This window comes from Acartia tonsa, chromosome 6 (assembly GCF_053477335.1).
Source record: "Acartia tonsa isolate MP-2025a chromosome 6, ASM5347733v1, whole genome shotgun sequence".
Taxonomy (NCBI): Eukaryota; Metazoa; Arthropoda; class Copepoda; order Calanoida; family Acartiidae; genus Acartia; species Acartia tonsa.
Genome location: NC_137265.1, coordinates 1,150,575 through 1,222,663, shown reverse-complemented (window position 1 = coordinate 1,222,663; position 72,089 = coordinate 1,150,575). Strand labels below are relative to the sequence as shown.

At 31.9% G+C, this 72,089-nt stretch overlaps 3 protein-coding genes and 1 long non-coding RNA gene across 4 annotated transcripts; all 4 read right to left on the bottom strand.

Annotated features, from left to right (window-relative positions):
- Positions 1 to 23,480: 23,480 nt before the first annotated feature.
- LOC145323494 (uncharacterized) lies at positions 23,481 to 27,832 on the bottom strand. The gene is made up of 14 exons (XM_080165895.1): positions 27,778 to 27,832; positions 27,593 to 27,646; positions 27,056 to 27,167; positions 26,662 to 26,736; positions 26,218 to 26,288; positions 26,010 to 26,082; positions 25,698 to 25,823; positions 25,514 to 25,588; positions 25,313 to 25,375; positions 25,054 to 25,129; positions 24,582 to 24,701; positions 24,256 to 24,336; positions 23,834 to 23,898; positions 23,481 to 23,495 (listed from the first exon to the last, which is right to left on the bottom strand). The coding sequence occupies exons 1-14, from the start codon at positions 27,816 to 27,818 to the stop codon at positions 23,481 to 23,483; spliced, it is 1,047 nt and encodes a 348-aa protein (XP_080022021.1). The 5' UTR covers positions 27,819 to 27,832.
- Positions 27,833 to 34,764: 6,932 nt separating this feature from the next.
- Positions 34,765 to 36,958, bottom strand: LOC145323218 (uncharacterized). The gene is made up of 7 exons (XM_080165665.1): positions 36,867 to 36,958; positions 36,518 to 36,616; positions 36,241 to 36,339; positions 36,054 to 36,152; positions 35,756 to 35,824; positions 35,214 to 35,267; positions 34,765 to 34,872 (listed from the first exon to the last, which is right to left on the bottom strand). The coding sequence occupies exons 2-6, from the start codon at positions 36,600 to 36,602 to the stop codon at positions 35,242 to 35,244; spliced, it is 378 nt and encodes a 125-aa protein (XP_080021791.1). The 5' UTR covers positions 36,603 to 36,616; positions 36,867 to 36,958; the 3' UTR covers positions 34,765 to 34,872; positions 35,214 to 35,241.
- Positions 36,959 to 37,223: 265 nt separating this feature from the next.
- Positions 37,224 to 42,216, bottom strand: LOC145323493 (uncharacterized). Its single transcript, XM_080165894.1, has 10 exons — positions 41,113 to 42,216; positions 40,413 to 40,490; positions 40,157 to 40,255; positions 39,531 to 39,629; positions 39,168 to 39,260; positions 38,670 to 38,711; positions 38,220 to 38,297; positions 37,964 to 38,062; positions 37,613 to 37,711; positions 37,224 to 37,327 (listed from the first exon to the last, which is right to left on the bottom strand). Exons 3-10 carry the CDS (start codon positions 40,239 to 40,241, stop codon positions 37,224 to 37,226), a joined length of 699 nt encoding a protein of 232 aa, XP_080022020.1. The 5' UTR covers positions 40,242 to 40,255; positions 40,413 to 40,490; positions 41,113 to 42,216.
- A 2,889-nt stretch (positions 42,217 to 45,105) lies between these two features.
- LOC145323217 (uncharacterized) lies at positions 45,106 to 47,123 on the bottom strand. Its single transcript, XR_013880882.1, has 2 exons — positions 47,067 to 47,123; positions 45,106 to 45,204 (listed from the first exon to the last, which is right to left on the bottom strand). It is a non-coding gene; the product is annotated as an uncharacterized LOC145323217 (long non-coding RNA).
- Between the last annotated feature and the right edge of the window lie 24,966 nt (positions 47,124 to 72,089).

The following is a 72,089-nucleotide window of genomic DNA, read 5'->3' as shown; positions in this document are numbered from 1 at the left end:
GAGGACCTAAAAAAACATTTTTCAGAGGGTGGGGTGACCTAACCTAACATTGTTAATTTTTCTAAAAATGTTCAGGGGCGTTCGGGAAAGACCCCCCCACCCCCCAAAAAAAATTTTTTTTTTTAATTTTTTTATTTTTTTTGTCAGGGACATTGGGGTGACCCCCTTGAAATTTTTTTTTTTAAATTTTTTTTGTCAGGGACATAGGGGTGACCAAACCCCCCCAAAAACCTAACTTCTTTGTTAATGGACCGATTTTAAAAATTCTTTCAACATCCCTTAGGGTTGGAGGTGGGGGAGTCTCGGCGGGGGGATAGGACCCCCCCACCCCCCCCACAAAATTTTTTTTTTTTTTAAATTTTTTTTTAATTTTTTTTGTCAGGGACATTTGGGTGACCCCCTCAAAAAATTAAAAAAAAAAAATTTTTTTTCAGGGACATGGGGGTGACCACACCCCCCCAATAGAGTAATATTCAAAGCAAATTTATAGGATGGTTAAGGGAATGGGTTCGATCCCTACTTGTTTTAACACAATAAACAAAGTAATATTCCATGCAGATTCATAGGGTGGTTTAAGGAATGGGTTCAATCCGGGAATGGGTTCGATCCCCACTTGTTTTAACACAATAATGGTTAAGGGAATGGGTTCGATCCCCACTTGTTTTAACACAACAATGGTCTAAAAATGTTCAGGGGGGGGATGTTTGGTTAGGTCATCCCCCCCAAAAACATTTTTAAGAAAAATCAACAATATTTGGTTAGGTCATCCCCAACCCCCTGAACATTTTTTTAAAAATCAAATTTTTTGAAACTTTAAACGAGTGTAGCGCGCGAACCCCTTTAGCTAGAGTCCAGCAATTTATTTCATTCAAAAGATCTCAAAACGTACATGCAATTTGCTGTCTTTAAAAGCCAAATCGTTCCAGGAATCGCCCTGTACGATTAAAAATCTGATTTTGCTTAAAATCGCCCTAGTCTAACCTAAAGTTTCAAATTTTGCACTTTTTTTTAAATGCGCTGATAAATATTAACTGCCCCGTGCCTATGATGAAAACTAGAACCCTCTAGGTTGAGTGAATCACGCAACCTTTCCAAAAATAGAAAAAACCTAACCTAATTTTCAAATCGTTATTTCTCGGTAACCACTGAACCGGATTGGACAAGACCAACGTGGTTGAACGCGTCTTGACAAGACAATTATTTTGAGTACTTACACGTCATTGTAGCTCAAAAATTGACTGTTTGACAGATGTATTTTTAACATTTTTTAAAAAAAGTTCGATCCCCACTTGTTTTAACACAACAATGGTCTAAAAATGTTCAGGGGGGGGATGTTTGGTTAGGTCATCCCCCCCCAAAACATTTTTAAGAAAAATCAACAATATTTGGTTAGGTCACCCCCAACCCCCTGAACATTTTTTTAAAAATCAAATTTTTTGAAACTTTAAACGAGTGTAGCGCGCGAACCCCTTTAGCTAGAGTCCAGCAATTAATTTCATTCAAAAGCTCTCAAAACGTACATGCGATTTGCCGTCTTTAAAAGCCAAATCGATTCAGGAATCGCCCTGTACGATTAAAAACTTGATTTTGCTAAAAATCGCCCTAGTCTAACCTAAAGTTTCGAATTTTGCGCTTTTTTTTACATGCTCTGATAAATATTTACTGCCCCTTGCTCATGGTGAAAACTAGAACCCTGTAGGTTGAGTGAATCGCGCAACCTTTCCAAAAATAGAAAAAACCTAACCTAATTTTCAAATCGTTATTACTCGGTGACCACTGAACCGAATTGGACAAGACCAACGTGGTTGAACGTGTCTTGACAAGACAATTATTTTGAGTACTTAAACGTCATTGTAGCTCAAAAATTGACTGTTTGACAGATGTATTTTTAACATTTTTTTAAAAAAATGTCAAATGATTTTTTGAAACTTTAAATGAATGTAGCGGACGAACCACTGGACCAATCGGTTTAAAATTAAAACCATTCAAAAGCTCTCAAAATGTACATGCGATTTGCCGTCTTTAAAAGCCAAATCGGTCCAGGAATCGCCCTGTACGATAAAAGACCTGATTTTGCTTAAAATCGCCCTAGTCTAACCTAAATTTTCGAATTTTGCACTTTTTTTTACATGCGCTGATAAATATTAACTGCCCCGTGCCTATGATGAAAACTAGAACCCTCTAGGTTGAGTGAATCACGCAACCTTTACAAAAATAGGAAAAACATAATCTAAATTTCAAATCGTTATTACTCGGTAACCACTGAACCGAATTGGACAAGACTAACGTGGTTAAACGTGTCTAGATCAGACAATTATTTTGAGTACTTACACGTTTCTGTACCTTAAACCTAACTGATTTGAGATAAAAAAAACTAAAAAGACGTTTTTTGATCTCATTTCGGTTAGGTTAGACCTAGGAAGCTGGTTAAGTACTTTAAATACGCGTCTCAATGAGACAAACAACTTCTCTTTCCATGGTCTGGAGCTGAGACTAATTTTAAGACACGTTTTACAAGGTAAAGCGATGAGGCCAAAAATTACGTTTCATAGGTTAAGTTAGGTTACGGTGAACCACTGGACCGATTTGGACATGACCAACGTGGTTGAATTCGTCTTGAAAAGACGAATTTTTAGAGTACTTACACGTCAATATAGCTCAAAAATTGACTGATTGGTGTCAATTTTAGAAAATTTTAGGATTTTGAAGAAAAAAATTACAAGTGTCTTTTTTAGTTTTTCGAGGCTGGAGGCCGCCAGAGGCCTCTGGCGAGGTCGATTACATCGGACACTTTTGAAGAACTCGTCGCGCTGATATCCGTAGACACTTAAAATGTTAGATTCGGTCAACTAGAACCGAAGTTACGACTTTTCTTAATCTAGACAAAATTAAGGATTAATATGTAAGTTTCAAAATATGGTCTATTTTCTGGGGTATAGGTTAAAAATCGAACCTAACCAAAGAGGAGTCGATTTTTTATAAATTTTTTTTTACAGACTTCAAGGACATGCCCATGAAAGCTTAAGTTAGAAAAAGCTAGGATTTTTGTTGAAAAATAAGCGCGCTACAGGCCTCGCACACTTTTTTGGCTTTTGGCACAGTTTGCAAGTGTGCGGCACAAAGCTAGGTTTGAGGCCTAACCTAAGCTACTTTTAAGCTACTTTTTAGGTTAGCATTTTTTAGGGAAGCCTTAGTAGGTCCCAAAGTACCTATTAACAAATTTGCTAACCTAAAAATGTTAATATTTAATAGCTAGGTTTACTGCCTTAACCTAGTATTTGCACAAAAGGGTTGGTTAGCCTAACCTAACCTAACCTAACCTAACCTAACCTAACCTAACCTAACCTAACCTAACCTAACCTAACCTAACCTAACCTAACCTAACCTAACCTAACCTAACCTAACCTAACCTAACCTAACCTAACCTAACCTAACCTAACTTAGGCTAAACACAGTAAATCTTGCACAGATGCACACTTGCACACTAAGGTAGGTAAGAATAACGTGCGGGCTAAGTGTGCAGAACAGGGTAGGTTTCAACTTAGTCTTTTTTTATTGGAGTATCAAGGGGGTTCAATGTTTTGTGGCATAACTTCCTTATTTATTGACCGATTTTAACCATCCAGACCTCTATGGAAACGGGGGAAGCTAACCAATACAGCCAGGGTGTTTTAAAAGGGGAGGGGGGTGGGGGGAGGGGAGAAAAAGGGAAGGAAGCTAACCAAAGTTAACTTTTTATCATATATTGTCTGTTTTTAGTGATGAAGTATCCATGGATAGGTGAACTTTGGGGGATTTTTCAAGGGCGAGAGGGGGGGGGGGGAGGGAGAGGGGAAGGAATCTAACCTAACCATCATAACTTCCTTATTTATTGTCCGATTTTAACCATCCAGGCCTCTATGGAAATGGGGGAAACTGCCCAATACAGCCAGGGTGTTTTTAAAGGGGTGGGGGGTGGGGGGAGGGGAGAAAAAGGGAAGGAAGCTAACCAAAGTTAACTTTTCATCATATATTGTCCGTTTTTAGTGATGAAGTATCCATGGATAGGTGAACTAAACAAACATTTTTCAGGGGGGGGGGTGACCTAACCTAACATTGTAAATTTTTCTAAAACTGTTCAGGAGGTTGGGGGGACCTAAAAAAACATTTTTCAGGAGGGGGGGGGGGTGACCTAACCTAACATTGTAAATTTTTCTAAAAATGTTCAGGGGAGTGGGGGCAACTAAACAAACATTTTTCAGGGGGGGGGGTGACCTAACCTAACATTGTAAATTTTTCTAAAACTGTTCAGGGGGGTGGGGGGACCTAAAAAAACAGTTTTCTGGAGGGGGGGGGGTGACCTAACCTAACATTGTAAATTTTTCTAAAAATGTTCAGGGGGGTGGGGGGACCTAAAAAAACCTATTTTTAGGGGGGGGGGGGGGGTGACCTAACCTAACATTGTAAATTTTTCTAAAAATGTTCAAGGGGGGTGGGGGGACCTAAAAAAACATTTTTCAGGGGGGGGGGGTGACCTAACCTAACATTATAAATTTTTCTAAAAATGTTCAGGGGGGTAAGGGGACCTAAACAAACATTTTTCAGGGGGAGTTGGTGACCTAACCTAACATTGTTAATTTTTCTAAAAATGTTCAGGGGCGTGGGGGAGTCTCGGCGGGGGGGAGAGACCCCACCAACCCCTCAAAAAAAAATTTTTTTTTTTAATTTTTTAATTTTTTTTGTCAGGGACATGGAGGTGACTCCCTTGAAATTTTTTTTTTAAATTTTTTTTGTCAGGGACATAGGGGTGACCAAACCCCCCCAAAAACCTAACTTCTTTGTTTATGGACCGATTTTAAAAATTCTTTCAACATCCCTTAGGGTTGGAGGTGGGGGAGTCTCGGCGGGGGGATAGGACCCCCCCACCCCCCCCACAAAAAAATTTTTTTTCTTAAATTTTTTTTTTATTTTTTTTGTCAGGGACATTTGGGTGACCCCCTCGAAAAATTTTTTTAAAAATTTTTTTTGTCAGGGACATGGGGGTGACCACACCCCCCCAAAAACGATAACACGATAAACAGAGTAATATTCAAAGCAGATTCATAGGATGGTTAAGGGAATGGGTTCGATCCCTACTTGTTTTAACACAATAAACAAAGTAATATTCCATGCAGATTCATAGGGTGGTTTAAGGAATGGGTTCAATCCGGGAATGGGTTCGATCCGGGAATGGGTTCGATCCCCACTTGTTTTAACACAATAATGGTTAAGGGAATGGGTTCGATCCCCACTTGTTTTAACACAACAATGGTCTAAAAATGTTCAGGGGGGGGATGTTTGGTTAGGTCAACCCCCCCAAAAACATTTTTAAGAAAAATCAACAATATTTGGTTAGGTCACCCCCAACCCCCTGAACATTTTTTTAAAAATCAAATTTTTTGAAACTTTAAACGAGTGTAGCGCGCGAACCCCTTTAGCTAGAGTCCAGCAATTTATTTCATTCAAAAGCTCTTAAAACGTACATGCAATTTGCCGTCTTTAAAAGCCAAATCGTTCCAGGAATCGCCCTGTACGATTAAAAATCTGATTTTGCTTAAAATTGCCCTAGTCTAACCTAAAGTTTCAAATTTTGCACTTTTTTTTACATGCGCTGATAAATATTAACTGCTCCGTGCCTATGATGAAAACTAGAACCCTCTAGGTTGAGTGAATCACGCAACCTTCACAAAAATAGAAAAAACCTAACCTAATTTTCAAATCGTTATTTCTCGGTAACCACTAAACCGATTTGGACAAGACCAACGTGGTTGAACGCGTCTTGACAAGACAATTATTTTGAGTACTTACACGTCATTGTAGCTTAAAAATTGACTGTTTGACAGATGTATTTTTAACATTTTTTTAAAAAAAGTTCGATCCCCACTTGTTTTAACACAACAATGGTCTAAAAATGTTCAGGGGGGGGGATGTTTGGTTAGGTCATCCCCCCCCAAAACATTTTTAAGAAAAATCAACAATATTTGGTTAGGTCACCCCCAACCCCCTGAACATTTTTTTAAAAATCAAATTTTTTGAAACTTTAAACGAGTGTAGCGCGCGAACCCCTTTAGCTAGAGTCCAGCAATTAATTTCATTCAAAAGCTCTCAAAACGTACATGCAATTTGCCGTCTTTAAAAGCCAAATCGTTCCAGGAATCGCCCTGTACGATTAAAAATCTGATTTTCCTTAAACTCGCACTATTCTAACCTAAAGTTTCAAATTTTGCACTTTTTTTTACATGTGCTGATAAATATTAATTGCCCCGTGCCTATGATGAAAACTAGAACCCTCTAGGTTAAGTGAATCACGCAACCTTCACAAAAATAGAAAAAACCTAACCTAATTTTCAAATCGTTATTACTCGGTAACCACTAAACCGAATTGGACAAGACCAACGTGGTTGAACGCGTCTTGACAAGACAATTATTTTGAGTACTTACACGTCATTGTAGCTCAAAAATTGACTGTTTGACAGATGTATTTTTAACATTTTTTAAAAAAAATGTCAAATGATTTTTTGAAACTTTAAATGAATGTAGCGGACGAACCACTGGACCAATCGGTCTAAAATTAAAACCATTCAAAATTTCTCAAAATGTACATGCGATTTGCCGTCTTTAAAAGCCAAATCGTTCCAGGAATCGCCCTGTACGATTAAAAATCTGATTTTGCTTAAAATCGCCCTAGTCTAACCTAAATTTTCGAATTTTGCACTTTTTTTTACATGCGCTGATAAATATTAACTGCCCCGTGCCTATGATGAAAACTAGAACCCTCTAGGTTGAGTGAATCACGCAACCTTCACAAAAATAGGAAAAACCTAACCTAATTTTTAAACCGTTATTACTCGGTAACCACTGAACTGAATTGGACAAGACCAACGTGGTTAAACGTGTCTAGATCAGACAATTATTTTGAGTACTTACACGTTTCTGTACCTCAAACCTAACTGATTTGAGATAAAAAAAACTAAAAAGACGTTTTTTGATCTCATTTCGGTTAGGTTAGACCTAGGAAGCTCGTTAAGTACTCTAAAGACGCGTCTCAATGAGACAAACAACTTCTCTTTCGATGGTCTGGAGCTGAGACTAATTTTAAGACACGTTTTACAAGGTAAAGCGATGAGGCCAAAAAATACGTTTCATAGGTTAAGTTAGGTTACGGTGAACCACTGGACCGATTTGGACATGACCAACGTGGTTGAATTCGTCTTGAAAAGACAAATTTTTAGAGTACTTACACGTCAATATAGCTCAAAAATTGACTGATTGACGTCAATTTTAGAAAATTTTAGGATTTTGAAGAAAAAAATTACAAGTGTCTTTTTTAGTTTTTCGAGGCTGGAGGCCGCCAGAGGCCTCTGGCGAGGTCGATTACATCGGACACTTTTGAAGAGCTCGTCGCGCTGATATCCGTAGACACTTAAAATGTTAGATTCGGTCAACTAGAACCGAAGTTACGACTTTTCTTAATCTAGACAAAATTAAGGATTAATATGTAAGTTTCAAAATATGGTCTATTTTCTGGGGTATAGGTTAAAAATCGAACCTAACCAAAGAGGAGTCGATTTTTTATAAATTTTTTTTTACAGACTTCAAGGACATGCCCATGAAAGCTTAAGTTAGAAAAAGCTAGGATTTTTGTTGAAAAATAAGCGCGCTACAGGCCTCGCACACTTTTTTGGCTTTTGGCACAGTTTGCAAGTGTGCGGCACAAAGCTAGGTTTGAGGCCTAACCTAAGCTACTTTTAAGCTACTTTTTAGGTTAGCATTTTTTAGGGAAGCCTTAGTAGGTCCCAAAGTACCTATTAACAAATTTGCTAACCTAAAAATGTTAATATTTAATAGCTAGGTTTACTGCCTTAACCTAGTTTTTGCACAAAAGGGTTGGTTAGCCTAACCTAACCTAACCTAACCTAACCTAACCTAACCTAACCTAACCTAACCTAACCTAACCTAACCTAACCTAACCTAACCTAACCTAACCTAACCTAACCTAACCTAACCTAACCTAACCTAACCTAACCTAACCTAACCTAACCTAACCTAACCTAACCTAACCTAACCTAACCTAACCTAACCTAACCTAACCTAACCTAACCTAACCTAACCTAACATAGGCTAGCCCACCCAAATCCTGCACAGATGCACACTTGCACACCAAGGTAGGTAAGAATAACGTGCGGGCTAAGTGTGCAGAACAGGGTAGGTTTCAACTTAGTCTTTTTTTATTGGAGTATCAAGGGGGTTCAATGTTTTGGGGCATAACTTCCTTATTTATTGACCGATTTTAACCATCCAGACCTCTATGGAAACGGGGGAAGCTAACCAATACAGCCAGGGTGTTTTAAAAGGGGAGGGGGGTGGGGGGAGGGGAGAAAAAGGGAAGGAAGCTAACCAAAGTTAACTTTTTATCATATATTGTCTGTTTTTAGTGATGAAGTATCCATGGATAGGTGAACTTAAGGGGATTTTTCAAGGGTGAGGGGGGGGGGGGGAGGGAGAGGGGAAGGAATCTAACCTAACCATCATAACTTCCTTATTTATTGTCCGATTTTAACCATCCAGGCCTCTATGGAAATGGGGGAAACTGCCCAATACAGCCAGGGTGTTTTTAAAGGGGTGGGGGGTGGGGGGAAGGGAGAAAAAGGGAAGGGATCTAACCTAACCATCATAACTTCCTTATTTATTGTCCGATTTTAACCATCCAGACCTCTATGGAAATGGGGGAAGCTAACCAATACAGCCAGGGCAGTGGGGGGGGGGGTGACCTAACCTAACATTGTTGATTTTTCTAAAATTGTTCAGGGGTGTGGGGGGACCTAAACAAACATTTTTAAGGGGGGGGGGGTGACCTAACCTAACATTGTTGATTTTTCTAAAATTGTTCAGGGGTGTGGGGGGACCTAAACAAACATTTTTAAGGGGGGGGGGGAGACCTAACCTAACATTGTTGATTTTTCTAAAATTGTTCAGGGGAGTGGGGGGACTTAAACAAACATTTTTCAGAGGGGGGGGATGACCTAACCTAACATTGTAAATTTTTCTAAAAATGTTCAGGGGGGTAGGGGGACCTAAACAAACATTTTTCAGGAGGGGGGGTTGACCTAACCTAACATTGTAAATTTTTCTAAAAATGTTCAGGGGGGTAGGGGGACCTAAAGAAACATTTTTTAGGGGGGGGGGTGACCTAACCTAACATTATAAATTTTTCTAAAAATGTTCAGAGAGGTGGGAGGACCTAAAAAAACATTTTTCAGAGGGTGGGGTGACCTAACCTAATATTGTAAATTTTTCTAAAAATGTTCAGGGGCGTTAGGGAAAGACCCCCCCACCCCCCCAAAAAAAATTTTTTTTTAATTTTTTTATTTTTTTTGTCAGGGACATTGGGGTGACCCCCTCGAAATTTTTTTTTTTAATTTTTTTTTGTCAGGGGCATAGGGGTGACCAAACCCCCCCAAAAACCTAACTTCTTTGTTAATGGACCGATTTTAAAAATTCTTTCAACATCCCTTAGGGTTGTAGGTGGGGGAGTCTCGGCGGGGGGATAGGACCCCCCCACCCCCCCCACAAAAATTTTTTTTTTTTTAATTTTTTTTTTTTTTTTTTTTGTCAGGGACATTTGGGTGACCCCCTCAAAAATTTTTTTAAAAAAATTTTTTTGTCAGGGACATGGGGGTGACCACACCCCCCCAAAAACGATAAAACGATAAACAGAGTAATATTCAAAGCAGATTCATAGGATGGTTAAGGGAATGGGTTCGATCCCTACTTGTTTTAACACAATAAACAAAGTAATATTCCATGCAGATTCATAGGGTGGTTTAAGGAATGGGTTCAATCCGGGAATGGGTTCGATCCGGGAATGGGTTCGATCCCCACTTGTTTTAACACAATAATGGTTAAGGGAATGGGTTCAATCCCCACTTGTTTTAACACAACAATGGTCTAAAAATGTTCAGGGGGGGGATGTTTGGTTAGGTCATCCCCCCCCAAAACATTTTTAAGAAAAATCAACAATATTTGGTTAGGTCACCCCAACCCCCTGAACATTTTTTTAAAAATCAAATTTTTTGAAACTTTAAACAAGTGTAGCGCGCGAACCCCTTTAGCTAGAGTCCAGCAATTAATTTCATTCAAAAGCTCTCAAAAGGTACATGCAATTTGCCGTCTTTAAAAGCCAAATCGTTCCAGGAATCGCCCTGTACGATTAAAAATCTGATTTTGCATAAAATCGCCCTAGTCTAACCTAAAGTTTCAAATTTTGCACTTTTTTTTACATGCGCTGATAAATATTAACTGCCCCGTGCCTATGATGAAAACTAGAACCCTCTAGGTTGAGTGAATCACGCAACCTTTCCAAAAATAGAAAAAACCTAACCTAATTTTTAAATCGTTATTTCTCGGTAACCACTGAACCGATTTGGACAAGACCAACGTGGTTGAACGCGTCTTGACAAGACAATTATTTTGAGTACTTACACGTCATTGTAGCTCAAAAATTGACTGTTTGACAGATGTATTTTTAACATTTTTTAAAAAAAGTTCGATCCCCACTTGTTTTAACACAACAATGGTCTAAAAATGTTCAGGGGGGGGATGTTTGGTTAGGTCATCCCCCCCCAAAACATTTTTAAGAAAAATCAACAATATTTGGTTAGGTCACCCCCAACCCCCTGAACATTTTTTTAAAAAATCAAATTTTTTGAAACTTTAAACGAGTGTAGCGCGCGAACCCCTTTAGCTAGAGTCCAGCAATTAATTTCATTCAAAAGCTCTCAAAACGTACATGCAATTTGCCGTCTTTAAAAGCCAAATCGTTCCAGGAATCGCCCTGTACGATTAAAAATCTGATTTTGCTTAAAATCGCCCTAGTCTAACCTAAAGTTTCAAATTTTGCACTTTTTTTTACATGCGCTGATAAATATTAACTGCCCCGTGCCTATGATGAAAACTAGAACCCTCTAGGTTGAGTGAATCACGCAACCTTTCCAAAAATATAAAAAACCTAACCTAATTTTCAAATCGTTATTTCTCGGTAACCACTGAACCGAATTGGACAAGACCAACGTGGTTGAACGCGTCTTGACAAGACAATTATTTTGAGTACTTACACGTCATTGTAGCTCAAAAATTGACTGTTTGACAGATGTATTTTTAACATTTTTTAAAAAAAATGTCAAATGATTTTTTGAAACTTTAAATGAATGTAGCGGACGAACCACTGGACCAATCGGTCTAAAATTAAAACCATTCAAAAGCTCTCAAAATGTACATGCGATTTGCCGTCTTTAAAAGCCAAATCGTTCCAGGAATCGCCCTGTACGATTAAAAATCTGATTTTGCTTAAAATTGCCCTAGTCTAACCTAAATTTTCGAATTTTGCACTTTTTTTTACATGCGCTGATAAATATTAACTGCCCCGTGCCTATGATGAAAACTAGAACCCTCTAGGTTGAGTGAATCACGCAACCTTCACAAAAATAGGAAAAACCTAACCTAATTTTTAAACCGTTATTACTCGGTAACCACTGAACCGAATTGGACAAGACCAACGTGGTTAAACGTGTCTAGATCAGACAATTATTTTGAGTACTTACACGTTTCTGTACCTCAAACCTAACTGATTTGAGATTCAAAAAACTAAAAAGACGTTTTATGATCTCATTTCGGTTAGGTTAGACCTAGGAAGCTCGTTAAGTACTCTAAAGACGCGTCTCAATGAGACAAACAACTTCTCTTTCCATGGTCTGGAGCTGAGACTAATTTTAAGACACGTTTTACAAGGTAAAGCGATGAGGCCAAAAAATACGTTTCATAGGTTAAGTTAGGTTACGGTGAACCACTGGACCGATTTGGACATGACCAACGTGGTTGAATTCGTCTTGAAAAGACGAATTTTTAGAGTACTTACACGTCAATATAGCTTAAAAATTGACTGATTGGCGTCAATTTTAGAAAATTTTAGGATTTTGAAGAAAAAAATTACAAGTGTCTTTTTTAGTTTTTCGAGGCTGGAGGCCGCCAGAGGCCTCTGGCGAGGTCGATTACATCGGACACTTTTGAAGAGCTCGTCGCGCTGATATCCGTAGACACTTAAAATGTTAGATTCGGTCAACTAGAACCGAAGTTACGACTTTTCTTAATCTAGACAAAATTAAGGATTAATATGTAAGTTTCAAAATATGGTCTATTTTCTGGGGTATAGGTTAAAAATCGAACCTAACCAAAGAGGAGTCGATTTTTTATAAATTTTTTTTTACAGACTTCAAGGACATGCCCATGAAAGCTTAAGTTAGAAAAAGCTAGGATTTTTGTTGAAAAATAAGCGCGCTACAGGCCTCGCACACTTTTTTGGCTTTTGGCACAGTTTGCAAGTGTGCGGCACAGAGCTAGGTTTGAGGCCTAACCTAAGCTACTTTTAAGCTACTTTTTAGGTTAGCATTTTTTAGGGAAGCCCTTACTAGTCCCAAACTACCTATTAACAAATTTGCTAACCTAAAAATGTTAATATTTAATAGCTAGGTTTACTGCCTTAACCTAGTTTCTGCACAAAAGGGTGGCCTAGCCTAACCTAACCTAACCTAACCTAACCTAACCTAACCTAACCTAACCTAACCTAACCTAACCTAACCTAACCTAACCTAACCTAACCTAACCTAACCTAACCTAACCTAACCTAACCTAACCTAACCTAACCTAACCTAACCTAACCTAACCTAACCTAACCTAACCTAACCTAACCTAACCTAACCTAACCTAACCTAACCTAACCTAACCTAACCTAACCTAACCTAACCTAACCTAACCTAACCTAACCTAACCTAACCTAACCTAACCTAACCTAACCTAACCTAACCTAACCTAACCTAACCTAACCTAACCTAACCTAACCTAACCTAACCTAACCTAACCTAACCTAACCTAACCTAACCTAACCTAACCTAACCTAACCTAACCTAACCTAACCTAACCTAACCTAACCTAACCCACCTTTTTTTGAGTTTGAACTCAGAACTCAGCTAAGGTAGGCAAGACTAACTGAGTTTGCTAGGGTGGGCAAGGATTAGAGATTTTTTTTTAGAGATATCCATGTTTTGGGTCATAGCTTTCTTATTTATTGTCCGATTTTAGTGATTCAAATATCTATGGACTGGTAATTGTAAGGGGAATACATCAGAAGTGTTTTCATAGGGAAGGGGGGTTGGGGAAAGGGGAAAAAAGGGAAGAAAGCTAACCAAACCTTATTATTCACCATAGACTTCTTATTTGTTGTCGGATTTTGGTGATTGATGTATCTATGGTGAGTTAATCTTTAGGGGGATACATCAGAAGTGTTTTCATAGGGGAGGGGGGTTGGGGAAAGGGGAAAAAAGGGAAGGAACTTAACCTAACCTTTACTTTTTGCTATAGAAGTCTTATTTATTGACCAAATTTAGTGATTCAAATATCTATGAACAGGTAATCATATGGGGAATACATCAGAAGTGATTTCATAGGGAAGGGGGGTTGGAGAAAGGGGAAAAAAGAGAAGGAAGCTAACCAAACCTTATTATTCACCATAGACTTCTTATTTGTTGTCGGATTTTGGTGATTGATGTATCTATGGTGAGGTAATCTTTAGGGGGATACATCAGAAGTGTTTTCAAAGGGGAGGGGGGCTGGGGAAAGGGGAAAAAAGGGAAGGAACTTCACCCAACCTTTACTTTTTGCTATAGACTTCATATTTATTGACTGAATTTAGTGATTGAAATATCTATGAACAGGTAATCATAAGGGGAATACATCAGAAGTGTTTTTATAGGGAAGGGGGGGTGGGGAAAAAAGGGAAGGAAGCTAACCAAACTTTAATTTTCACTATAGACTTCTTATTTGTTGTCCGATTTTGGTTATTGATGTATCTATGGTGAGGTATTCTTTAGGGGGATAAATCAGAAGTGTTTTTATAGGGGAGGGGGGTTGGGAAAAGGGGAAAAAAGGGAAGGAACTTAATCTAACCTTTACCTTTTGCTATAGACTTCTTATTTATTGACCAAATTTAGTGATTGTCCTAGCCAATAAAAGAGAAGTTGTTTGTCTCATTGTGACGCGTCTTTAGAGTACTTAACCAGCTTCCTAGGTCTAACCTAACCAAATTGAGATCAAAAAATGTCTAAGGTTAGATTTTTTATTTCAAATCGGTTAAGTTTGAGCTACAGAGATGTTTAAGTACTCAAAATAATTGTCTCATTCCAACGCGTTTCACCATGTTGGTTTTATCCAAATCAGTCGAGTGGTTACCGAGTAATAATGGTTTGAAAATTAGGTTAGGTTTTTCCTATTTTTGGAAAGGTTTCATGATTCACTCAACCTAGAGGGTTCTAGTTTTCACCATAGGGAAGGGGCAGTTAATATTTATCAGCGCATGTAAAAAAAACTGCAAAATTCGAAAATTTAGGTTAGACTAGGGCGATGTTAAGCAAAAACAGGTCTTTTATCGTACAGGGCCATTCCTGGACTAATTTGGCTTTTAAAGACAGCAAATTGCATGTACATTTTAAGAGCTTTTTGACGGTTTTGATTTTAAACCGATTGGTCCGGTGGTTCATGCTATGCGCATGGGGAAAAAAGGGAAGGAAGCTAACCAAACTTTAATTTTCACTATAGACTTCTTATTTGTTGTCCGATTTTGGTTATTAATGTATCTATGGTGATGTATTCTTTAGGGGGATACATCAGAAGTGTTTTTATAGGGGAGGGGGGTTGGGAAAAGGGGAAAAAAGGGAAGGAACTTAACCTAACCTTTACTTTTTGCTGTAGACTTCTTATTTATTGACCAAAGTTAGTGATTGAAATATCTATGAACAAGTAGTCATAAGGGGAATACATCAGAAGTGTTTTCATAGGGAAGAGGGGGTGGGGAAAAAAGGAAAGGAAGCTAACCAAACTTTATTTTTCACTATAGACTTCTTAATTATTGTCCATTTTTAGTGATTGATGTATCTATGAAGAGGTAATCTTTAGGGGAATACATCATAAGTGTTTTCATAGTGGAGGGGGGTAGGGGAAAGGGGTAAAAAGGGGAAGGAAGGGGACGCTTTCTTTACTTTTCACCATAGACTTAATTTTTATTGTCCAAAATTAGTGTTTGATTCATCAATGGATAGGTAAACATTAGGGGAATACATCAAAAGTGTTTTCAAATGGGAGGGGGGTTGAGGAAAGGGTAAATAAGGGAAGGAAGCTAACCAAACCTTTACTTTTTACCATAGAATTATTATTTATTGTCCGTTTTTAGTGATCAATATATCTTTGGAGAGGTAATATTTAGGGGAATACATCATAAGGGTTTTCATAGTGGAGAAGGCTAGGGGGAAGGTGTAAAAAGGGGAAGGAAGTGGACGCTTTCTTTAATTTTCACCACAGACTTGTTATTTACTGACTGAATTTAGTGATAGTGGACAGGTAATTTTTAGGGGAATACATCAGAAGTATTTTAATGGGGAAGGGGGTTTTGAGAGTGGGGGGAAAATTGTAATCTGACACCAATAGACAAAAAATAATTTTTTTAAAAATTTCACAGGATCCATTTTTGGTTAAAGTAAAAGATTCATGAATTTTTTTGGTGATTCTAAACCAATTTCAATTTTTGAAATCAGTTCAAAAATGACCGAGTTGGAAATGGTTATGTTAGCTAAAAAATCAAAATTATGCCTTAATGGTACTTTTTTAAAAGGTCTTGAGGAGTAGAATTCACATTTTATATCTCTATGGAGAAGTAATCCTTAGGGGGATATATCAGAAGAATTTTAAAGAGGAGGGGGGTTGGGGAAAGGGAAAAAAGAGAAGGAAGCTAACCAAATTTTGACCACAGAATTCTTATTTATTGTCCAAATTAAGTGATTGATGTATCAATGGATAGGTAAACTTTAGGGGAATACATCAAAAGTGTTTTCAAAGGGGAGGGGGGTTGGAGAAAGGGGAAAAAAAGGGAAGGAAGCTAACCAAATTTTTATTTTTGACCTTAGACTTCTTATTTATTGTCAATTTTTAGTGATTGATGTATCTATCTTGACGGTTATCTTTAAAGGGAACATATCAGAAGTGTTTTCATAGGGTAGGGGGGGAGGGGAAAGGGAAACAAAGGGGAAGGAAGGGGAAAATTTCTTTACTTTTGATCAGTCTCTCGTATTAAGAAAATTAAAATTTTGTATACCATTTCTCAACAAATTGACTTAGAATCAATGTTAAGGTGTCTAAACAACCATATTAACATGCCTGACATATCTTCTAAAGCAAACTTCCTTCTCAGGGCAATATTTCAATACAATTATCATGGTAAGGCTTACTTTCAAAAAAGTGCAAAGTGAGCCTAACCATGACAATTGTATCGAAATATTGATCTGATAGTGAACTTTGCTTAAGAATATATCTCGGGCTTCTCAATGCGGTCATTAAGACACCTTAACCTTGATTCTAGCTCAATTGGTTGAAAAGTTATGGCACAAACTTGACTTTTGGCAAAATTCAATATTGTGCTCTAACTTTTCAACCATTTGAGCTAGATGCAATGTTAAGGTGTCTAAATGTCTGCATTGAGAAGCCTGAGATATATTCTTAAGCAAAGTTCACTATCAGATCAATATTTCGATACAATTGTCATGGTTAGGCTCACTTTGCACTTTTTTGAAAGTAAGCCTTACCATGATAATTGTATTGAAATATTGCCCTGAGAAGGAAGTTTGCTTTAGAAGATATGTCAGGCATGTTAATATGGTTGTTTAGACACCTTAACATTGATTCTAAGTCAATCCGTTGAGAAATGGTATACAAAATTTTAATTTTCTTAATACGAGAGACTGATCAAAAGTAAAGAAATTTTCCCCTTCCTTCCCCTTTGTTTCCCTTTCCCCTCCCCCCCTACCCTATGAAAACACTTCTGATATGTTCCCTTTAAAGATAACCCTCAAGATAGATACATCAATCACTAAAAATTGACAATAAATAAGAAGTCTAAGGTCAAAAATAAAAATTTGGTTAGCTTCCTTCCCTTTTTTCCCCTTTCTCCAACCCCCCTCCCCTTTGAAAACACTTTTGATGTATTCCCCTAAAGTTTACCTATCCATTGATACATCAATCACTTAATTTGGACAATAAATAAGAATTCTGAAAATTCTTCTAATATATCCCCCTAAGGATTACTTCTCCATAGAGATATAAAATGTGAATTCTACTCCTCAAGACCTTTTAAAAAAGTACCATTAAGGCATAATTTTGATTTTTTAGCTAACATAACCATTTCCAACTCGGTCATTTTTGAACCGATTTCAAAAATTGAAATTGGTTTAGAATCACCAAAAAAATTCATGAATCTTTTACTTTAACCAAAAATGGATCCTGTGAAATTTTTTGAAAAATTATTTTTTGTCTATTGGTGTCAGATTACAATTTGAAATTTTGTTATGTATTGTAATGTGAGTTTAACTGAGTTCTGAGTTCAAACTCAAAATTAGGTAGGTTAGTCTATGTATTTCTCTCCATATATATATAGATCACTAAATTTGAATGATAGATAAAAAACTATGTTGAAGAGTAGAGAAATTTTTCACTACATCCCCCTTTTTGCTCCTCTTCCCCCCACTCTCAAAACCCCCTTCCCCATTAAAATACTTCTGATGTATTCCCCTAAAGATTACCTGTCCACTATCACTAAATTCAGTCAATAAATAACAAGCCTGTGGTGAAAATTAAAGAAAGCGTCCACTTCCTTCCCCTTTTTACCCCTTCCCCCTAGCCTTTTCCACTATGAAACCCTTATGATGTATTCCCCTAAATATTACCTCTCCAAAGATATATTGATCACTAAAAACGGACAATAAATAAAAATTCTATGGTAAAAAGTAAAGGTTTGGTTAGCTTCCTTCCCTTATTTACCCTTTCCTCAACCCCCCTCCCATTTGAAAACACTTTTGATGTATTCCCCTAATGTTTACCTATCCATTGATGAATCAAACACTAATTTTGGACAATAAAAATTAAGTCTATGGTGAAAAGTAAAGAAAGCGTCCCCTTCCTTCCCCTTTTTACCCCTTTCCCCTACCCCCCTCCACTATGAAAACACTTATGATGTATTCCCCTAAAGATTACCTCTTCATAGATACATCAATACAAAAAAACTTGTCTCTCAGATCAATATTTTCATACAATTGTCTTGGTAAGGGTTACTTTGCACTTTTTGAAAGTTAGCCTTACCACAACATCATATAGCAATATTGCCCTGAGAAGGAAGTTTGCTTAAGAAGATATCTCAGCCTAGCAAATACGGTTATTTAGACATCTTAACATCAATTCTAGCTCAATCCGTTGAGAAATGGTGAAGAAATCTTGATTTTATTCAAATACCCAAGAGGCCAAAAACCAGCCATTTTTTACTTTCAATGCAGGGATTCGAACCTTTCACCTTCAATTAGAACTGTGACCTGTTAGTATGTTATAACTAAAGGTCAGACATTTCTAAAACTGTAAAGACCAAAATTTTGTGACACATATTACCATTTTTAGAAGAGAAAATAAAGAAAAATTAATTTAATAAATAGTCAAACTTTAAAAGGGCCTCAAACCTGCAACCTTTAAGATATAAACTTAATTTCTTGTACAATAATAGAAAATACAGTAGTCTATCAACAAGATTTGAAATTTTTTAAAAATCTTAAAAGGCCTTGAAGCTAGAAGGCTAGAAGGGACAAATCAACAATGTTTGGTTAGGTTAGGTTTGAGTTGACTGACATTCCAAAAATCAGTTGGAGGTGGTAGATAATTATGAGAAATGTATAAACACACAAAAAAAGATTCAATATATCAATAGACAAATAAGGATTAAGTGGTTGAAAAGTAAAAAAAATCTTAGAAACATCAAAACTTTAAAATAGCCTCAAACCTGCAAATCTTCAGATTTTCCCTTGATCTGTTGTACTATAAGAGCAAATAAACAAGTCTATCAACAAGATTTGAAATTTTTTAAAAATCTTTAAAGACCTTGGAGCTAGAAGGTTTGGTTAGGTAAAACCAGTAATGTTTGGTTAGGTAGGTTAAAGTTGACCGATTTTCAAAAACTCAATTGGAGATGATAGATAATTATGAGAAATGACTGTGCACTATATATTGTTTCAATATCTTAATAGACAAAAAGGAAAATTGTGTTTAAAAGAGCTTACTGCCAAAAAAACCATATTTTTTTTTTCAATGCTTGGTTTAGAACCTTTAACCTTCCACTAGAGCTGTGACCTGTTAGTATGTTATAACTGAAGGTCAGACATTTCTAAAAATGTAAAAGACAAAATTTTCTAACACATATTATCATTTTTATCAGGGAAAAATGGATAAGAAAATAATTTCAAAAACATCAAACTTTAGAAGGGCCTCAAATCTGCAACCTCTGAGTTATGGCATTCATTTGTTGTACAATAATAGAAAATATATATATTTATCAACAAGATTTAGAATTTTTTAAAAATCTTCAAAGGCCTTGGACCTAGAAGGCTAAAAGGGAAAAATCAACAAAGTTTGGTTAGGTTTGGTTTGAGTTGACTGATTTTCAAAAAATCACTTGGAGGTGGTACATAGGTATAAAAATTGTATATACACAATAAATGTTTTCAATAACTCAATAGATAAACAAGAATTACATTGTTGTAACATAAAAAAACAGTAAAAAACATTAAAACTTTAGAATAGCCTCAAACCTGCCATATTTGAGATATGGCATTGATATGTTGTACAATAATGGCAAATAAATAAGTCTTTTATCAAGTTTTGAAATTTTGTTAAAATCTTAAAAAACCTCGGAGCTACAATGCTATTTAGGTAAAACCAGCAATGTTTGGTTAGGTTAGGTTGTGGTTGACCGATTTTCAAAAAATCAAATGGAGGTTGTTGATAATTATGAGAAATGCATATGCACAATAAATGGTTTCAATATCTCAATAGACAAACAAGAAATCAAGTTTTGTAGGATCTTATCGTCAAAATATAGCCATTTTCCACTTTCAATGCAGGGTTTCGAACCTTTAACCTTTAGCTACAGCTTTGTCCTTTTAGTATGTTATAACTGAAGGTCTGACAATTCTAAAAATATAAAAACCAAAAATTTTGGTCAATTAGGAGCTGAGCTACGATTTTTTAAACTTCAAAATTTCATTTCTGATCGGTTTTTTGAGGCTGGAGGCCGCCAGAGGCCGCCAATCACTTGCTTAAGAAGGAGCAAAAATGACAAGCTTGTCGCGCTGATATCATTAGCCACTTAAAATGTCCAATTCGGTCAACCAGTGCCAAAACTATGAAAATAGTTAACCCACCAAAAATAGTAGTTACTATTGTAGTTTCAAAATTCAGTACATTTTTTGGTGATTAGATAGGTAAAAACCATAAGTGGTTGAAGGAGTCAAAAATTGGTTCCAAAACATAAAATATGAAAAATTTCTTTTTATATTTTAAGAAAATCATCTTAAGCAATCTTCATTGTGGTGTTAATAGTTTAGGAGATATTAACCCAACACACTTTTTTTTTTGAAACTCATTTTCTCTATTGAGTTGAGTTTCGTACTTTTGAAGCCTAACCTAAGCTATCCTAACCAAACTTTTTCGGAATTTTTTCCATAGGAAATGCTTCTTATGCCATAAGGTATCTGCTAACAAAATGCTAAAGTTCTCAGATCAAAATTGTAAGGCTAGGTTAAGTCCAATAACCTAAGAAGGTGGGTTAGTTTAACCTAACCTAACCTAACCTAACCTAACCAAAATAAGAAAAAAAATCTAAATAAATCTTAATTTCTACATTATGACTTTTGTGTATAAGGTAGAGACCTAAATTTTTTTTGGTGAATGCTTGGATATCAATGAACATCTGAGAAAAGTGGTGTCATGACTGTTTGACCGCTCCCTGACCGATTTTATGACCAATTTTTTGTCCGGCTTATACTAGAGACATATATCATAAATATCGTTGCTTCTATTACAGCTAGAGACCTATAATTTTTTGTGGTCAATCCTTGAGCAATAATTAACTTCCGTGAATAGTAAAGTCATGACCGTTTGACCACTCTTTGACCAATTAGCCCCCCCCCCCCCTCCCCAATCTATTAAGGTGGGAATTGGGGCCCGATCTGTAAGGCTTAATACAAAAGGTACGATTTAGGAAGCGTAGCAAGTCTATAATAGAAAGCTTTTATAAAGAATATATTACCAACAAATCAAATGGATTATTATATGCCTAACTACGCTTTTAATGATTTTGTAATTCTTGTTTTAAAGTGCAAGGTGCAATAAATGGGTGGAGATTTTTCAGCTTCTTTTTACAACTTAAATTCAAGACAAAATCATATGTGAATTGATTTTTATCTAAATGGTATTTATTACTTATAAGTTTGAGGATATCTAATTTATGGAATACTGATTCTTATTACAATAAGGTACAATGTCATATGCGAAGCATCTCAATAATCAAGTCCAAAAACGTCAGTATGTTTAAAAACAGTAGCATATACTTAAGAAGTTTTGCAACAAATTTACTATAATTACAATCCTATAATATAAAGTAGTATGATTTTGTCTGATGCGATTTCGAAAAATGCTGGCATGAATTAGTTGTACTTTTTAGGGAAACTTTAAAAATTTATTTGGATGGTTATAGGCTATATTTGGGACCTTACTTACCCTCCCCTAAAGACTAAGGACTAAGCAAATAGTTAAACTATAAATTGCGTTTATGTAATATGTTAAAGTTATCATGCTTTCCCTTAAAGTGCGTATGGGGCACTAAACCTTACCACCCTATTTTTGAAAAAATCGAAAATAAGGAATAGGGGTATGTTTTCTCTTATTCTAGCATTGCACTAACCCTGAGAGGCTACACAGTAACCAAAATAAACTAACCTGACAAAAAAATATAAAGAAACAATCCCCCCTATCTTATTTATTAATGTCAAGTAGTACAATGTCTATCTGTCTGTTTGTTTGTCTGTCTGAAGCTTAAGATCTCAGTAACCACTGAACCGATTGGAAGCCTAGGGGCGAAGCAGCTAGTAATTTTATATAGACTTATCATCATCCTGTTAATGTTAGTTTGTCCTTTCATTTCAGATCTTCGCTTTCATGGATGTTTCAATATTTGGTTCCTAAATCTGTATTAAAGTTAAATGATATTTGTGAATTGCTTGCATTAAAATTCTTTATTGTCATGGGAATTAGCACTATGAAAGGATATAATAAAAATAACAATAGGAAACTATCGTGGATATTCAACTACCATAGGGAAAAAGTGTGGATATTTAAGTACAAGTAGGGAAATATGCGTGGATACTCAGCTACTATTGGAGAATTTGTGGATACTCAGCTGGTATTGAGCCAAAGATTTTTGTGTTTCTCTTTCTTAATTGTTTAAAACAGAAAGGTTTCGTGATTTTTTTATAAGGTCAAGGTTGAGTGATTAAAAAGATATCATTCTGTTGTAATTTTAAAAGTTTTTTTCAAAAGTTATGTTTGACTGTCTGAATATCAAAAATACTTATTTAGGATAGATGTTTTTTTTTATGGTGGATTATGGAACAAGTAACCTCCCCCCTTTGTATAACTTACTTTAATAGAAAAATTTTATAGTAATAACAGTAATAGGATATCTGTCTGTCTTTCTGTACCAAAGGATCTACCTAACACCACTGATATGGTTCTCCCTTACAAAGCACTTTCTCATAGGAACAGGGAAGTTATATAACTATTTTAGGGAAATTGAAAATATTAAATAGGATGGGAGTCTTCTGCTCAACCGTAAAGGCACTAGTTGCATTAAGATGATGTGGAAGCAAGTTAACCCAATTTTCAATTTCGGTTTCAGAAAGAAAAAGAAAAAAAGTCATCTTTTTCCAGGGGCAATTTCCCAGGACTTGTGGGAATCTACATTGTAAAGGAGAACAATATCCTTTTAGCTATTAGCTAGATCCTTTGGTATACACAAACATATAATAGACGCCCTGTTACTTTTATATAATGATAATTTTATTATTAACTTTGTTTTTTTAGTCTAAGTAAAATAGTTAGTGTTATTTCCTTCTAGCAATCTATACAGACTGACAAAGTAAGTTATAGAGATTTAATTATTTATTTCCTGTACAATTTCTAAAAATGTACAGAAAATCAGACATATGTAAGTTATAGAGTAGATCTGATAATAAATGAAAATTTCCATTAAATGTTTATTATTCAGTAAAATAATTTTATATTTTTGGTAAGTTAGTTTTTATATGATAATTTTATCATTGACATATAAATTATGTTTAGAAAACAGTGAAGGTTTTGTTTCATAACCAGTCTTAACACATAACTAATAACTCTATTAAATCAATAATTTCTCCCAATTAAAATTTATGGGTTAAAATTAAAACATCATTATTTAAGCTTTTTATTAGAAGCACATAAAAATATAATGCATATTAAGACATCATTTTCTGCAAATTGAAGACCATTTATAGAAACAGGGAATTGAAATCCAATGAAAAAATACCTACAAATATATTTTAAGATCTACCTTTCGTATTTCTAAAAACTTTATTAGTTCTATTAAATCAACAAAAACATTATGCCATAATGCCAACATAAAGATTCACTCTTCTAATGGATTATATAAATGTGATATAAATGTTAAATAAAAATCTGTTAATAAATTTCTTAATGGTAAAAAATCTCATTTATATAAACAACTTGCCATAAACTTATACAAGAATTAAGGACAATTAGCAAAGTTATATTTTGATTTCAAATAAGAAAGTAAAAGAAATAAACTTACACTAACACATTTTTCACTTTTCCCTCCAACTGGTTGTTCTCCCATAAACCAGTTTGTGTATCTAACTGAAATGAATTGCAAGGATAATTATTTGACCAATAGTTGAAAAGCTACTTTGATAGATTTGTCATATTACCTCAAGATAATTTGTTTAATCCTCTGAAACCGTAAATAATTCATATTGTCAGTTGTTTTTATTTATATTCCATTTTATTATATAATTATATATTATATATTCATTATGTTATGTGTCATTAAACCAATCATTATGTTGTATATTAATTACATTGTAGCTCTATGCTTGTTAAGGTCTGTCTATCTGTTTTGTTAAGCTTTGCTTTTATGGATGCTTTCAACTGTTTTTTTTTTTAAATAATATTGAATGTATTTTGATTTAATGATATATTAAATGTAAATTTTACCTGGGCTTCCATCAGACCATTGAAAGGTTCCTTTCGTGTCCTTGTCTGTCAAGCCAATCCAAGTCAATTTGTCAACAATGCCTACATAGTATATAAAGCTTGAAAATGTCTTGCAAATTATCTTAATAATTATTTATTTTTCAAATATCTTGAAAAGTAAATGGGGTAGTGTTGTATCAGATGCTTAGTCATGTTATCAATATTTGTTGGCATTATTATCCTTATGTTCATTCTTAGTAGTGCCTACTGCAAGATATTTATTTTAGACAAAAATATAAAAAGAAAATATAAAAGATGTAAAATTTTAATCATTTTAATTATCTTACTTGTTGCAAGAACATTTTCTTGCTTTGAGTGGATACTGAACAGATCAGAATCCAACTTTTTGCAATTCTGTCTTGCATCTTCCCAATTCAGTCTCTCCCCAATGTACTTGTAGCAAATGCCTTAATAGAAAAAAGTAGTATACACATTTATTTCAGTTAATTATAGAAAACACCCATCCCTTATTTCAAAAAAATTGAGGCCATTATCGGTGATCAACTGTTTTATTTGTAAGAACTACCAATTTTTATATATGTTATATTTATTTACATAATTACTCTTAATCATTACAAAAAAAGTTCTTTGTATATAAATGTATGTCTTTCTTTTTAGTCGAAACTTTTAATATGGCTTTCTTAGGAGGTAAAAAAATGTCAGAATAAATATTGTGTTGTTTTCAAGATCTTGGAGAACACATAGACAGACAGACAAAATATCTTTTTAGATTTCGATTATAAAAAATATGCTTTTTACCTGTACCCTTGTCATATTCAAATCCATTCATGTAACATTTGTTTAAAATATTTCTTTCAAGCACATCAAGCTGCATCTAAGTTAGATTTAAAGTAAGTATAAATTGTATGAAAACATCCATACAAGCAAAGCTCCGATACCATAATAAAGAAACATTAACGCTTGCATGATATAAAAACTTAATAATAAATATAATAATAAGTATCTACAAAATTGTATCAGCATTTCTTTCTGGATGAAAATTCCAATTTGACCAAACCTTTAAAGTATTCATGGTATCTTGTTGTGACTGTACTGTTCTTTTTGTAACATTTAATTCTGACTGAAATCAAAACAATACCATCAATTTTGAATTGTTTTCTTTTCAAATGAAATCAATGTTTCATTTAATTCAGACTGAATATAGAATAATTTATCAATTGGAAATGAATTATTGTCAAAATTTTACAATACAACTCACATTTAAAGCATCAAAGTCTTTCTTCCTTAAGAGTTCCAAATCAAGAAATTTTTTCTCATGCTCATTCAGTTTGGACTAAAGTAAAGAAATTTATTATTTAGACATTTTAAGGTGATTACAATCTTTGGCATCATTTATAAAAGCCAGGAAAGAAAAAATTTCTCTCAAAGATAGATATGCAAACCATGCAACCAGACTTAGTAAATGCATAAGGCATATCTTTACAAAAAGAAATCAAATTTGTAAAAATACTGTCCTCATATTCAGTCTTCATCTTTTCTACAGCAAGTTTGGAATAATTTGCTTCAGCCTAGTAAGAAAACTTTATTTATAGAATACAACAAAAATATATGCACTTAAAAATTATTTTTGGTAAATTGAAATTTAATTACAACTTATTTTATTACTATTTTCTATTAACATTGATATCTTATTATTGTATATTGTAATGAGGCCTTTTATAAATATTTAAAAAATGAGTTATTAAATTATTTACCTGTAATATATAAACACTTTTGCAAAGATTTGCAAAGGAATTACACTCCTCAAGTCGTTTAAGGTGAGCACCACTTTAAATATTAGGAATAGGATTAATTTTCTGTCACTTAAATTTTTTAATTGACTTAAATTATAGCAAACTATTATTGTTATGCCTAAGGGTAAATTTGCATGTATAAGGTATGAATTTGTTAGTAGATACTCACAAAAAATCATATTTAGTTGAAATGTCATAGCAATAACTTGGCAATCCAACAAAGTATGTGACACAAGATTCCTGTTAACAAAAAGAAGAGGATCTATATAATATCTTAATTAATTTTATTTAGGGACGCCTCTTATAGTTATATAATAACATTTGGAAAGTTTGAAAGGTGCAAACCCTTATCATGACAACACCTAATAACTAAATACATTAAAACTGGTTCCTAATACTGCTATGTCTCTCTAACAAAAGTTTGTGCATGCAAAGGGTTGGTTGTCTGTTGGATGTTCCTTAACCTAATATCCATGGGTGTTAGAGTTTTGCATCCTATTACAATCAGATGATGCTCTGGATTCTGTATTTGAGCAAGGAGAATCCCAAGCTCGCGCACTTACTAGACAATATTAGGAGGATGAGATATTCATTTTACAAATCAATAAAGTACCTTACACTCCAGCTTTTTATCATTATTTCCAATGTCAGGGTAGAAGTGAAAGATGGAACATTCCTTTTTACTGAACTAAGAATAGAGATATACATATTGCTTAATCAAAAGATTTGAAATTGTAAATATCAATGACACAAAATGGCTGCAGTTAATGTTATCAGCAATCTCAAATGAGTGGGAATACACAACTCTTTGTTCCTATTACACTTTTTTTTAGCTACCATTTTTCTTGTATTGTGAATTTACACAAATGCAAATATGACATTTTTAGAATTTAATATTTATACATAAAAAATCATGTAAATTAGCATAAACTAGTTTGTCTTGAGATAGAAGTGTTCTTTGAGTTTATTAACATGGCAACAAAAAATAAGAAATGTTGACATACAACCTCATAAGTGTATGCCATACACTTGACCATTCCTACACACTTTTCTAGGCAATCTTGAGCTGTCTCAGTTGTATACTTGGAACCTACTGTTCCTTCCTCAAAAGCAAAAGTCCTGCAATCATAGATTTTTAACATTTTTGTTACTGTATCGTTCTACAAGTTGAAAAACCCCTAGAGGTTGCTTGAGGGGGGCGAGGTTCTATTCGATAACTTTTTAGATAAAAAAAAAGTTTGTTAGGTGCTTTTTTAAATTAGGGGCAATTTTTCTTAGGAGGGTGGTGGTACCTACCCCCAAAATAATTATAAACCTTCTGAGGACTTAGATAAGCAACCCTGCAAAGGAAAACTATATCAGTTCAGCGTTGATCAAGATTCTTTGTCATCTGCCAGAAACAAGACATATAATCACACAGACAGAGAGTCCTTTTACATTATTATAAGGATAATTGGCAAATGTTGTAATAATTTATATAACAAAAAATTGTGTAAAAACATATCAAAATTTAAAATACATTTAACAAAAAATGTAAAAATTGCCTGTTTTCCATCTTTATAAAACATTCCCCAACTTTGACACCAGATGCAGAACTGCTAAACAAGTAAGTGGACAAAGTGACTCAAAAATCAACAATGTGACATTTTAAAAATTACCACTTCTCCTCTCATCTCCCCCATTTTTATGATAACACATGGCTGATTTTTGAGTCACTTTGTCCCCCTACCTAAACAATAATGTTCCAAACAATATGTACAACAATATCATCTTTTTATTATAAAATATCTGAAATGATAATTTTGTAAATATGTATTGAATCTTAAAGTTACCAAAAAGTTAAGTTAAGAGTTGACAAAATCTAAAGATCCTCGCAGATTTTTTTTACCATAAAAAAAAACAGTGTTTTAAAGGTGGATTTTATATTTAAACCTTAAAGGTTGGGGGGGGGGGGGTAGAGGGGCATTGAACTATCTCATTTTCTGTGTGTGAAAGATAAAGAGCCCAAACAGCGTTACTTTTTAAGTATGGGTATAACACATAACTGAGAGTTGGAATTTTTTGAATATATCCATCCTGGCGGGCACAGGATGCCAGCAAACCTGGCAGGATCATCCAGGTAAAGAGCAAAATTTACATAAATATTAATATTTTCTGGAAAAAAGTTTTTCTTCTAGCTTCAAAAATAAGAAAATTACAGCCGTTTGAAATTTTTAAGTAAAAAAGGACCTAAAAACAAGGGTTGTTAAATAAAAGGGTGAAGGAAGCGAAAATTGACTTTGTCTTATAAAGGGTCGGAAATTCATTATCAAACAGGGGACTTGCATAAAAAAGTTTAGCCCCCTAGCTCTAATAGGAACTGAGATAATAGGGAAGGGCGTTGAACGCCCCCCCCCCTATTTTTGAATGGTATATCAAAAATATACTCTGATACTTTAAAAATCATACTGCAGAGCTAAAAATGAGAATGATAGCCCACATCGATTTTTTATTCTTTTACTATGGATTTTGCTTAATCATGATGAGCCTTTTCTTTTTTGGTAAAATTCTTTCTTAGAAAGATTGAATTAACATAAAACCGATGATGAATCAACATTAACCAATGACAAAAGTAGAAATCTTTAAATTTTAAATATAGTGTTTTCAAAGTGACTTATTTCCAATATAATAGAATAATTTTTTATTTGATTAAAATGAAAAACACTTTAAAGATACATAATTTTTAAAAATACTTAAAAAAATAAGTTTGAATAATCTTATTTTATATCATATTTGTAAATGTGATAAAGATAAATTTGTTGTATTGCATAATAAATTTATTTTTGTTTTTAAAGATTTAGCCCTCTACAACCGACTTTTATGTGTTTTACATGGGTAATAGACATGAAACATTTTTATGTTAATTCATTGATATATAGTAAAGAATTGATTTTTAATTAGTTTTGATAGATAAAATCAAAAGACCTTACTTTACTCTTTACTAGCATACAATATTTATGAAGCAAAACACTCTAAAAGCTGAGAATTTTACCCCCAAGGGAAAGAAACATCACCATTCAGCAAAATTTACTTAATCCATAGTAAACAATAAACTTTAAAATCCTAATAAAAATTGATGTGGATTATTATTCACATTTTTAGCTCTGCAGTAAGATTCTACAGATGTCAGAGTATATTTTTGATATACCTTTTAAAAATAGGTTAAAAACAGTTTAAGGTGCGGCAAGGGGCCCGACTGTTAAGGGTTAAAGTCAGATCTTTTGTTGAATTTATTTTAAAGAAAATCAATTTAATTTTGTTACAAGTAAATTCTTAGTGAATTATCACAAACTAATGAAAAATCACATTTAAAAAAAAATATTTTTAGAAAGGATAAGAAAAAGGAGTAAAATGGCACACAAATTCTTTCCCCACCCGCCAGCTCTAACAAAAATTCACCTTGTGGGTAAAATTTACAGGGGGAAGGGTATAATAATCCTACAAAATTATTTCAATGGGTGGGGGTGGTTATAAGGGTATTAAAACATGGTGCACACTCCTTCAGATAAAATCAATAAAATTAATTATACTTAATAGAAAGCTTTCTTTCAAAGTGAACTCTAAACTAGACTAATCATAATTCTTAAAATAAATAATGCATTCATAAACACATTTGTTAAAATTATGACTTCTCATAATAAGGATTTTTGTTGATCTCAGGGATTTATATTTAAATGAAAGCTCCTGTATTTTGATCATTCTAGCCAAAGTATAAATTTTTCCTAATAGCTGATCAATTTCAACCTATATGATAGGCCATGAACTGTAAAATTAGATAATTGACTTTTATCTGTGTTTATTTGTGTATGTCTGATCAGTTATTAGTAGAGTAGAGTTTTAGTCCCCCCCCTCTAAGCTGTAATATTATACGTTTCAATATAGGGGTTTGTTTCCAACCCAACACCCTCTCCCAATCTATTCAATTATTAACTGTAAAGAATAATCATTTTCTGCGGACATTGAAATGGAAAATTAAAACTGGTATTAATTTTATTATTTTTATCACAATATTTGTGGAAAATTGTCTATAATATGATACCATACATAATTTTTCAGTATGGCTGAGAACTGGTTGTAATCTAGCGAATAATAATGAGTTTTAAAGAATTATTTGAAAATAATTTCAACATTTGGATTATCCCTTTCAAAATTTTGCAAGTTGGCGCCAAATCAGGGAGAGAGGGGACAATGGCCTATTTTTTTGAACTAGTCCCCATAGAGTTGAGTGTCCAAACGTTTTAACCATTAATTGTAATTTATAAAAGGTGAAATCTGTATATCATCATTGGGGATGTACATCAATTTATCAGCGATTGTCTTATCCCTTTAGATCCCTGACTAAATGCATTCACTTGTTTTTTAACAACAACAAACTGATAATACGAGGGAGGGAGGGGACAATGGACTGTTTATTACACTAGTCCCTTAAGTCTTTTAAAAAATTTTCATATTCGTTGGCTTAACAAGTTTGGGGACTTTTGATTGGTTAATTTAATAAGTTAAGTGTTCAAACGTTTGAACCATTAATTGTAATCTACAGAAGGGGTAATTTTATGCATGATCATTAAGGATGTACAACAATTTATCAGCCAATGTCTTATCCCTTTAGATCCCTGAATAATGCTTAGCATAATAATTTGTATGTGCACATTATCTCTAGCAGTGTATATTTTACATATCTTATAGTTTTCATTTTATTCTTGATTAATATTGATAGGGGATATGTCCCTAGAGGTCTCTAGGGGCTCTTGAGGGAGGGCAGAGGTTAAGTCAACTCTTAGAAAAATTTATGAGCGTGGTGGTACCCTCCCCCAATAATATTTATAAACCTTCCCATATTCAATATATTATTACTTGGATGTTGCACCTGATTTTCATATCTATAATACAAAGTATCTTGATGTCTGTCTGTCTGAAGCTTAAGATCTCGGTAACCACTGAATTCTACTCTTCAGGGTAAATACTTATTGGTCCTGTGGTGGTTTTAAGCTATTTTCTTGGGGGTGGGGACACCCCAAACCCCCCCAAAAACAAAAAAATCACCCCCCCATTTTTTTTTTATTTATTTTTTTTTGCTGAAGATCTCCTTGGTCCTTTATGTTTTGTAGAAGATTTCCTTGGTCCTTTAACAAACTTCGCCTTAATTTTTTTATCACCTCTTGGGGCAAAGCCCCTAGAGGCTAGGGGCGAAGCCGCTAGTACTCTAATAAAGTAGGTAAAATAATGATACCCCCAATCCACCTCCGTTACCCCAAATCCTACCCTCCGACTGGATGAACGAACTGACCAATAAATTAGATCCATAATAGCCATCTAAACTTACGACAAATTTTCAACCTATCAATATATCCACATATATCCTATATCCATTATTTATTATTAATTGAAATCTCTATAACTTTGGCTAAATCTATTCTTGCTTAACCCATTAGTGCCGAGCGCCACTTTTATGGGCCGATCGAGCTGAAAATCTCAGGGAAGCTTTATAATGGTAAAATATTTTTTTTGTTTTGCTCTAGTGGCGTGCACAGGAAAGTTGCAAAAAAACCCGGTTCGGCTCGGCCATAAATACCAACCAGGCATTATTACCCGTTTTGGGCGGTTTCCGCCAGCGTTAAAACCCAGTTTTGCTGTAAAAACCCGGTTATTTCGACCAAAAATTGAAAAATGTATTTTTTGAACGCCCAAAGTGAGATGAACACTTTTTAGAACTTTGATACGATCCGTAATTGAAAACTACATAACCTCATGTAATCTATAGAGCTACAAGTAATATACGAAGCGATTTATTTCAAATTTAGTGTTTTGGCTATAGGTGCCGCCATTTTTGGGTAAAAAAAACCCGGTTTTGTTGTTGTTGTCAAAAAAGATCTATTAGTAAAACCGGGTAATAAAAATTTCAGACTCCAAATGGAAATGCCGAACTGGGCTTATATAGGGCATAAAAAAATGAAAAAAAAATCATATAAAAAATAATAATTTAAATAAAACGAATTCACAAATAGATGTACTTGTCAATAAACTTTAGATTTAACGAAAAAAATCAGCGACTTTACTATAAAAACAAAAAAGTTAGATGGGGTATTTTGAATTTTCATGATTTTCAAACTTTGTTGAGCTATACAAGCAAACGGAAGTAAGCAAAACTGCCTGCTCCAGGGGGAAATGAAAGCCAGGGTAGTAGAGGGGGGATTCATACTGAGAATGATGCAATTATGAAGCCGAAAACCGTTTTTTTTTTTCATTTTCTGGAACCGGGTTTTAATGCCCGGTTCGGCACTAATGGGTTAATATCAACTTGCTTTCTATGACCTATAATGTGATAAATATTTCAAACTAATAATATAAGATCTTTAAAGACCCCTCTAAAAGTCTGAACAAGTTAGCAGGGATCTAAAGGGATAAGACTATGGCCGATAAATTTATGTACATCCCCAAAGATGAAGCACAGAATTACCCCTTCTGTAGATTAAAATTAGTCATTGAAACGTTTGAACACTCAAATTAATAAACCAACACATCATAATTCTGTAAAAGTACCTAAAGTTGTTAAGCCAACGAATAAGAAAATGTTATTTTAAACCTTGGGGACAAGTGTAATAAACAGCCAATTGTCCCCTCTCTCTCTCTGTTTCAAACAAATAAAATGAGCTCTTTAAACGCCCCTTCTAAAAATCTGAACTAGTTAGCAGGGCTCTAAAGGGATATGACAATGGCCGATAAATTGATGTACATCTCCATTGATGATACAAAATAATTATACCTATAGATTGAAATTAATTGTTAAAACGTTTGAACACTCAACTTAATAAACCAATAATAATTCAGTAAAAGTACCCAAAGTTGTTAAGTCAACAAAAAAGAAAACGTAATTATAAAACTTTGGGGACTAGTGAAATAAACAGCCCATTGTCCCCTATCTCTTTCTGATTAATGAGTCTCCATAATGGATTAAGGATATACATGGATACATTGACAAATGAATGTTTGCCTGCAATTTAGGTTGCTGAGATGGACCACATTTATTGGTCAGCTCATTAATCCAGTAGTAGGGTAGGGGATGGGGTCGAGGTGTAATTAATTTAGCCAGCTGCGAGCATCGATTTAAAATGAAAATATATTAAAATCTGGCGCAGCATCCATGAAATAATATATCATTTGTCACCACATAAGAACATGTGATAACAATAAAAAACTTAATTTCATATGTGTGGCTTTATTTTATAAAATCTCTACAGTACATAAACAGGGATCTTGAGGGATAAGAATATGGAGTATAAATTAAATATACTCCCCAATTTATGATTTTGTAGATTAGGAATATTGGTTGAAATTTTTTTATAAAACTAACCAATCAAAATTCAATAAATGTACCCATTGTTTTTAAACCAACAAATTAAACAGTGTAGTTTAGAGTCTAATGTTCCCTTCCTTCCTGACCACAATGTATATTCATGGAAAATTTAGAATGAGGTGTGCAATCAATTTTGAAATATATCACCTTTAAAGTAACAGGATTTGTGTGTGTGTGTGTGTGTGTATGTCTGCGGTACAAAAGCATCTCGCTATAACTAAACTGATATGGTACACTTATATGGATGTTCTAATAGGTCATGGAAAGGTTATAAGTATTTTTGGGGAGGGTACCACTACATTATACCTCCTCTCCCCCAACATTTTTCTTTTTCATTTTGAAATTCAAAGGGGGGGGGGCGGGGTCCACCACTTCCCCCTAAAATGCCCAAACAAGCCTCAAGGAGTATAGCCACTAGTACTACATAAAGCATCGAATACAGGTTCAAGTTTTTTAAAGGAATTTAGAGGGGGGGGGGGGGGAAAGACAGTTTAAGGGAATATCTATGATCTTGAAAGCGTAGCTGTTGTATAATAATTAACAGGGTTAACAAAATCTTTTTTAATTTATTTGATTTTTATTTATAAAATCATATTATAGAAATCTTTTATAATATGATACCATACATGATTTTTAGTATTGTCATAACATGATCTAATTCAGTGGATATATCAGTTTCATACCCATACTGGAAAGAAATCGTTTAATTACTGAATGCAGGTCAAATTTAAATAGATCCAAAATAATTGTATTGAAATCTGAAAATTGATTCTATCAGACATAAATATGTAATTCAAGCTACTAGGATTCACACTTCTTTAATGTAGAAAAGCTTTGTATTTAATAAAATGATATGTATATAAAACTTTCATATTAAATTACATATGATTAGCTTATTACAAATAGAGTAATCCTAGGAGGTAGGATGTCGTCATATGTAAGGGAAAAAAAGAAAAAAATTCTAAATTTATTCTCAATGTCAGAAAAGCTTGTTATTGGTTCAGGGTATTTTTTATTATATCATTCATTATCATTGGATGTACATAATTTTTTTTCATAACAACACTAAATAAATTCTTATTTTTAAATTAAACTCAACATATCAATCATGAAAATAATATGATTAATTTCTATCATGGTTATGCTAATTAAAGTAATTGGACAAAAACATCTATTTTTTCAAAGTACCTGATCTAAAAATATTTAAGATAAGTTTTATTTGAAATTTAAAGTATCTAACTAAAAAAGTCAAAGGATCTATTCTGAATTTCCTGAAAACGCAAATATTGATTGAAGAAATAATTAAAACTAGAATAACAATAGTAATATGTTAATATTTATTTCTATGAAAACAATTTAAGCAAGGAAATATTATTTTTAAATGACTAAAAAGCATTTAGGATCTGACCAACCACTTCTATCATTTTCTTTCTGAAATTAGTACAACTATTCATCAAAATTGATCAAAATTAAGTGAGTTCACATAATATGGAAATATTTTTCATAGCTAAGACCTTAAAAGAAACTTAATATGGAACAATTATAATCCAAAAACAATATTTGATAAAAACTATAAAGAAAAGTTGTTTATGGTAAAAAAACTTATGTATATTATTAAGTCAACATGCATTTATTAGTTTAAAGCTAATAATTTTCATAAACTCTTGAAATTGAAAATCAATATAATTCCAACATTGTTCAGAAGGCAGATTCTTATCAAATAGTAATATATATAATATAATATCAATTATTTAATAAAGAATTAATTCTACCTGGTTCTTGTTAATTTTTAGTATTTTCCTAAATATCACTTCCACTCTTGGCTCCTAGAGTATTTAATAAGAATTACAGGCGTTATCCTCTTAGAAAATTTTTTTTCAACTTTTTTCAATTTTGTACCCCCCTCCCCCCCAATTTTTTTTATTTAAAAAGAAAAGGAGTGGTCAACTTTTTCTAGGGGTGATTTCTATTTGGAGGTTGGTGGTACCCTTCCCAAAATAGTTATAAATCTTCTAAGGATGTATGAGAAGCTGCTCTGTAAAGGAGAACTATATCAGTTTAGTGGTTAGCAAGATCCTTCAATACAAACAAACAGACAGACATCGTTCTACTGTATATTATAGATTAAAAAAGTTCAATGATACTTAACCATTCTAAAATAAGAAATCAATGAAAAAAATAAGATTATCTTTAGGTGACCTCATTGGAAAGGGGTCAATTATATGACTGAGGTTTCTCAGGGTTTGAACCCCATGCAGTCTTATGACAATATGAAATAATTTAGAGCATTACTTGATTTATATCTATTTCTTACCATATTCTCTAAGTTCTTTTGCTACTTCAGTATTATTCTTTTTAACTGCCCAGTCAAGTGCAGTATTACCTAGATACAAAATACATATTAATACATATTAATTGAAAAATAAATGTATCTACTCCTTACAAATTTTCTTTTATATTATCTTTATATCTTTGAGATTGCCATTCTGAAAATTGTAAACACTAACACTCAAATAAAATATTGTTCAAAATCTTTTATCTTCAGATAAATAGTTTGCTGGATAGAGATTAGAGATACAAAGATAGAATCATCATGGAATTGCAAAACTTACCCCACTTATTCTTAGCATTGATATCAGCTCCATGTTCCAACAGAAGCTTCACTATATCCAAGTTTCCATATTCTGCAGCTGCAATGAGACTGGTTTTTCCTAAGAATAACATTTTCAAGGCCAATAAAAAATCTTAGGTGTCCTAAAATATAAATGAAAAAATATGAATATACTCTAAACTACTTACCAATATTATTCTTTGCATTGATATCAATTCCATATTCTAACAGTATCTTAATCACATCAATGAAACCTCGCCTTGCTGCACCCATGAGACTGTTATTTCCTGGATATATATTAATTGGATTAACTATTGTGATGATGATTAAAGAGTTAATAGTTAATAGTTCACAGAAAAATATCAAGATGATAAAGCAATCAATAAAAAGATAAATTAATTCATATTTTGGAGTAGTTGTTTAATCTACACCAAATTGTCTTTGGCATCTGTTTGTAAAACTAACCAGAATCATCCCTAATATTAACATCAGCTCCATGTTTTAAAAGTATCTTTACTATATCAGTATGACCATTTTCTGCTGCCTGCATAAGACTGGTCTCTCCTAGATATAAATATATTAAATTAATTTTATATTGTGTCAGAGGTACAAATAACATGGATAATAAAATGAAAAATTTAAATCAGTTTTGTTAAACTGGAGTGACTGAAGGCCGTGCTAGTACTAATTTTATGATTTTTATTTTAATATTTGAGAAAAATTGAGAAAAAGTTGTAATACAGCAGATACTAATCAGTTTCAAAGCCATATTAAATGTATATATAATATTTAAATATAGATCAACTATAGTAACCATAAATGGCCTTGGCATCAACATCAACTTCATGTTCTAATAAAAGCTTCACTACATCTATTTCTCCATTGAATGCTGCATGATTAAGAAGTGTAAATATTAGACATAATTATTGTAAATTATTTTTAAAATTTTGAAAATTGTAATTCATAATAATGATGGTTATATTGCATTATGTCGTATTTTAAATATACAAAAGGTGTGTGAAAAAATGCATTCTGTTTTAAAATCCAAATAGTGCTGCTTGTGGTATCATAGAAGGCCAAAAGCTCTACTTTAAAAAAATTGTTATTACATAGATAAGTAATTATGAATATATATAAGCAGGAAGAAAATCTGAATATTGTTAATATGTAACTAACCCAGTATATCCTTAGCTTCAATATCTGCTCCATGTTGTAATAGTAATTTAACTATTTCTGTGTGACTTCCTTGACTTGCTAGCACTATACTGGTGTGACCTAGAAGTATAAAAATTTACTCTAATGATTATTGAACAGTATAGAGTAAAGTTGTGGAGTAGAGCAAGAGATCTAAATATTTGAAAAAGGATGTAGATATTGATTGACAAGTAGATGAATTGAAGGATGAATGGTTTAGAAACATAGATGATGAAATTGAGAGTAGAATAGAAATATATTTTGATAAATATCTTTAAAAATACAAATAAATATATTGATAGAAAATATTTCATATTAAACTGGTTGAAATATTGAACTATGATAAAAAAATTTGCATTAACTGACCAAATTTACTCTTGGCATTGATTGCTGCTCCATGTTCTAATAATATCTTTACTACATCTTTTTGTCCAGATTCTGCTGCATACATGAGACTTGTCATTCCTAGAATTAAATATTAAAGGGTGTAAAAAAAACAATCACTCACAATTTTTATTATAATCCCTTTAATTTTGGTTCAAAAGTTGAAATAAATTCTTTCTTTATGTATCAATACAAGGCAATTTAGTTTTTGATTATGTCCAAGGTAAACTATTAAATTTTAAGTAAAATTGGTGACAGAAATTTCAATTCAAGAAATGACAGGTGTCTTTTTTTCGCACTTATTATTTTAATCAATATTATTACATGACTAACCTTCTGCATCTGCAATGTTAACATCTGCTCCATTTTCTAATAAAATGTTTACAGTCTCAGTTTGACCTTTCTCTGCTGCAACCATGAGACTAGTTTTTCCTTAATGTAAATATAATTAATAGAGAATTATTTTTGAAAATAATATTTGTATATTTTTTGGGCTGTTATGTCTTTTTCTTTTCTACAATTGAAAAATCATAGAAGAGTATCTAATGTAAAATTTAATTCTACCCCCAAATTAAAAGTGTTAACACACCTATGATATCTTTCTCTTCAATGTCAGCACCAGCATGTACATGTTCAGTAGATCCATTTTCTGCTGTTTGTGATAATTCTAAAATATTCACTCTTATCTAAGTTAAGCTAAATCTAAGTTAAAAAATGTCTATTTTCGTTTCTTACCTGTTTAATAATTGTAAGCTTCTCCTCCCCTTATTCTTAATTAATTTGTACACCTTCAGGTAGTTTTAAAGGGGCTTTTGGTCTGAAGCAATAAACTACATTCCATTTGAAGCCACTTTCCCTCAAAGTAGTTTTCATTTTAAGAAGATCGACAACAAAAATCTTAAATCTTGCAGTTGGAGCACTGTGGCGAAAGTCAAATTATTTTGTGGGGAATGGGGCAAAATTTTCCAAATTAAAAAAAAAAATCCTATAAGGATTATACCAAATGATTTATAGAATTTGGATAATTTTCCATACTCACCTTTTATATCTTCATATTCATGATAATAATAATCCTGGTTGTCTGAAATACAGATATGATAATAATGTAGGCATTTGAAGTAAGTAAATAAATAAGTAAAGAATGTGTTTTATGCAAATAATGGGAAGCAAATAATGGGTCAATATTATAGAAGGAACTTCCATATTAAAATTTGAAGCCACACAAAAATCTTTAAAATGTGTAACATGAGCCAATTTACAGGTTTCTTTGTGCAATTAAAGAATTAAGATTAGGGTTGCTAAATAAGTTGAGTAATTGCCAAATGAGGTTACACAATTATTGTAAATTATTTTAAAAACTTTAAAAATTGTAATTTATAATAATGATGGTTATATTGCATTATGTCATATTTAAAATATACAAAAGGTCTGCAAAAAATGCATTCTATTTTAAAATCCAAATAAAATACATAATAAGTAATTATAAATATATTATAAGCCGGAAAAAAATATGATTATATGTTAATATGTAACTAACCCAATATATCCATAATATCTGCTCCATTTTCTACTAGTAATTTAATTATTTCTGTGTGACTTCCTTGATCTGCTAGCACTATACTGGTGTGACCTAAAAGTATAAAATTTAATCTAAGTATTATTGAAAAGTATAGAGTATAGTTGTAGAGTAGCCAGAGATCTATTTGAAAAAAGATATTGATAGACGAGTAGATAAATTGATGGATGGATGGTTTGGAAACATAGATAAATAAATTGAGAGTAGAATTGAAATATATGTTAATAAATATATTTTGAAATACAAATAAATATAATGATACGAAATATTTTATTTTAAACAGGTTGAAATATTGTACTATGATAACAATTTGCAGTAACTGACCATTTTTATTCTTGGCATTGATTGCAGCTCCATGTTCTAATAATATCTTTACTACATCTTTTTGTCCAGATTCTGCTGCATACATGAGACTTGTCATTCCTAGAATTAAATATTAAAGGGTGTAAAAAAAAAACGTCACTCACAATTTTCATTATAATCCCTTTAATTTTGGTTCAAAATTAATGCTCCAAGGAACATTGACAATAAAAAAACAATATTGAATTGTTAATCGAACCACCTCTTCAAAGCACCACAGTTCAAAACTTAGACTTTGTGGAGAATTTTGCTCTACCAGGAGGGTGCAAATCTTATTACAAATATGCAATTATCATTAATAATAATTGTAGAAAAGAATGCTTCAAATTTTTAAAAATTTGTAGACAAATAGGCACTTTAAATTTTAACAGCAAAATTCAGAAAATAAATCTTCCACAAGCCATTTCTTGAATTGATAAAGTTAAAATAAATGTATTCTTTATGTATCAATACAAGGCAATTTAGTTTTTGATTATGTCCTAGGTATATTAAATTTTAAGTAAAATTGGTGACAGAAATTTCAATTCAAGATATTGCAAGAGTTTTTTTTTATTACTTATTATTTTAATCAATATTATTACATGACTAACCTTCTGCATCTGCAATGTTAACATCTGCTCCATCTTCTAATAAAATCTTTACAGTCTCAGTTTGACCTTTCTCTGCTGCAACCATGAGACTAGTTTTTCCTTAATGTAAATATAATTGGTAGAAAAAATATTTTTGAAAATAATACTTGTATATTTGTTAAGCTGTTACGTCTTTTCATTTCTACAATTGAAAAATCATAGAAGAGTATCTAATGTAAAATTTAATTCTTCCCCCACTTTAAAAGTGTTAACACACCTTCAATATCTTTCTCTTCAATATCAGCACCAGCATCTACATGTTCAGTAGATCCATTTTCTGCTGTTTGTGATAATTCTAAAATATTCACTCTTATCTAAGTTAAGCTAAATCTAAGTTAAAAAATGTCTATTTTCGTTTCTTACCTGTTTAATAATTGTAAGCTTCTCCTCCCCTTATTCTTAATTAATTTGTACACCTTCAGGTAGTTTTAAAGGGGCTTTTGGTATGAAGCAATAAAAAGACAGACAAATTTGGTTATTATTGATTGGAATTAATGATATTAAAGTGGGGCTTTCTAACACTCTTTTGATGGCTCAAAAAGTTTAAAATAAAAAGAAGGGAAGCAAATAATGAGTCAATGTTATAGAAGGAACTTTCATATTAAAATTTGAAGCCACACAAAAATCATAAAATGTCTATCATGAGCCAATTTACAGGTTTCTTTGTGCAATTAAGGAATTAAGATTAGGGTTGCTAAATAAGTTGAGTAATTGCCAAAAATGGGGTTAACCCTTTAAAGATTAAACTTCAGAAAAAGAAAACAGTGAATAAATGTGTTGGAAAAGGGGTGTGTTTCTGCCCCCTGGGCCCTCCCCCCCCCCTAAATATATTAAGAATCCAATATTTTACTGATTTTTATGGATATTTAAAAAATTTCATCAGTTTTGTTTCATTTTATAAATAAAAAAGTAATTACTTGGATCAGGTACTGGACTTGATGTGATGTATCCAACATACAATAGTAAACAAACCTAAATAAAAATATCATGTTTCAACTTACACCAGCCTAGGACCAAAACTTTACACTCCCTGACAACTCTAGAGCAAATAGTTACTGTTTCCGAGATCTTATGATACACAACTACTGCATTGTATAGTATAAATATAAATAGATCTGTGAGTTTGCACACAGCAATAGAGCTGTGAATATCTGTGAATTACAAATATTTTAATGCCACAAGATTTTTGTCTGTCTGTGTGTAGGAATGTCAAGATATTTTAATGGCTGTACTTTTCACCCAACAATTTGCATGGAGGTGGGTTATTACGATTTTAGGCTCTTATTCAGGGACAGGATGAGAAAATCACCCAAGAGATATAGCTTAAAAATATTAAAGACAAAACAACTTCTATGATAAAAAAGAATGGTTTCAATCTTATATGAAAAAAAAGTGTTAATACTCAAAGTAAAAGTTGAGCACAAATCTACCCCCCCCCCCTTATTTCCTTGTTTTTGAAAAAATGAAATAAGGTGGTGATATTTTTTTTCCTATGCCCCACCCCTGTGGGGGAACTAACCCTGTTCATGCTAAACCTACAGTGCTTTAACCTTTTTTAGAACTCAACAGTACCCGATATAACCTAACCTAATCTGACCTAAAAAAAATAATACTAAAAATTACTACTTCTCTTTCCCTTTTTTTTTAAAAAAGGAGAAGGAGAAGAGAAATAAAATTCAAACCAGTTACATTTGAAAAACTGCCCTAGACCAATGATTAAATTCCTTGAAAATTCTGAAATGATTAGTTTAGCTGTTTACAAGATCTTTCTAGACATCCATATGTACACGCAGAAACACATAACTTTGACAATTGTGAAATTTCCTTTTAAGCAGAAACTATTAATTTGTCTTTTATAAGAATATTTTCATTAGTAATCTACAAAATCTATAAGTTATGTTAATAACAAATAAGTTTACACTGTATTGGTGTGTATTAGATTGAAAAACTGATATTAATTTGTTAAAACATACACTAAGCATAAAATACTTGCACTGGTTAAAATAATGTAACTCACACAGAAAAGTTTTTCCATATTGACTCTATCCCAATATGAAAGTAACTGATGGTTTAGTTGGGTGTTTCTAAGTGTGTTTAGTTAGTGGAATGTGTGTGAGTGTGTGTGTGTCTTTGCAAGGTTAACTCTCAACGTCACCTTGAGAAAACCACTTTTAATTCATCTTTGAGAAAAAAAAGCCTTCAAATATCTATACTTTTTAATCACTAAAGTTTTCTATTATTTACCTTACTAATATCTACACCCAAAAATGAACTAGTAACTCATATCTGTTTTTTTTTTAATTAAGAGGATTTACTTTTAAAATTAAATATATAAATTCAAAATGCAATTACAATTTTATCCTTTTGAGTGAAAGTTTTTTATATAATTGGGGAACAATCAATTGTGTTCTAGTTTGATTATCATTTTAAGTAGAAAGAAAAATGGGAGGGGGGGAGGGGGACATTCATCATGGGATGGTTCATCAAAAATTCCAAAATATAAAATAATTAAAAATAAAACATGCTATACTATAATGTTTGTCATTGTAGTTCAATGATCTCTCATATTTAGCAACAACTTAGGGTAGAATGTAAGTACATTTGTACAATGTTACAAATCTTTTTGGCTAAGTTTCAGTAAATATTAATACATTCCATTCTATACCTTTTTTTATCTTCTTCTAGCCCCACCTCAATTTTGATTCGAGGCCCAAATTCATTGAAAAGTAATTCACTCAAACTCAAATTTTATTGTGCTAAGGGATTACATTTATTTTAGGGGATTGTACCACTATCCTCCCAAGATAAATGGCCCCTAGAAAAAAAATAATCTTGCCCCTAAGATTTTGTATTTTAATTTTCTTCTGTAAAACTACAGGGTGTTTCAAGAATAGGCATTTGGAAAAAAATGGTTTGTTGAAATATGCATTTTTAAATATTTGAAACATAAATGTACCAGAACAGGTTTTCCATGTATATAAAGTATTTTATATAATTGTTTTATTTTCTATGCATAATTAAGCTAAAGACATTTCTCTTGAAACACCTTGTAAAATTAAAAATTGCTCGAATTTTAATGTTCTAAAATGCAAAAAAAATGTGCTGTTTATTACTGTGAAAAAAAATATGGTTTTCCTTTACAATGTGGCTTTTCATAGGTCTTTTGAAGGATTAAAAACTTTTTAGGGGAGGGTACCACTACCCTCCCAAGATAAATAGTTCCTACAAAAACCTTGCCCTCAAATTTTAATGTGCTAAAAATTATAATTTTTAATTTAACATTTTGGTACTTTTCTTAATAATAGGAAACAATTGTTTAGGCCAATGAAAGTTAACATCTAACCCCTTTGTCTTTAGGGCCTTATCTAAAGCAGCCTTTCCTTGTTTAGTTTTGGATTTCAGTAATACTGGAACGATAAACTTTTCATTTTTCTCAAATGTTTCTTTTGATAATGGGGTAATTACTACATCCGATAAAACTTTAGGGGTGAGAGTAGAAGAAAGCTTAGTCTTAACCGTTTCAATCAAAGAAATGTCAGAATCCCTATCAATGTGAACGCCTAAATCCAAGTTGGGGACCTTACTACTTAGAGAAGCAAGCATAGTTTCATTGCACAAATCTTTATAACCTGCTGACCGTTCGATATCAGACACGAGGTCGCCAGAAGCCACATTGATAGCTACGGTGGCCTCTAGTTTCTCAATTCTTTCAATTAGCATCTTCTGGTTATTAGATAACCCGAAAACAAACTTAGACAAATCATTCATCTTAGATTCTAGTTCAATAAATTAATTGGTTATTGGAGCTATGATTTTAGCCTTTTCACTAGGCTTCCCACTATTACATTGACTTAGCTTATCTAGTTCTTCCCTAATTTTTCCCGTTGTCTAAGTTATTTTAGAGAAGTGGTCAAAAGTAAAATTATTCCAATCTGCAGGGGTAGTGGAATTTTCTCGCTGCCCTTCAAGGAGGAAAGCTTGGACAAGATGCAACTATGCAACAGTGTTTATGTCATTAGGATTATGCAGGGAGGTCCCCAAAGTTTTATAGTAACATTTTTTTTAATCTTGCTTGAGAATTTTTATTGAATATAGATTGGTTGGTTTATTAAGTTGAGTGTCCAAACGTTTTAACCACTGATGATAATTTACAGAAGGGGTAATTTTGTGTTTCATCATAGTGGAAATACATCAATTTAATGGCCATTGTCTTATTCCTTTAGATCTCTGAGGATTATGACAAATATATATCATAAACATAATAAAAAAAAGCAAGCTTTTATTCTCCAGATATTTTTAACAACAAAAAATCTATTAATTTTATTCAAATTAGTGTTCTCTGTTAAATATACAGTTATTATACATGATTAATATAACTATATTACTTCTATTAGAAAATTACATTTTTAAACAAGTTCTTAAATTCATAAAAAGTGTTAGTTCTTTCTGATAATTGCATATCATAACTTTTATTAGCAAAAAGAAGAGTTTAGAATTAAAACATAAAAATGACTAATAATTACAACAAAATGATAAAATAAATCATAATGTTTTTTAGATTAATAACAAAAGTACATTAAATTGATTAAAAGAACATGGCAATGATTCAAATAAAATCCCAGGAACCATTGTCATAATACATATTTGGATTTGTCACTTGACATTCAATTGAACTTGGAGTCAGTTCTGATTTTGCAGAATTATTAGATGATGTAGCATTTTTATCTTTGCTATTTCCCCTTCTCTCTGCTAGCTTTGGATGATCTTTAGGGTTTTGAATTCCAACATTATGATATTCACTGTGGTTGATATTACCTTCTCGATCCTGCCATAACTTTTTTGGCAAAATCCTGATCATCTTCCATTTCTTTGTGATAATTACTTGAGTCTTTATCTTCTTTCTGTTTGTCCTTTGTGGGTTCTATGTTGAGCTGACAATTACCATCTTTATGCAAATTTTCTGTACAAACTTTGCTTGGGTCTCTCGCAGGGTTACTGTAATTGCATATCTAATAAAACAATGCTATTTTTACATTTGAATGATTATTTTATGATTAGATATTGGTTTGATTTGTATAGGATAGGTTGATCAAAACAGTATGTTAAATTAGACTAATTTCATTTACCTAAACTTTATCCTAATAAAGAAGTAACAGGGTATCTATCTGTGTGTGTCAGATAAATTTGCTAACTAATGAACTGATATGGTTCTCCTTCACAAAATTTAGCTCCTCATTGGTCTATGTAAGTTTGTGACAATTTTTGGGGAGTAAATGAGAAATCTATCCTTGAAAAAAATGACTCCCTTCCTAGATGTCTCTAGGAGCATAATAGCTCTTTCTTATCTTTCTCGCATTGTATTATAAACAGCTTTCCGCGGGTATGAAAATGTACAATTATAAGATTAAAACCAATTTTTTTTAGCTACAAGATGCTGAGGCCACAGGCTAAAAAACTGGTTTTAATTTAATTATTATACATTTTCATATACATTCATAGAAATCTGGATATAAAACGATGCTACACTGTTAAAAATAATTTTTTTTTTTAGCATCAGATAATACCATATATTCATTTCATTAATGTATAGTATCATCCCATACGTTCTAGCAAAAAAAACTTATTATGATACAAGGAAGATTCCAATACTGTATTCAGTATTACTTAGTGTTCTTGGGAGTAATATGTATAACTAAATAAAGAATGTGCCTATATAGTATTATCCAATACGCTCTATGTAACAAAATTCAATATGATAGAAGGAAGTTTCTTATACTCTCTATCATAATTTTTGATACCCTGTAGAGTATACAACTGTTTTACTTTGGATAAAAGATCAGTTTATAATATTTGATTATTATATGTACATATACATTTTATGATATCAACAAACATACCAAGCAGAGCCATAAACAATTTAAATGTAAATTTAGTAAAAAAATGACTTTAAAAATGTTTAGGGCTTAACACAGATTCTTAAAAATAAAAACTATGGTCAACTATACTTCAACCATAAATGGTAACTTTTTATCTTTGTCTAAAACGACCAAGCCATTGCTTATACTACTTCCATGAGAGGTGTGCACTCTTGATGTCTGTTTTACTTAATCTATACAGTATAGATTCTTACTCTAGAAGGTATGAATTGTTACTATAATAAAAAACTTATCTGTAAAGTATTAATCCTTACTCTAGAGGGTATGAAACATTACTATATTAATAAACTTCTCTCTAGCATATTTTCCCATACTCTAGAGAGTATGAAATATTACTATATTAATAAACTAAACTGTATAGTATTGATCAATATGCTAGATGGTATGAATTGATACTAAAAAATGTAATAATTCTGTATAGTAATAATTATTGTGTTATATAGTACTACATAGTGTTATATATTAATTATGTAATTATAGCATACGTATGGGTCCAATACTCCCCAGGGTATCAATTGATACAAAATGAAAAAATTATTTTTAACAGTGTAGACATAGTTTTTCTGAATGGCTGAGAAGCAGTTCTAATCCACCGGATATTAATCTGTTTTGAATGAATACGAGAAATATAGCATTCCTGTGTTACAATATAACAACTATTCCATCCGATTTGCATTCCAATAGATATATAATTGAGAGGTCGAAGCTCCTCACCCGCTACTAAGGGCCAAACAATCATGAAAATGAGGGATACTGCAATTCGATAAAAGCAAACAAGAGTTAGTACAATTGTAGAAGACCACTCAAAAAATATAATGATATTAAAGAATTTAGTTAAAAAGGAAAAAGCAAATTGTGATGAAACTTGACATAACTTCATGGTTATTAAGATAATCAACTCTGTTGCAATAAGAAATCCACCCAATATTTTCCACCTTGAAACACTTGAACATTTTTTTGGATACTTGATTAATATATTCATTGTAGGATCTGCAAAATAATAATGTGTAGCTGTCTATAATGCCCTAGTAAAATGGGGATAGATGTCACTGCATTTGACCCACCTATTCTAGTGATGTCATTATACAACATTTCTTTTCATCCTCTTTCTTTCTCTTTCCATCTACAATGATGACGTCAAAAGAATGGGTAGGCCAAAAGCAGTGACATCTATCCCCATTTCCCTAGGGCACTAAACACAAGTTTGAAAAATCTATTAAAGCGACCCTGTATAAACGAACAATAAGTGTCAAAACTTTAAAAGTTTAGACAAAAATTTACCAAAAAAATCTTACTGTTACAGGAATCATCATGAAACGTTTAAAATTTATATGACAATTCTTACATGTCTTAATTAACGAAACTAATTATAGAAAAGCTTTGCTTTTAAAATGCGCACTAATAAAAGGCAGTTAGGGAGGGGACATTGGGCTATTTATTATACAAGTCTTCAAAGTTTTACAATGACGTTTTCTTATTTGTTAGCCTAACAACTTTCAGGATTTTTATTTAATTTTCATTGGTTGGTTCATTAAGTTAAGTGTCCAATCGATTCAACCACTAATTGTAATCGAAAGAAACGGTAACTTTGTGTATCATTATTGGGGATGTACATCAATTTATCAGCCATTGTCTTATCCCTTTAGATACCTTAATAAAAAACCATACTATATACCCCATACCATATTTTTCATTTTTATATTACACAAATAAGAAATTAAATGTATGTGAGATCTTAAGCTTCAGACAGACTAAAAGATGCCTGAATTAACAGTTACGTACGTACATACGGACGGACGGACAGGCCCTAATTGTAGAAAGCTTTGCTTTTATAAATGCACACTAATAAAAGACCCCACTATACTATACAGCTAGCTACCTTTTTTAGGCCCCAACCATATACATATTTCATGGATTTTTGTATACAACAAGGATGGAAATATCCATGAAAGCGAAACTCTGAAACTATAGAACACACGAACATTAACACTTCATAGAGTATCATAACTGAATAACTAGATTATACAAAACAAAACTATAAGTAAATTTGTTGAAACATTAATTATATACTGGATAATGTATAAGAACATACTTAGGACTTGATTATAGAGAGGCTTCGCTTGTAACATTTTACTTTGTTGTCCTAGGAATCAGCATTCCAAAAATCAGATAAATCGGATTATTATATCACATAAAAAAATTTTGTTAAAAAAAGTTTAAATTTGACGTACGGACATTCTGGTAACGATTGTAGAGTTGCTACGCATTCTAAATAGTACCCAACTACTACAGGGATCACCATGCAAAGTTTGAAATCTAACATGCCTAAATTAACAAAAAAGCTATCCTTTATAGACGGACGGACGGATGTACGTACTGACCCTAATTATAGAAAAGCTTCGCTTTTATTAACAAAACTTAGATGTGTAAGATAAGAGTGTTAAGCAAATACTGTGTTGGTTTTTCCAAACACAAGAAATTCAAGTTTCAAATCAACTACGTAATTTTCCTTTTTAACTAGGGATCTAAAGGGATACAACAATGGCTGATGATGCACAAAATCAGCTCTTCTGTAGATTACAACTAGTAGTTGAAACGTTTGGACAATAAACTCATAAAACGTTATTATAAAACTTTGGGGACTAGTGTAATAACTAGCATAATGTCCCCGCCCTCCCTGCTTTTAACTATGCTTTTTTTTAAAATCCAACTTCATTATATTTTAATGGCGATTTCCCTCAAAGTACCCAGTTGAGCACAAAACATCCCCCCCCCCCAATGTCATAATTTTTCTCATAGACTTCAAACTTTGCATGGTGATTCCTGTGACAGTTAACCCTTACAGATCGGGGGGGGGGGGTCATATTGACCCCCCCCTCTAGTTTTTTTAATGTCATTTTTTTTGTAGGTAAGATGGATGGCTGTGACTTCATGACTTTTTAAGTTTAGTAATTATGCGTCGGCAGGAGTTGATTTTATTAGGATATCTGGTCTGTGTCGGTCGTGGTGTCCGGTCAAAGTCGGTTGGGTAGCACCAACATTTTAAAAAAAATTCTAAATGAATCTTAATTTCTACATTATGACTTTTGTGTATAAGGTAGAAACCTAAAAATTTTTTGGTGAATACTGAGTATCAATGACCTTATGAGAAAAGTGGTGTTATGACCGTTTGACCACACCCTGACCGACTTTATGACCAATTTTTGACCGGCTTTTACTATACTTTACAGACATATATCATGAATATCGTGGCTTCTATTACAGCTAGAGACCTATAAATTTTTTTGATGAATTCTTGAGCAACAATAAACAGATAAAAATATTAATTGGCGCCGCCAACCGCCGTTTTACCGCCGTAACCGCCGAAAATGGCGGTTTCCGTTATTTGCCGTTTTTCGGCGATGATCAGAAAAAGTAATTTTTTTGTTATGAAAAATAAAAGTTCGTCCTAAAATTTGATCATCCTAGCTGCAAAATTGGCCGCTCTACAGCTGTTTTAAAATTTAGCGGCTGGCCGCTAAAAGCGGCTAAGGAGCGGCCTGACTGCTATGACTAGAAAAAGTATTTTTTTCTAAAAATACACATGAACCACCAGAAAAAAATTTTAAGTCTTTATCTGTAACAGAAGCCAAGATAGAGGGGGGGGGTCAATATGACCCCCCCCCCCCCGATCTATTAAGGTGGGAATAGGGGCCCGATCTGTAAGGGTTAAGTACGATTTATAAAGCATATCAATAAACAAAACAGTTCGTCTGCTTTAAAATTCCTTTTTATGTTTGACAGATTATGGGGCCTGTTTGTTTGCCTATCTCACAAATATAATTACAAATTCTCAAGTATCTATTATTATATAATGTTTAATGTCTTCCCGACCACGCAATTAATAAACCAGTTTAAGAATTACATAAAAACAAGGATGACAACATCCATAAAAGAGAAGCTCTGAAACTGTGGGACAAACGCACATGAACACTTGTAGATTGTCGAAACTGAATAAGCAGAATATAAATATGTATATGAGCATAAACTGTATGTTGCAAATATGTTGCAAAACTTAAAATACAGGATACTGTTTACCGACATACTTGCCTTTTTAGGACTAGATTATAGAGATGCTTCGCTTACAGCATTGTATTGTATATTAGCATAACGTTTCTTGGTTGTGAGTCTTCCTAACTTAAAAAAATAAACCAGCTTGAGAATTGCAAAAAAAAACAAGGATGACAACATCCATAAAAGCAAAGCTATAAAATTAGCAGGAAGGACAAACGAACAATAACATTTGTAGATTGTCAGAACTGAATAAGCAGAATATAAATGTATGTATAAGTATAAACAAAATATATTGCAAAATTCTTAACAAGATACTGTTTAACTACATACTTACATTTTTAAGACTAGATTATAGAGTTGCTTCGCTTAGAGAATTGTATATTATAATAATGTTTCATGGTTGTAACCGACAAATAAACCAGTTTAAAATTGCATAATAAAATAAAAGCGCTACGAATTAATATACTGGATATATTGTTATTGGATCTTACACAAAATTTTCACATTCTCTAAAAAAGCATACTTGCAGCGGGCTAAAAAAATGATTTCCCCTTTCAATCCCTCTACCCCAAACCTTCCCCTCTTACTGGATGAACAAACTGACCAAGTAACCAGTTCCATGTTTTCAAGCTAATTTAACGACAACTGTTCCCCTGTCATAATATCCACGTATATTCTACATCCATTATTGATAGGCCAAACAATATCTAACAAACTCTAAATTAGGGTTGGGCCGAATACTTTTTGACTCGGATACCGGATATCCGGCATTAGAAATCAGCCAAATATTGAAAATCAGCCAGATACCCGGCCAAACCCTACTCTAAATATTCATAGAAGTTATGGGGATAAGACAATGGATGATAAATTCATATAACTCCCTAAAATTCAATACAATTTTTGCCAATCAGTTATTGTATGTTATGTATCATATTCATTAGATTTTTTGGATAATTATTGAGTCCTACGACAACAAGGTGCAATATTATAATACTATAAATTATCTCTATAATCAAGCGCTAAAAATGTGAATATTGCCTTAAATAGTATTCTGTATTTCCGCAACAAAACTGTATAAATGCTACAAATTTTTACAGTTTTGTCCAGACTTATGTAACTTTACAAAGTGTCTAAAAATAAGCTATGTGACGTCTTACAAATGGGGGATTATCCTTCTCTTTTTTTAGGGCTTTTATTTCCCACTTTTCCTCTTATCTCCCTCATTTTTATGACGTCACCTGGCTTATTTTTGAGAAACCTTGTAAAGTTACAGACTTATAAATTAATATTCTGTTTATCAAGTTCCAACACTTTACTATTGTTAACACCACGTCTTATATAAAGAAATGAAAAAGGCTAGTTAATAATAGCTAGAGTAGGGGGAATGCCTTGGCCCAAAACCGGCGCAACTCATTGCACAGTTGGGACTTCCATGCAAAGGGCGTGCAATCAAAGAGTTGGTTGTATGTTGGGTGTTTGGACAGTAAAGATTTGGATTTCTTAGTTATCCTTATTTGTTGAACCTGACGTTATAGTTGCATGGACAGCATTTGCGGTAAGCTACCAAATTCAAAACTGCATCATGTGACAAGAATCCTAGCGATCCTTGGAAACAAATCAGGGATCGGCAACCGCGTGTCAGTCACCTGTAAGCCTTAGGCATATTAATCTTTTACATTTTTTAAAATCAGCTGTTAGTCCTAAACCTGACCCACATATGGCAATCCCTCTTTCAACAGACCTATGTATAGATCTAAATACAGATAACTACCTCCCCCCTCCCGCTTTTCCAATGACCTTTTTTGTCTGCTTGCAAATTGTTTTCTGCTACTTGGCTGTGTTAATTATTCCAAACATCATTGGTTGATTTGTTAAGGCCCAATTGAGAGTCGGCACAAGGTCATTGGGAGAGAGAAATACAGTTATTTAAACCCTTTAACCTCTAGAGTTTTAATCTAATGTCTAAACTATATAGTAGAGGGATTGAGTAGTATAATATTAAAGTATAAGAATAGAGGGGGCATGAGCTATAACTCTGCCCACAGGGCAGTGACACTGTCCCAATTTTTTATTGGAAACAGAAAGCAATTTGCTAGCAGACGAAAATGGTTTTCACCACATGGGACAAGTAGTTGACTGGAATAGACAGACATCTATACTTATACATTTATCATTATAAAAAAAGAAGTTTTCTCTACTACTAAACAAACTGCATATACAAGTGTGTTGTGCATTTCATTTATGCTGAAAAGAGGTGTTAATGTAAAACTATTCAATTTATAACATGATAAAGGAATTTTAGAGTTTAAATTTTTTAATCAAAAAGTGTTTTATGAATAAGTATTAGTTCTAAAAAACATCAAGAGATGTCCTTTTAAATTAGTTAGCTAGGTATAAGTAGTTTATTTTAAAACAATATTAATATCATTGTTTTGAAATTAATATTCTTGGAATAAGAAAAAGTTAGATGTTTATCACATTTTATTTCTTAATAAAAAAAATAATATAATCTACTGTTTAACCAAGTAAAGATGAAATTATTTTATGTAAATAACAAAGAAAATTTAACTCTGGTGGGTTGCCAATTCAAGAATTCTTTTATAGGTTTCTCAAAGATTATTAATCTAAAAGAGAAGCTATTAAATATATTTTCCGGGGATCTAAAGGGATAAAACAAATAACTTGATGTACATCCCCAACGTTGATACACAAAATTGCCACTTTTGTAGATTAAAATAAGTTGAAGCTTTTAAACATTTAAATCAATGAATCAACCAATTAAAATTCACTTAAGTCCTTAAAGTTGTGAAGCTAACAAATAACAAAACCTAACTATAAAACTAGTGTAATGAACAGCCCAGCCCATTGTGCCCTCTATCTCTCTGGTATTCACAACCCTGGCAAAATTGAGGGGGTAGCATTCACCCCCCTAGTTGCTTAACTCTCTACAAACCCTTGACATGGATATACACCCCCTTAAATTTAAGGGGAGTGTTAAAGTACAACCCCCTCGATTTTGTTTTAAGAGGGGGGAGAGGGGAATATAAAAAATTTTGGCGTGCTGTTGCTTCTAAGCATGACTCTAATTTAAGAACTGTTTTTTTTTTGTTTCTAAGTAAAATTGAATTTAGCACTGAAATCTTCATTTAAAAAAAGATATATCTATAAATTTTTTGCCTAATATTCGTGCGAAATTGTCTGTAAGACGATGCTATACATGAATTTTCAGTAAGGCTTTGAACCAGTTTCAATCCAACCAATATTAAATTAGTTTTGAAGTGATACGAATTTAGGATATTTAGCCACATTTAGGAAAACGAATTGTAACTAATTCTGCTAGGAGATCAGAACACTACAAAAATCTTCCAAAAACTTAAATGCATAAAACAGGCTGGTTTCTTAAATGTTTAATGTAAGAATCACAGTAGAATTGGAGCATTTATTTGTACTTTCACAGTCAATTCTTAGACTTATAATATAGAATATATAATTGTTGTTTTTCTCAGGGATCTAAAGGGATAAGACAATAGCAGATAAAATGATGTACATCCCTAATGATGAAACACAAAAATTACAATTAGTGGTTGAAACGTCAGAACACTCAACTTATTGAACTAAACAATAAGAATTCACCTTATTCCCCAAAGTTGTTAAGCCAACGAATAAAACTTTGAAACTTTGGGGACCAGTGTAATAAAAAGTCCATTGTCCCCTCCCTCTGTGTGTTTTCTAATTATATTTAGTTTTTTATGATTTATAATGATAAAAATTATATTTTATGATTTAAGAAACTAATAAATATAAAGCTTTTCTTATGGCATTATGCACATTTCAATTCTATTCTTTAACTGAACACATATCTTTATCAAGGGTGGGGTTGAATCGATGTTTTATCCCCCTAAAACTTTAAAACCCCTCATTTTACCCCCTGAAAATTATGCTAAGTTTAAAATTGATAGGAAAATTCCAACATCATTTAGTAAACAGTGTTGCATAAATGTGACGATACAGAAGCAAATTAAGCTTTATATTGCCCAGCTAATAATGAAAAGTCTTATCCTTGTTTTAAAGCAGAACAATATTAATGGATTTATTAATACCTCGATCCTAAACCAGATTATCAATTACTCTAATAAAGTAAAATAGATACCCCCCCCCCCCACATCAATTACCTTTCCAACCCCCTCCTACTGACATACTGTGTTATTATGACAATTCTTGTCCTTATTTTAAAGCAGACCAATATATAATTACATATTAATAGTATTTCAACAATAACAATTGATATACAATACGTGGATATATTGACAGGGGGAAATTTGTCTTCAATATTAGGTTGCTAATATGGACCTCATTTATTGGTCAGTTTGTTCATCCAGTTGGATGGGAGGGGATTGGGTAAAGGTGTTGGATGGTGGGGTATTGTTATATTTTAGCCAATTTGGACAATCCTTTTATTAGAGTACATAAAAATCTGGTGCATCATCCAATTAATAAAATATTGATTCTTATATAAGAAACTTTTTACAACGTTTAACAATAAAAGTACATGTTACTCCGAGAATTGTTAGTAATATCTGCTAGGATAATAGAACTATGGAATTATTTTGAGAAAGCCCAATCTTTCCCGCTTTTGTATAATTTTTGAGGAGTACGATTCCTGTTTCATCATATAAAAAGGGAAGGGGGGGGGGGGAAGCAAATCTCTTCCCTTTTCTCCCATCTCTTTTGAAAAGATTTTCTTCCCCCTTCCCTTTTTCTTTCCCGAAACATATATGACGTAACTGGAATCGTACTTCTCAAAAGAAATACAAAAGCGGGAAAGATTGTGCTTTCTCAATTATTTTTATTAAATACACATAGATAGATATATTATTAAGAATTATATTTCTTTGTGTGGAAGGGATAGGACAATGGCAGGTAAATTAACTTATAACCCAATCTTAGGTCTGTCTATCTGTAAGTAACGGTTAATTTATATCGTTAATTTATGTACTAGTTGTCCAATGAAATTTAAACGATTTAGAATGCTTAGCAAATCTGTAATCATTACCACAATATCCTTATGTATGTAAACTTTGTATGATATATTTATTCAATTCATCTGATTTTGTAATATTGATTCCCCTTGACAACAACATTCAATATTAAAAGCGAAGCATCTCCATAATGAAGTCCTAAAAATGTATGTCCTTCAACAGTATCCTATATTTAGCAACTAGCGGCTACGCTCCTAGAGGCCTCTAGCCGCACTTGAGGAGGGGGAAGTTGAATTGGATAACCCAATTACCCTACCCTAAAATAGTTATAAACCTTCCCAATGAGAAGCTACTCTGTTAAGCTGAACCCGATCGATTCAGCGGTTAGCAAGATCCTTCATTACATACATACAAATAAACAGACGAACGAACAAACATCCTTTTTCTTTGCAGCATATTTGTATTTAATTTTGTATAAATTTTATACAGTAAAATTTGGAGGCAAGAATATTAAAGTCGGTTGTCTAATCCCTGCAGAAAAATCATTCAATTATAACTTAAATGTCTAGCCTATTTTTTTTTATAATTAATAATTAATTCAACATATGGGTTATTTATGTAGTTTTAATAGATGACGTATAAAAGAAATAAAAGATATTTTAGATCATTCTTTTATTTAATTTATTAATTCATTTTATATAATAATCAATTCTATTTAAGATAAAAAAAATCAGATAACTAAAGGGATAAGACACCAGCTGATAAAATAATGTACTTCCCCAATGATTATACACAAAATTACCCCTTCTGTAGATTACAATTTGTAATTGAAACATTTGAACACTAAACTTAATGAATCAACCATCTAAATTCACTACAGACCCCAAATTTGTTAAGCAAACGAATAAGAAAATTATGAAACTTTGGGGACTAGTGTAATAAACAGCCCATTGTCCATCTCTCTCTGGTATGTATCTTTATAAAATGTAAAAGGATTCTTTCTAATTTTCTATACACTATCCTTTTGATCATAATATGATATTAAAGCTAAAGAATAAAATATAAAGTTGTGCAAAAAATACATTATTTTCTGATATCCTTGTAGAACTCTCTCTAAATCAGTCGACATTACAGGCGCTAACTACCTCTTTTTAAAAGCAAAGCTTTTCTATAATTAGGTTATGTCTGTCCGTCTGTAAAGTTTAGCTCTTTTTGTTAATTTGGACATGTTAGCATTGTCCTATCAATTTCAAACATTTCATGTTGATTCCTTTTACTGTATCCTATATTTACGCAATTTTGTCTTTTGTCTTTCCATCGGGTTTTAGAGCTTCGCTTTTATGGATGTTGTCATCTTTGTTATTCTTTTTTTTGCATGAGTAAGAACTGTTTTGTTCAAGCAGGGAGGGCACTTTGGGCTGTTATTACACTAAGCCCCAAAGTTTTATAATAACGTTTTCTTATTTGTTAGCTTTACCACTTTAGGGACTTTTATTAAATTTTGATTGGTTGGTTTAATGAGTTGAGTATCCAAACGTGTCAACCACAAAATTTAATCTATTGAAGGGGTAATTTTGAGTATCATCATTGTACAAAAATTTTTCTGCCATTTTCTTATTACTTTAAATCCTTGGTTTTATTAGAGTGTTTGTTTTACTTAGAAACAACTGTGTCATTGAGTAAAATGGCAAATCAGGATGGCAACACCCATATAACTAAGCACAAAAAATCTTAGATAGACGTAAAGTATACAGAAAATGTTCAGTTATCATAAAAATAGCTGTAGGAAAGGAAGAATTGCGAATTATAGAAAATAACTACATATTTGAAAAAAATGTTATTACGTCTTTTGTTGCATGTCCAACTGACTGACAAAATATTTATAAACTATTAGTAAATACAGAATTCTACAAAAAGACATACTTTCATTTATAGGACTTGATTATAGAGATGCTAGGCTTAGAATATTGCACCTTGTTAATCTGTGAATCATTTTTCATATAAAGTTTTAAATCAATAGGACAATTCAATGAAAGAACCAACTGTTATGTATAGACAGACATACCCTTATTATAGAAAAAAGCCTTTAATCAATAGAGTATTTAAAAATACTTTTATCCTTTAATTATGAACATATTTGAAATAGTTGCAATAAGGATATCAAAACAAATAATTATATTAAAGTATATTTGTACTTTCATATCTTTGCATAGTAATTTGAGTAGATTCTTATATTCTTCCATATTATTTACATAATTATGTTTTCATTTCTCAATTTGTACATTTTTAAAAATTATAGAGGGAAATTTATTATTTTCAAAAATACTTTTAGCAAAGATATCTTTAAAGTAAGTACATAAATGAGTTATTTAAATAAATCGATTTTTAATTCAACTTCTATTATGTTTGAATAAAATATGATGGAAGAGTAAGAGTCTACTGGAAAAAAATGTTGAAAATATACTTTTTGATTAGTTTAGAAAAACCGACTTTGATATTAACTATTTTAATAAATATTCAATGTAACTAAAGAAAAGCTATGTTTTTCAGTAAAACAATCAATTGCACTCTCATAACCTCTTGATAATTTAATAGACAAAAACAAATATGTACTTTATGTTTGCAATAAAAGTTATGATTTTAAACACTAATATATTGAATGAACTTGCTATCAGGACAACAGAACTTGATAATTGAATATTTAATATTTATTTAAATAATTCATTGATCATGATGCATAATGTTGAAATCTTTATAAAACTTACAATCAGAATGGCAGAACTTAAAGATAGAAAAAGTTGTTATAATAAACCATAGCTTTTATAAAGCAATTTTAAATGAACAGTATTGTGCTGTTTATTACACTAGTCCCCAAAGTTTTTTAATAATGTTTTCTTATTTTTTTGCTTTACAATTTGGGGACTTTTAGTGAATTTTGATTGGTTAGTTCATTTAATTTAGTAGCCAAACGTTTCAACAATTAATTATAATCTCCAGAAAGGGTATTTTTGTTCATTAACATTGGGGATGTACATTAAGTTATGGACCATTGTCTTATCCCTTTAAATCCATGGTATTAAGCTTATGAGTTGACATTGCAAAAAGTTGAAAATTTTCAAAACTCTTGCAAAATGATGTGACAACAGGATATCAGAAAATTAGAAGTAAAAAGAACTATTGATCAATATATTTTCTTTTAGTAAATCTAATACTGTGTTTTGGCCTAACTGCTGAAGAGAAAGATATATAAATAGATAATTTATCCTAACTGCATTATACATAATATAAAAAAATGAGAGATGTAAAGATATACAAAGTTGCAGTTCAAAAGAATTTAACTTTTTTATCTATTTTAGAAAAATATCACATTATAGTTTTTTTACTTACCTAAAATATTATAAAGGTATTTAAAATTAAATTATATCTAGTAATAGCAGTTTTTCCATCTAGTACTAATTTACCCCCCCCCCCCTTAAGGGTTCAATGGTTCTAATTTTAGATGCCAATCTAGTCATCTGTTTATTACAGTTTTCATGTATTTAAGCTACACTGCTATAAGAAACATCTATCCTTGTTAAACCAAATATATTTAATTTTCAATATATAAGGTTCAAATTTCTGAGATCCTAGCATTAACTTGTCTTGAATGTTCTTAGAATTTTCTGCATGTTTATATCAATTTTTCTAATCACAAAAATTTGGGCAAGTCCTTCTAGTATAAAGTAAGACAAACAAATTGTAATTTAAAAACTAAAATGTACAAATCGAAAAGAAACAATTATCTTTATAATTTGAATGACAAACCAAATATATCTAATGATTAATATTTAAGGTTAACAGTTCTGATGTCCTAGAATTAACTTGTCTCAACCGTTCTCTCAATTTTCTGCATATTTTTATAAATTTCTCTTTCTCAAACTACATAAACTTTGTTAGATACTTCCAGTAAAAAGTAAGACAATAAAATTGTATTTTAAAAACTAAAAACTGAAATGTACCTAGTATTCTTTTTTTAAATTCATTAATATACATATCACTTTTTGTTAACAAAAAAAAGTCACAAATTTAAAGAAATCATGTGTTTAGGCAATACAAGAAATGTACTATCTAAACTTGCTTACTATGCAACAATTTTGTAGGCACTTTTATCTCCATTGACTATTTGGATATCAGAACAGTTTCAATACAGTATAGTATTGATTTGATATAAGTACAGTTGATAACCATTAATATAAGTATTTAACCTATTGAATTTAAATAAATTTTATGTTGAGCTAGAAATGACTGAACATAATTTTTTCTATTTTTATGCAGCTTTGAGACAAGATTTAAACTCAAAAATTCCTGACAACTACTGAATGTAATAACTTCTTTATCTCAATTAGTAGAACAATAACTTTCATATTAATTTTTATTTAGAATTCTTAGATGAATGTAATGTTAAGTTTTAAATCTATCAAACTTTGAAATAAATAATAGACCGACTAAAATGCAATATTTTTTGGCATGCAAATCTAACCCATTTCTTTTATGATATAATAACTATTGATACCAAAAAAAGTGTTCTGGTAGCTTTTTTTCAGCAATATATCAATTTCGATTTTCTGTAAGATTACAGGTAGGAAATGGAAAATCAGTCAAAAAACGGTCAAGGAGTGGTCAAACGGTCATGACCTTACTTCTAAGGGAAGTTTATTATAGCTCAAGGATGTACCACAAATTTTTTCAGGTCTCAAGCTGTAATAGAAGCAACGATATACATGATATTTCCATATTAAAAGCAGGATATAAAATCGGTCAGGAAGCGGTCAAATGGTCATAACACCACTATTCTCAGATGTTCATTGATATCCCAGTATTCACCAAAAAAAATTTAGGTCTCTATCTTATACACAAAAGTCATAATAAAGAAATTAAGATTTATTTAGAATTTTTTCTAAATTTGGTGCCACCTAATCGACTTTGACTAGAAGCCATGACCAACACAGACCAGATATCCTTATAAGATCAACTCTTGCTAACATATAATTACTAAACTTAAAAAGTCACAAAGCTCTATCTTACCTACAAAAAAAATAACATTGAAAAAACTCCCCCTCCTTCCGACCTGTAAGGGTTAATTATTAATGAACAATTTGCTTTATATAAAAACATTTATTCCTAAGGTTGAAAAACATTTAGATAGCAATTTTCTTAAAACATGAAATAAGAAAATGTTTTGTAAAATAGTATTTTGAATCCTTAAATAAAACAACATAAAATAGATAGAATGTCAAAAATATGTATAAAGCAAAGAATTTTTCAAATAAAAATTAGTGTTTCTTACCAATTAACTCTATCAATCTATTTTTGTGTAATTTTAGACAATGTATCTTTTGATAACTCTCAAAAATCTAACAAAATCATCAAAGATGCCAATGACGGAATATCCAAGGAACAGACCAATCCAGCCTCCAATCTCATAGATGTAGTCCCAGGTGCCATACAGAAGTTTTGAATGAGTAACCAAATTTACAGGCAGGGCATCAAAGTAAAATGTGAAGGTTCTAACTTTGTAATCATTCCTTTTAATTTCTAAATTTAAAATGTCATAATTGATTAATAATTCAGTTTAATGTGAAGGTTCTGTCTTCATATCTATTTCTTTTACTTCCTAAATTCCATAATAATGAAAAATTAACAATATTAACATGAAATGATAATTTCTCAGACTCAATAAACTTTAGAAATCATTACCTGGTAAGTAATGTAGCTGAAAGTAATGGAGATCACAGGGTAGTTTGCATACTTCACTGTCAATTACCATCCTTGTAATATTTTTTAGAGTTTCCAGTTTATTACTAGTGCACACCTCTACTCCAAACAATTCTCTACAAAAAAAAACATTTTGAAGATTTTGCTACTTCTTAAAGCACTTTCAAATTTTTTTCACTAAAAGGGTAAAAAAGTGGGTAAGGAAATAATAAAATTAGGCTGAACAGAATGATTTTATAAAGCTATGTGTTAACTATGTTCTCAAGAACCTATGCAATAGACTTGAAGAATAACACTATAAGTCTATATTTCCACAATCTTGTCTTACTCTTGACATGTCTCTATTGATATAATAAAACTATAAACAAACCTCTGTACAGGATAAGAACATCCAAAAGAAGTATTAAAAATTCTTATAATTTCTCTATTTACACATTGCTGATGTATTTCTGAAGAGCAGGAAAAGTTGGGATCATCAGAGACATCATATGACTCAATAAGTACTTTGGCATTTTCATTGCTAACATCTACAAGTTCTGTCCTAAAAAATCTGTTAGGATACTTCAGCTTAAATTCTTGCATGTAAAACATTCCAGGTTGATGAATATACAAATGCAAATTATTATCCTCATTGAGAGCATCTCTTACAAATATTATCCTATCCTTATCTATATTAGCCAAGTCAAATGCTTTGCACATCATAGGATCATCCAAATAAGAGACAAACTCAAATGTCAAATGTTTCTTGTTCAACATATCAAACGCTTTGTTGTCATAAACAATTGAAACATTTTCTATGCTTGTTAGGGTATGCCTACTAATATTTCCATCAAATTTTGAACCATACATGACCTTGCAGAGTGTGAATGATATTGGTATATCTTTACTATCAATCATTTCTAAGGTAGCTGTAGTTGGCTTTTGAACAAAGATTTGTATCTTTTCATTTAATAACCAGACAACAGAGCCAACACAAAGTAAGAAAATAATGGTATTGAACACATCTTTTCCTTTCAGTTTAGAAAAAAGGATCTGGAGGTCCAAAAAACTAAAAACAAATATTTGGATTTTAATTCTACTGATAACATAATAATTACAATTTTGTTTTACCTCAATCCAAGTAGAATACCAACAAGACCACCAAAGTCTCCCAAAAATGAGCCAACTGTATAGGAGAAATATTCCTAGGTACAACGAATATATTTTAGTATTCAATTTTTTCTACCTGCCATTGTGGCTCAAAACGTAGCATATCCACTCGTTGCCAGGGAGGTGATTTGTTCAAATCTCGGGCCAACACCATGTCATAACTAAAGACTTTATGTATGTGGTAAGAGGCGCAACTCATTACCATGCACAGTTAGGACTTCTCAGACAAAGGTCGTGCTATCAAAGGGTTGGTTGTCTGATGGATGTTACTTAACTTAATATCATTGGGTGTTAGAGTATTGCATCCCATTACATGCAGATGATGCTTTGGATTCTCTAGATGGTCACTTAAATCGAAATAGAATCCTGCCCTTATGAGGTAATAGTAAAAAAGGTAAATGCAATTTCTTTTGGCCTAGAATCATTCAGTAAATAATGAAAAAAATAGAGGAACCTGTGACAACTTTGTGAACTTTGGAAATAAGAATTTGATCTTGGGTTTATAATCTTGAGAATTATCCTTAATCCCAAGACTACCAGTATCATCATATATAGGTGAGTCTATAAGTTCAGTTTTAATGTGAACACTGTTAAGTGAAACTGATTTATCTGCAGATAATAGCAAAATATTTTGAGGTGCCATGCATTTCTTTTGACTTTTTAGGAGATTCCTTATTAGAGTTATAGAACTGTTTGAAATAATATCTGTACAGTTGTTGTATTCCTTACTGAAGAAACATTTCATCAGATCATCCCCTAAAGTTTCAGTTCCATGATCTATGACACATTCATCATAGGATTGATAATCTTCTGTATCAAGTTTTAATTGTCTTTCCATCTTTAGTATCATTGAAGTGTCATAAACATTCAAACTATAAGATTTGAATTGAACATTTTCTTTTGTTGCTGGTATTATTAGGTTTTGTTGCTTATTCCACTCATATAAAAGTTGACCTGTGTTGTGAAAATAAACTTGTACCTCTTCATTGTAAATTAGGGTTAACGAATATATTTCTTTGATTTTCGTCAACTGAAATGTATGACAAGCTGCTACTGTTTCATCCTCAATTGGTAGAAAAGAGAATATTGTTGTTAGGTTTTCATCAAGTAATTCAATTTCATTTGAACCAGTATTTACTTTCAAGGTATCAATAATGTTTCTCGGATCTGACCATTTCAGCCAAAATGATTCATTTGCCATCAAAAACATATCATGTGAAACATGAGCAGTACCATAATTATCAATAACAGGATAAATCTGAATAGAGCTGCATATTGTCATACTGAAGTCAGATGTTGTCTTAGCAAAGTTTACTAAAGTATCTCGTGGATATTCCATGAACTTGTTTCCCAAACAGATTAGAACAATAACAAGATAAACTGTCATTCCTAACTGAATGATGAGTAGACTCCACTTTTTAACAACTTTGCTGAAGTTTGTGTAGTCTATTGACCATGAAAATATACCAATAATAGATATTCCCATAAAAATTCCAGAAATAGATCCAAAATAACCAAGTGCAACAGGTAAAGAATACTCATATGAGTAAGACATCAAGTTAGCATATTTTGGCATTTCAAACACATGTCCAATCTCATCTTCTGAGGACTCAATAAATGCACGAGTATACTTTGGCCTTACCCTGGATAACAAAAGTTTGTTTGGTTCTTCTTTGTAATTTATTTCCAAGTGCAGGCATTTTTTCTGAGAATTTTGAATTAGATCCAACTTTGATTTTACTACTCCTAAACCTTGATCATATTTAGTACAAATTGGTTTTTCATTTCCGACATCAAAAGGCAAAGAACAATTTGTTTTCTCCTTTTTATTATTGATATCAGAACATTCATAATCATAATCATATGAAAGTTGTAGAGCACTTACATTTACTTTAACATGAGACACATATTGAATTGGTTCAAGTTTCATCATGTTTTTTAGTGTACTGTGAATATCTCCTTCAAAATGAGTGACCACATATGTTAACTTTGTAAATCCTGTAATGAAAAATATTTTCTATTATTCATTGTAATATACAGTGTGTTTTTTTTATGAGAACTTTTTTGAAAGTAATTTTACCCCACTTATAGTTATCAGAATTTAATGATTAATGGCTTATTTTCTTCGTTTTTTAAGGGAAATTATGAAACAACCAAAAAAAAATTACAGTTTTTGTTGAAAAAGTACAGTAAAGTTGAAAATTAAAAACTTAGGTGTCAACATCTAAAAATGGTTTTAGTGCATTTTTCTTATGTTCAAATATTCTACCTTTTGCAAGAATGGCTGCAAAGTTGAGATATAGAGCTATAAATTTATACAGATACTATTGGGGACATGTACTAGAATAGGTCAAAGTTTGAAGGCCATATCTCAATCAGGGAGAAAGTACTGGCCCCCCAAAGTCGACTACTGAAAATCCAATTTTGAGCATAAGAAAAATGCACTAAAACCATTTTTAGATGTTGTCACCTAAGTTTTTAATTTTCAACTTTACTGTACTTTTTCAACAAAAACTGTAATTTTTTTGGTTGTTTCATAATTTCCCTTAAAAACGAAGAAAATAAGCCATTAATCATTAAATTCTGATAACTATAAGTGGGGTAAAATTGCTTTCAAAAAAGTTCTCATAAAAAAAAACACACTGCAATTTCAATATTGTTCAAAAAGCCTTCTATTATATACCTTTATCCTGTAACCTAATTTTATCAGGGACATCCATCAGTAAAGTATGACACCAAAATCCAGTTTCCTCATCTTGTAGAACCATTTGGGATCTATAATTTTAAAACCAATGTTTACTAAATTCATGTTATTTGGAATATTCACAGTGAAATAAAGGGGTAACCTGAAAAACTGAGAATTTTTTTTCATGCTAATATCAAAAATCCTGTTCCATGTTGAAGATGTTTCATTCCATGTGTCAATGTATTCTACAAGATCTGATAGCTTGTATATTAAAGACCATCTGCCATCTATTTCAGTCCAATATGCTTCACTTGAGTTAGCATACAGTCCAAAAGTATTTTCTTCATATAAACATTCTGAAAAAAAGTAATAATTACTGATTTAATATGTATTCATATCATCATTCTACTGATATTTATTGATCAATTAATTAATTTGTACCATTGTCATCATCATAATCAAAATAGTAGAAAAAGTTTAATTCTGGAGAGGTACAATCTGAGAGATAGACTTGTTTACAAATCGACCATTGTAAAGGTGGTAGTTCATTGATAGGCACCATCTCACTAGTAACTGTTGCAGGATTTGAGATGTACTTCTCAGTGCATAATCCTCCATAGTAAACAGTCGCTGAGATACAACAGATTACAACTCCAACTCTAACAAGAATATTCTTTAAATATCTAACTTAGTTTTTAAGAAATGAAGAAAACAATTAAAAGCTTGGGCATTTAGCAGGACCTAAATAAATTAAGAAGCAACAGGTGAAATGCCCACGCCTACTATATCAACTCCTATTATTGCTGAAGCTATAAAAATAAGACAGTGAAAGTGAATTTTTTATTCCTTCATTTTTATGCATTTTCAAAAACTTAATATGATAATGATATTTTTGGGTTGACATTTTTCATTCTCAGAAAAGAAATAACCTATGTACAACCAATGCAGGAAATAGGGCCAATAGACTATTGATTTACATAAAAGACTTGAAAGTTAAAAATTTAATCTTTGGATTTAATTTAATTTACTTTACAATTTTAATATTAATTTATTTTACAATATAAAAATGTAAATATGTACATATGTAGATTTATATCAGGTCCTATTTTAACGCGTGCAGCTTTGTATTTCACCCTTTTGTACACTTGAATTGTGTACTTTAAAAAAGAAAAAGTTTAGTACTGAAAACCTTTCAGTTGAAAGAGAAAAAAATAAAAAAATGAAGAAATAAAAAAACATTAAATTTTTTTTTAAAATTTAGATGGCATACAGAGCAGAGTAGTCTTGTGCATTTAATATTAATAGATTCAATTAGATGTGCTTTAAGTTTACTTTTGAATTGAATTTTACTGGCTAAATTTTGATAATATGGCAGTCTAAATCATTCCAAATAATAGGGAAATTACAGTATTGCAATCTTTTTAAATTCCCAAATCTAAATCTAGGAATTCTACAATCATGATTATTGTTTCTTAATTGATAATAGATAGTCTTCATTAGTTTCCCAAGTGTTTAAAATGGTAAATTATTCATTTTATAATGAAGCAAAAATTGTAATTTAAAATATTTAACAAGCAAATAGAATGTCAATAGTTTGAACTAACATTATTAGCAATGAGATTTATTACCTGAGAATGCCTTCAAAAAAAGATTTAGATTTTTTCCTTTTTAATCCAGGAGGTTCCTCCATATTGATCAATGATGTATTTATCTAAAATCATTTAAATAAAATTTATCATAGTTTTCTCTACAAAATTTATTAATAGATTCTTTGATTGATTTAATTGTTTTAACAGATTTATCTTTGATAATAAAAATTTTCCATAATTATGGTTGGTCTGCATGTCTGTCTGTCCATCTAAATGAAACAAATAGCTATCATAGTTAATTGAAGTTTGTTAGAAATGTCTATTATTGTCAAACTTGGCATAAAGACCCTTGAATTAGTTATAACTAGAATGTCCAAAAGTCATTTTTAAAAAATTTATTTGAAATAATTTTAGACAATAATTTTTAAAAATGTATTAACCTATTATGTCATGAGCAAAACATTTATCATGCATCAATTTATTTCAAATTAAGGTTTCACAGATGTGAAAGTAAACATAATTGTATATATTTATCTTTAACTATTTAAAGAAAAGGTTTCTAAGTATGGGTTACTATAACCTACCTTGAATTACAAGTATGAAATAAATGCCTACATACCTTACAGTTCAAAGTATGGGTGTTGAATGAAATTAACAATTAAGTTTGTTCAACTTTATCGTGTTTATCAATACAACCTAAAGTGTAAATTTAAATAATTATTACTTTTTGGGAGAGAGACAAAATTTGTCCCAGAAATTTTGAAATAAATAACACAAAGGAACAAGAAAAGAGTTACAGCACTGGCATAGCAATTGCTTTAATGCGGTTTATATAAATCTGTGTAGTAACATCTCTCCTATCATTTTCCGCCAAATTTGTTTTGCTATTTCTCACCAGATAAGAAATATTAAATCATATGAGACAAACTTTTTTTTTAACTAACAATTTCCCTTATATTTTCACTTGACACTATTTCAAACATGTCACTACTTAATAAAAAATTGAAAAATTACATGATTATTGTTAAAAGTGGACAATCAAATTTGTAAAATAAACAGTGCTTGCATAAAATTAATTTGTCAAGGGGTTGTTAAGTATTATTAACAAACATTAAGTTGATAACAAACTTTAATAGATTAATAGAATAATTTCAAAAGATCCTCTAATTTTAATCTACAAAAATTTAGATATAAGCTACTTTAGATTACATATTTAAAGTGTAGTTTTAAAAATAAACTTCCTGTATATTTTTCTTAGAACTATTTACAACATAGGACGTTCCTTCTGATATTTATTTGTAACTTTAGGGGTATTAGGAGTATTTTATGGCTATCTTGGATGTTCATTAAGTTTTATAATATATAATCACAATCCTTATATAAAAGTAATAAAATGTAATAAAGTAACAAAATGTCAGTGTTTCTGTAAATAAAGATCTGATATACTTCTTCTGCCAAGTGAAGACTCTTATATGTCTTGGAAAGGTTTTTTGCTATGTTATTGGCAGCACCCACCACCCCTAGTATCCAGAGATATCGCTAGTTCAAAACTAATATAATATTTGAAGACGTTGGACTCAAATTTCACACATGGTCAATTATTTCTAGATTTCCGTATATTTTGAGACGGGGGGAATTGTTCAATAGAAAGGGGTTAAAGATAATAAACTTTAACTGTATTATTACTGGACAGTAACCTATCGTTCTGATATATTAAATCCCTACATTATATTCCAAGCCTAGTGTTCCATTTTATTGTGACCCCAAAAAAAAAGGAATAAATAATAATTTGATGGAATACCTTTACTTCTTGATAAATCACGAAACCTTATACAATCTTTTTTAGTTTCATAATTTTTTTTTAGTTACTAGCGGCTGCGTGCACCCCAAGCATCTAGGGGCTATATATATTCAAAGGCATATGGAAGGGCAAAAATAGCCTAAAACCACCTCAGGACCTTTAAGAAGCGTCACTGTAAAGGAGAACCATATCAGTTCAGTAGTTAGCAAGATCCTTCGCTACAGATAGAAAAAAGCTTACTACTTTATATAAAACTAGTGGCTACGCCCCCTAGAAGCCTCTAGGGGCACTGGCACTGGTAGGAGGAGGAAAAGTCGACCTCATCCCATTTTAGATTTGAGTTTCAAAAGAGTTAACAAATACTTTTTTGGGGTTCAAAAATAGTTTAAAACCTTCCCAGGACCTTTAAGAAGCTTCACTGTAAAGGAGAACATTATCGGTTCAGCGGTTAGCGAGATCCACACACCCCACCCACCCCACAACCCTCACTTTTCAAAAGAGAGCAATAGAGATTTGTTGTTTCAGCATATCTTCTCTATAATTCATATGTCTGCCTCAGATCTGGTCTGCCTTAATAATTCAAAATAATTTAAAGAAGTGGACCTTTGTCTGTAGGCCTTAGTACTTTAATAAAAAATTTTCTCGTCTAGCATCGTATTATATTTAGTTTTCTACAAAAATATCCGCATAGCCATAAAGCCGTTAATAATACGATGAAAGAAAAAAATTTTATAAGAATTTATCTTAGGAGTGGACATGTTTGTCCTTTTTCTGTAAGATCTCATGTTGCATGTATGATAAGTTGACCCTTCCCCTACCCATGAGTACAAACAACAAATGGAACAAGGTTGACTAGATCCAAAATCGTTGATATAGAAATACATTCAACAAAAATATTTGTATATAGTTATACTGTATTGTAGTTTGAGTTATTTAATCTAGAAGGTAATTTTGTGTATCATACAACATCCATAAAAGTGAGCACTAGAAACAGTAGGACAAACGGATATTAATTAACACTTAAATAGTGTCAGAAGAGTCGAAGCAAAATTGTAAGTAAATTTATTGAAAAACATGCCTAAATTACCAAAAAAAGCTATCCGTTTTTGTCGGACGGACGGACTGACCCTAATGTATTTAAAATGTATTATCAATTATGGCCCAGGATATATTCCCCCTCCCCCCCCCCCCAAAAAAAAAAACCCAATGGAAGGGCATTGTGTTATATTACATGTAAAACTTGAAAGAGATTTAACTAGATTTCTTAAACACAGAAAAAAACAAACTCACTGTATATTTTTCCACGGATATTAAAATAAAAATCCGATGACTGTTTTCTACAAATATAGAAATGTACATACAATCATAAGATTAAAAAATAATAAAAATAACCTTACGATGCTATATATAATTTAACATGCGATTTTTGGACAGCTTTCCACAGATTTTTAAAGCAATTTAATAACAAACCGGAAAAAAAATCTAAGTATGTTACATAATAATCATTAAGAATCCGAACAATTTTTTTGATGGACTATTGATGCATCCTTGCATAAAAGATGTTCCGGTTTGTTATTAGCTTAAATTTCTTTTTAAAAAGTATTGAAAACAAAACAAAATATTTTATATTATACATATTATTTTATTACTATTTATTTACACATTATTCCACCCCCCCCCAAAAAAAAAAAATAAAATAATTCAAATTCCGGTTAAAATGTATATGATAAGAGAACATAGCGGTCATGTAAAGTGGGGCGAAGTTAATATTCGAATCGATTGACAGAAAAAAATCCTGAAAAAGGAAATGTTATTGTCATTTTGAAGTAAAGATGTATTGAAATGCTATGCTTATTTTTTGGTTTCCATGAACCAGTCATATCGTTAGTTTCAAAAACTAATTTAAGGCTTCAAAATATTGTTGTTATAACTGAATAATCAGAATATAAATGTAAAAAAACAAAATTATAAGTGAATATTATAGAGTTGCTATGCTTTCTAAATTGTACAATAGAACAATACTAACATGCCTAAATTCTAAAAAATCTATCTGTTCCAGATGTACAGACGGACGGACGTGCAACCAATTCCAATTATAGAAAAGAAAATTATGAATAAGAGATATCAGTAAAGGACGGAGCGGCCTTGATTATAGAAAAGCTTCGCTTTTAAAAATTGGTCCTTAGAAACACATTCTTACAAAGGTATATCTAACATTGTCTCACATAAAAGTTAATTTTAAAAGCAAAGCTTTTCTATAATTAGGGTCCGTCCGTCCATACATCCGTCCATCACTCCGTACGTCCGTCCGTAACGGATACCTTTTTTCGTTAATTTAGGCATGTTAGAATTGTCCTATCGATTTCAAACTTTGCATGGTGATTCCTGCAGTAATTAGGTAAGATTTAGAAAGCGTAGCAACTCTATAATCAATTTTGCATCGACTCTTATACATTTAAAATCTGATTTTTCAATTTTGACACTATACAAGTGTTAATGTCCGTTTGTCCTACCAGTTCAGCGCTTCGCTTTTATGGATGTTGTCATCCTTTTTGTTTCTATAAATGCTCATATTTAAACTTCCTATTGTATAGGATTATGGGGGGTGGGGTGTGTTCCCCCCATATTCAATTGAATATGATTTACTTTACAAGGCATAGGAAAAAAAACAAGCCGTTCTTATTTTCACTGCTCCCTTCCTGAACTACAAATGAATTCTTAAGAGCAACTTTTTTTATGGGGGGGGGAGGGAGATTAGAATATATAATTAGTTTTCTTTGGCACCTTGGGGCTTAAAAACTGGTTTTAATCTTATAATTGTACATTCTATATCCGCGGAAAGCCATTTATAATACAATGAAAGAAATAACAATTATTGTCCATGTTTTACCTTTTACCTTTATTTTGGCAGAAAATAGTAGTAAATGATATTTAATTGGATATGGGGGGGGGGGGCAACTCTGTTTAACTTTAGCCAAATAAAGGAAATCGGAGGGTTTATCAACAAGGATGACAACATCCATAAAAGCGAATCAGTAGTACAAACAAACAGTAACACTTGTATATTGTCAGAACTGAATAATCAGAATATAAATGTATAAGTATAAACAGAATTATAAGTTAATATTATAAAGTTGTTCCACTTTCTTAATCTATCGGTTCTAGATGTACAGACGGACGGACGTGAAACCAACCCCAATTATAGAAAAGCTTTGTTTTTTACAGCAGTAGATATAATTAACACCCCTTCCCATAAATCTTTACAATAGGAACTTGATATTTAAATATGAGCAGTTTTAAAAGTTAAAAGAAACAAAATTTAACTTTCACTTTTAATTAAGAAGCTTTATGAAATATACATGGATATATTGAGAAAGAAAATTTGTAGTTAATTTAGCTTGCTAACATAGAACTCGTTTATTGTTTATTAGTTCATCTAGTAGAAGGGGAGTGGGTAGATTGGGGGGTGGGGGGTATGGTTATTTTAGCCAGCTATGAGTTTCACTTTATCAGAATACATGAAAATATGATGCAGCATCCAAGTCATAATATTTCCGTTGTAGTAGCGCCTCTAAAATGGAATGGACACACACAAATAATCTATGATTCATACCCAGGAATCTGAGGGGATTAGAAAATGGACTTTGCATTGATGTACATCACCAAAAATTATAAATAAAAATCTATACAATATAAAACATTGGTTGAAAAGATTGGGCACTACAAGTTCGGACCCTACCAATCACAATTCAATTTTTTTAACCTACAAGTAAAAAAACTTTTTAATAAAACTTTGAGTACTTGTGTCATTAATTATCAAATGTCCTTAACAGTGCAGTGGTCCTTTTTTGGGATAGTATCGACTTTAAAATGGATTTATAATTACTTGGACATTACATCAGATTTTCATGTTACAGATTCGGATAATTCTTAAAGACTTTATTTTG

What these genes read in the sequence shown, in the direction of transcription:
- LOC145323494 (XM_080165895.1), bottom strand. Translation starts at nt 27,818, where the DNA reads ATGATATTGTTGTACATATTGTTTGGAACATTATTGTTTAG. An exon ending in AAAGTGTTTATATATTACAG is followed by an intron (nt 25,824 to 26,009) that starts GTAAATAATTTA and finishes TTTTCTTACTAG; the next exon opens with GCTGAAGCAAATTATTCCAA. An exon ending in ATACCATGAATACTTTAAAG is followed by an intron (nt 25,130 to 25,312) that starts GTTTGGTCAAAT and finishes AATCTAACTTAG; the next exon opens with ATGCAGCTTGATGTGCTTGA.
- LOC145323218 (XM_080165665.1), bottom strand. Translation starts at nt 36,602, where the DNA reads ATGCAGGCAGCAGAAAATGGTCATACTGATATAGTAAAGATACTTTTA. An exon ending in TAATATTAGGGATGATTCTG is followed by an intron (nt 36,340 to 36,517) that starts GTTAGTTTTACA and finishes ATATATATCCAG; the next exon opens with GAAATAACAGTCTCATGGGT. An exon ending in AAAAGAACTTAGAGAATATG is followed by an intron (nt 35,268 to 35,755) that starts GTAAGAAATAGA and finishes TAAATACTCTAG; the next exon opens with GAGCCAAGAGTGGAAGTGAT.
- LOC145323493 (XM_080165894.1), bottom strand. Translation starts at nt 40,241, where the DNA reads ATGGTTGCAGCAGAGAAAGGTCAAACTGAGACTGTAAAGATTTTATTA. An exon ending in TAACATTGCAGATGCAGAAG is followed by an intron (nt 37,712 to 37,963) that starts GTTAGTCATGTA and finishes ATTTAATTCTAG; the next exon opens with GAATGACAAGTCTCATGTAT. An exon ending in CAATGCCAAGAGTAAATTTG is followed by an intron (nt 37,328 to 37,612) that starts GTCAGTTAATGC and finishes TTATACTTCTAG; the next exon opens with GTCACACCAGTATAGTGCTA.